The sequence below is a fragment of the Macaca nemestrina genome, chromosome 13 (assembly GCF_043159975.1).
Source record: "Macaca nemestrina isolate mMacNem1 chromosome 13, mMacNem.hap1, whole genome shotgun sequence".
Classification (NCBI taxonomy): domain Eukaryota; kingdom Metazoa; phylum Chordata; class Mammalia; order Primates; family Cercopithecidae; genus Macaca; species Macaca nemestrina.
In genome coordinates, this window is record NC_092137.1 from 12,646,560 (window position 1) to 12,718,648 (window position 72,089).

General features: G+C 38.9%; 2 long non-coding RNA genes and 1 pseudogene across 2 annotated transcripts; all 3 read right to left on the reverse strand.

Annotated features, from left to right (window-relative positions):
• Positions 1-9,431: 9,431 nt before the first annotated feature.
• On the reverse strand, positions 9,432-14,558 carry LOC105486469 (uncharacterized). Its single transcript, XR_011612216.1, has 3 exons — positions 14,321-14,558; positions 11,538-11,863; positions 9,432-9,660 (listed from the first exon to the last, which is right to left on the reverse strand). It is a non-coding gene; the product is annotated as an uncharacterized lncRNA (long non-coding RNA).
• Positions 14,559-25,974: 11,416 nt separating this feature from the next.
• Positions 25,975-30,734, reverse strand: LOC139357731 (histone-lysine N-methyltransferase SETMAR-like; annotated as a pseudogene).
• A 19,636-nt stretch (positions 30,735-50,370) lies between these two features.
• Positions 50,371-57,925, reverse strand: LOC105486468 (uncharacterized). The gene is made up of 4 exons (XR_011611461.1): positions 57,743-57,925; positions 57,335-57,436; positions 56,559-56,832; positions 50,371-55,929 (listed from the first exon to the last, which is right to left on the reverse strand). It is a non-coding gene; the product is annotated as an uncharacterized lncRNA (long non-coding RNA).
• Between the last annotated feature and the right edge of the window lie 14,164 nt (positions 57,926-72,089).

Genomic DNA, 72,089 nt, shown 5'->3' on the forward strand with positions numbered 1-72,089 from the left:
TTAATTCAAACCTCTTCACCCGACCAAAAAACAAATGCTAAAGAGAATACATATTTAAATATGAATATCAAATAAAAAACCACGTTAAGAATTTAAAACTATGTATCTATCTATACAAATTACCACCCATCAAAACCTATGAGATACAGATAAGGCAGTGTGTCCAGGGGAATGGATCAGCCTCAAACAAATATGTTAGTGAGAGAGGGAGAGAGGAAAAGAGAGAGTGAGAGAGAAGAGGCACATAGCTGCAGAAATAAAATAAATTATACTGAATAAAATCGATGGTAAAATACTAAGAATAGTTTTTGCAAATAATTTTGCCACTAGTTTTTCAGAAAACAAGACTAAGCAAAACTTACTGATAAAAAGGAAAGGAAAATTTTAGCAACCTGTTTAATATCAATTGACTAAAGAAAACCAAAATAAAGATGTTTTTAAATATCCATGTCCTCAGAATATGTAGTAAGTAATCACAGATTATTTCAAATAGTTTTATTCAAATTTTGACTTAGCAAAATACAAATGAAAAACAAAATGTAATTGTTGGAACCTACTTTTACAGTGTCCAGAATGATTTAAAAATAAGTTCCACAAAAGATCATTTCCATTATTATTAAAATTGATCCACTGAACTGAAAAATAATTATACCCAACACATTTTATGACACATTATAATCTTGACAGAAAAGAATTGCATGATAAAGGAAAACTAAAGGCAAATCTCACTCTAAAATAAAATAAAAGTTTATAAATAATATAAAACAAAGTGCAGTTATATAAAAGAAAATACCTAAATAAGTTAGGTTTAGCCTAAGAAAGCAAGGATATTTTAATATGAGAATTTTATTAATGTGATCAATCATTAATAAATTAGTTCTAAAACATATGCTAATCTCAAGAATTGACTAAAATATTCAATGTAATGTAGAGCTTATCCATGATTTTAAAAATCTGAAACCGAGAATAGGAATAACTTCTTTTAACTTGATTAAAATTTGGAATCAGGCCAGGTGCGGTGGTTCACGTCTGTAATCCCAGCAATTTGGGAGGACGAAGAGAGCGGATCACGAAGTTAGGGGATCGAGACCATCCTGGGTAACATGGTGAAACCCCGTCTCTACTAAAAATACAAAAAATTAGCCGGGCGTGGTGGCGGGCGCCTGTAGTCCCAGCTACTGGGGAGGCTGAGGCAGGAGAATGGCATGAACCCCCGGGGGTGGAACTTGCAGTGAGCCGAGACTGCGCCACTGCACTCCAGCCTGGGCGACAGAGCGAGACTCCGTCTCAAAAAAAAAAAAAAAAAAAATTGGAACCAAAGGTACACTGCAGATATTGCCTTTAAAATTCAGATTTTCAAGTGAGAACATGTGGTGTTTGGTTTTCTGTTCTTGTGTTAGTTTGCTGAGAATGATGGTTTCCAGCTTCATCCATGTCCCTGCAAAGGACATGAACTCATCCTTTCTTTTATAGCTGCATAGTATTCCATGGTGTATATGTGCCACATTTTCTTTATCCAGTCTATCATTGGTGGGCATTTGGGTTGGTTCCATGTCTTTGCTGTTGTGAAGAGTGCTGCAATAAACATATGTGTGCATGTGTCTTTATAGTAGAACACTGAGAACACATGGACACAGGGAAGGGAACATCACACACTGGGGCCCATCAGGGGCTGGGGGGCTGGAGAGGGATAGTATTAGGAGAAATACCTAAGGTAGATGACTGGTTGAGGGGTGCAGCAAACCACCATGGCACATGTATACCTATGTAATAAACCTCCACATTCTGCACATGCACTCCAGAAAATAAAGTATAATAATATAAATAAATAAATAAATAACAAAAAGAAGAAAACCCTCAGATTTTCTTCAGGCAATCTCCTTGCAATCAGAAAATGGAAGAGGATGTCCAATATCACCACTGTAGCTAATATGGCTGAAGTTTGTGTCACACTGTATAACACAGTAGCCCCAGCCACATGTGACTATAGACAATTGAAATGAGGATAGTCTCAATGGAGATGTACTTTGAGTGTAAAATGCCCTCTGGATTTCAAATATTTAGTAAAAAATAAAAATAAAAATACCTTATTTGTAATTTTATATTGATTATATGTTGACATTATAATATTTAAGATATCTTGCCTAATAAAACGTATTATTAAATTCAATTTAATTTGTTTATCTTTTACTTATTTATATGCCTACTAGAAAATTTAAATTTAAATATAACATGTTTCTTTTGGACAAGACACTCTTAGTGAAATAAAGCAAGTAAGTAGGACACAACTGAACTGGGAATTAAAAAGCAAAGTCACAATTTTTTGCAGTTGATGTGATTATCTGCCTAAAGAAACCCAAAGTGTTCATATAAATTATTAAAATTTTTTAAAAGTTCAGCAATTTTGGTGGATTAGAAATCACAATAATGTTCCTCTATATATCAACAAAACATAATGAGAAACTTTTATGATAGTCCCATTTACAATAATATATTTTTTAAAACGTCACCTAGGAATGAATCTAAATAAACAGTGTGTGTGAGCCTTTGGAAAAAATTATAACTTTATTTCAATTTCAATTTAAACTTTATTTATTTTTATTAAAGAAAATTTAATAAATGGAGAAATTTAAAAATTTATGTAAGAACCCTCAAGACAAAATCAGCAATTATTTCTAAAGTAACCAGTAAATTCAAAACAAGTGAAAAAATCCCAAGAATATTTCAAATATCCAGAGAAGCTGGTTTTAAACGTACGTAGAAGAAAAAAGTCAAAAATAAACAAAACGATTCTTGAGCTACATAACAATGTCAATGAACTTGATCTACCAAATACAAAAATTATTACTTATTCATACAGTGAAATATTGCCGTAGCTTATTTGAACACAATTGCTAAAACATTTCATGTTTTCATTAAAGCATGTTAAATTTTATATAAATTAAACGAACAGGGAAATATAAGTTATTAATATTGAAAAGAAACCAGAGACATCTGCACCCTACACCATATTTATTTATTTATTTCATAAATGAAAAAAACAAAAAATGTGTAATTTTAAGATTAAATACCGGAGATCATCTTTATAGTCTCAGATTTTGAAATGTGTTCTTTAAACAAGATTCAAAATGAGAGCTACAAAGAATTGAGCGGTAATTTTAATCTAGCTGAACATTAAAACTTCTGGTGTTAAAAAGAAACTACTAAAAGCAGAACAAAAACTAAAATAATTGGAGAATATGTGATCAATATATATATGACAAAAGCTTATTATTCAAAATATTTTAAAATCAAACTTCTACAAATTATTATGAAAGAGAAAAACTATTCAAAATAAAAATACGTGAAGGAAATTGAGAGGCAGTTGAAAGAAGAGAATAAACAGATGGTCAAGGAACATGCGGAAAGATGTTCAACCCCACTGGTAATTATGTAAATAAAAATTACAATCACAATGAGATACAATTTTATACCCAACAGATTGTCAAGAACAAAAACAAACAAAAAACTTGGCAACACTACACATTGATGGGGATATCGAAGGACATAAAACAGGATGCAAAAATATTGGTGGTTGGATAGTTTTTTCCAATATTCTCAAGTCATTGATCTGTGATAAAGTCTAGGAACTGGGAATTTTGTCTTTTAAAAATGTATATATTTCTAGATGATTTCAATATTTATTCAATTTTGAAAACAATGCCTTATATTTTCACCCAAAGGGGGATAGGCACATCAACTTTTAGATACTTAAACACTAATGTACAATAGCAAAATTAAAGGACTTAATGGAACCTCAAAAATATAGTGTTCTACAAAAATGTAAGGTACAGAAAAGTAGACACGGTATCACATGGATTTTGAGAACTCCTAAATGGCACTATCTCCTGGAAACTTGGGTTTTGAAGCTATTACAGGATAACTTACTATAAGAAACCATAGATAGTTTAATATCAGAAATACTACAATTCAACAAATTAAAGAATGAAATCATATTGTCATTTATTAATAGATCCTAAAAAGATGCTAGATAAAATCGAAAAGTTATAAAAAGATCTCTTAGTAAAATGTGCATACAAGAAAATGATTTAACATAATGAGGTTTACTTATCACACACTAACAGAAAACATATTTCTAGCAACAGAGTTGCTAAAACTGCTAGTATTAAATTCCAGAACTAGGATGTCTATTGTCTATATTACCATTATTCAACATTCCTGGCAAAGTACATTTGTAATAATACAGTATTAAATAATTAGTATAAATACCTTTTATTAATATTTTTTCTAAAGATGTGATTATGTGTCTTGGAAATCCAATGATTGGCCAAAAAAATGAAAAATTTTTTATTAGATTGAATAAATTACTTTGGTGTAGGGGCTGAATTAAAGGCACACAAATATCAATAGATTTCCCCAATCCCAGAAATAACTAGCTATAAACAGAGATGAAAAACTTCTTTTTTTTTTTTTTTTTGAGACAGAATATCGCTCTGTCGGCCAGGCTGGAGTACAATGGCACAATCTTGGCTCACTGCAATCTCCGCCTCCTGGGTTCAAGTGATTCTCCTGCCTCAGCCTCCCAAGTAGCTGGGATTACAGGCACCAACGCCCACGCCTGGCTAATTTTTGTATTTTTTTAGTAGAGATGGGGTTTCACCATATTAGCCAGGCTGGTCTTGAACTCCTAACCTCAGGTAATCCGCCTGCCTCAGCCTCCCAAAGTGTGGGGATTACAGGGGTCAGCCACCGTGCCCAGTCGAAAAACTTTTTTTATACAAAAATATGCCAAAGCTATAAAATATTTAAGAATGTATTTCACATTAGAGATATAAGATCTGTATAGAAAAATACAAAATTTTATGAAATGAAAACATATACTTTTTGAATGAGAAATTGTGATATCTTAATGCTCATTTTAACAAAACATACATAAAATTTTGGATATGATTCCAATAAGAATTTCATTTTTTCAGTGGTGAAGGAAAAAGACAAAGATTTCTATAAAAGGTTCTTAAAATTCCAGTGGGATAATAACAAAGAGTAAATAAAACTGTGATATAAGAAATTACTGTGGAAATATTTGTGCTTTTGATGTATTAAAATAACACAAAGTTTTAAAATGTTATTTGTAATATAATAATGTCATTTATGCACTTGAATATAAGTGCATAAATGGATCGCTGAAAATAAAATAAAATCCAGAATATGGTAATCTAATTTATTTCAGATAAAATTTTAATTAAACTGAAAACTGATTGTCTGTTTAATACATTATACACTTAACACATTGAAAAGGTGTTTCAAAAAATACCTTTTAAAAATTAAATTCCAGAAAAATTAAAAACCGTTATGAAAATCAATAAAATAAAGCTCTGTAAGTATAATCTAAGTAACAACATTGTAAAAACGACCTGAAACCTGAATGCTTAAAAAACAAACAAAATAAGTAATATGTCAAAAAAATATGAAATATGTAAACTGATACACCAAAATTGGAAAAAAATTAAATGGCTATGTAAGCCAAAATGATGAATTTCCATAAATGATAAAAAAGAGACAAAAAATAGAGTCAAAGAATAAATTAGGCAATCATAGAAGAGAAAGCTCTAATTGTCAATGATAGTATTTAAAAACCACTCAACTTTCGAAGGTTTGCACATCTCTCATCAGATTTATTCCCAAGTACTTCATATTTTTGACGGTATTTTAAATTTCTTGGGCATTGAAAATAATTCAAAAATGAGACTTTTTGTCAAAAAAGTCTTTAAATTTGTAAATCCATATAGATATTAATTTTAAGACATCAAGATTATTGTGACAGGAAATTTTACACAGTTGGTTTATTACAGATGATTTACTGAGGAATAAAATCCTTAATGTGTAGGTAACACAGGCAAAATTATTCAGCAAAAACATACATCTTTTTTGTCATACCCACAAAGAGTTATTGGCTTAGTCTTTTCCAGTAGATTAAGGAATTCTCCACCAGACCTACTGAGATACGTAGCATCTCAGTATCCTAGATCTATCTATCCAGATACGTAGGCTCTTACTGGAGACCTAGTAGGTATCCAGTGGACATGCTGAAGTAACATCCTGGAAACACAAGAAAGTTCACTTTTCTCTGCATTCCAAAATATCTTCCATAAAAGCCTATTGGCAGAAACCCCCCAACTTCACTGAGACTCAGTTTTTCATTTGCAAAAAGGGAGTGGTAACAACCTGACACATCTTTTGTAAGGCGTAAGTGGGTGATATAATGTCTGAGTCGTATGGCACTCTAGATGGTAAAATACGGAAAAAGTACTTTTCTGCTAGATGTTAGTGAATCTTCTTTTAATAAGACATCCATGAGAAGGAGAAAACCTCCAAAGTTCATGATGGTTTGGCTACCTACTCAGAGAAACTTGGACACAATCAGTATGAGGAATTAATGAGAACAGGAAAGTCTTAGTGTGCTTATATCACGTAACATCTACATGTCAGCAAATCTATTGACAGGCCTTTTTCAGCATAAACTTTGTCAGTCTCTTAATCTTGGCTCTTCTACATCAATTTAATAGGGTTGTCTTAAAAACAAACAAATGAGAACAACGAAAAAGCCGCAACAGATGGTTTATGAAATTGCAGAAGTTTGAAGCAGAAAGAGAGCCATAGAAATAATCTGATCACATTCATCCATTATAAATGTCATCTATAGCTTCCTTGTCAGGATTATCAAGGATCTCCGTTGATTACTTCCAGTGATAAGAAGTCACTTATGAGAGAGGTCATTTCATTTTAATTATCAGTTAAATAATCATTCCACTGAAATCTCCCTCTCTTAATTTTCCACCCAATGGAGCTACCTAGAAAGCATCAAATTTTACTTTCTCTTGACAGTTCCCTTATACGTGAAAACAGAATTAGGGTCCCCATTCAGTTTTCTTTCTTCAGTTAAATGTCTCCTTTTCTTTCAGTGTTATCTCCTCATTTCAAGTAGTTTTCTGGTTTTATAATACTTAGCATACTAGTTGCTCTCCTCTGGATAAATTCCACATTGTCAATTTTACTTTTAAACTTTTATGCTCAGAACTGTGTAGGATATAGCTGCTGTGCTTGATGGAGCAAAGTCATGCAGAAAGTAGCAGTTCTTCTCCAGTGGTTATGCCCAACTGTTTTCATATTCGGCTTTGTCACACAGTCATGCCTGGGGCAGGTCAAGATCCTTCAGATCAAGACCTGGGCTCTTCTAGGAAGTAAAATACAAAGGTTTTACTGCAGAGGACACCTCTGACAGAAGTCTCTCTTTCTCTCTCTCTTTCTCTCCCTCCTTTGCATTTTAAGTTGCACTTTGTAAACAACTAAGTCAAAGCACTATTCAGCCCCTGAAAAATAGAAGCAAGCCCTCTAAATAATAGAATGCGTTAAATAAGAATTCCAAACATTGTATACATATGACACTTGAAAGAGTTTTCCTGAAAGTAGCCTGACCTGTTAAAAACCTTGGTTCTAGCCATAATGTTGATGATATGTTTGAACTCCTGAGGCATACGATCTCTCATGTAGGTTAGGCTGTTAATACAATACCTTACGGCATCTAACAATGACAAAAATCATGTTGCAGTTGAGTCAAGCTTAACCATACCATGGGCAGGTAAGTTTTTATTAAAAAAAAAAAAATCCCTACTTGAGTGCCCATCAATTCCGGTATGCCTGGGTTATATTTGTCTCTCTCTGTTTTTCAATATAGGTCCCAAGAGAAAATTGATCTTATTTCCAGTTCCTAATGAAAATACGAGATTTTTAAAAACTACAATGAAAGGTTTCAATTTATAGAGGGTGTATTCTCTTCCTCAAGTTGGAGCATCTGCAATACCTTCCCTCAAGTGAAATGTTCATCTTATTTAGAGGATATTAGGATGGTTTGCTATTTCCTGTGCCTCACGACTGCATACGTATTTGCCAACTGATATTTAATAAAACCATTCAAGGACCATGACATTTCGTTGGATGGCACAGTAAGGAGAGAAGTCTGATGAGAGCAAACCCGTACGGCAGGAATTGGAGGAAGGTACAAGGAAAGTATCTTTGCTTTTGCATTTGGGAGATTCAAAGAAGCAGGTTTTTTGTTTGTTTGTTTCTTAGAAAACAACAAAGTTGTCTCTCCGCCCCTACTACACAGAACCACTTTCAGAGAAGACTTTTGAAAGCTTCGACAACAACAAAAAACTAAACTAAAACTAAACAAAATCTTTCCGGCTACTAAAACAGGGTTTGCTTCATCTTCAAGATGTTCTTTCACAGCCATGTCCTAGTTATGACAGTGTGGAAAGTCGGAATGACAACCACCAAACCAAACTGGTCTCTATCTTCACCCTCTCACAGAAAAAAAAAAAAAAAAAGCCCCATCTTGGAATGTGCTCTGAAGATTTTCTCATCTCACTGAAGCTAGGAAAGAATTCACCCCAGAGGCTAGAGCAACATGCTTGGCTAAGCTTCCCACAAAACCAAGGGCCGCTTGCCTGAAAGGTTTTCCTTTCACTGGAATCGCTTACGGATATGTCATCACTGACTCATATCTCATAAACACGATTTACAAAAAAAGCTTGTCAGCTGGGTTTTATTAAATTGTAAATTAAAAAAAAAAAAAAACCTGCATCCAGAATATCCAACAAGCTCAACACCCACAGATTCACTGGCTCATCTTCCAGCATCATGTGGTGGTTGATAAGTCTGAAGAACACACACACCTCATCAGCTCCCATCAAACTCTCTCTGCACCCACGGGAAAGCTCCACATTCACAGAATTCCTCCCACACAGGCCTGCACCCCATCAGCACAAGCAAAGATGAGGATTAACTCTGTGAGTCCAAAGAAAATAAATTGCTCCATTTATACATGACACATGAAAGAAAAAGTCATGCTTATGTCAAGCTAGAAATACACTTTTTAAAAGACAAAATTGTTACTTAAAAAAGGAAAAGTGCTTTGGCTCAGGAATGCCTGGTGAGTGCAATAATTCAATTAAAATGCATTGTTCTGACTCTGGCAAGTATTCATTTGTTCACCAATATTTTAGAGAAGTCTATTCTCATTGGTTCTTTGAGTTCGTGGAAAGCTTCATGTCATGTTATTGGATTGTCTCGTATTTTAAATGATTACTATATAGGCATCCTGGGAAGATGGAAAGACATTAAAAACCCTAAATCCTAGGCACCTCTTCTATCTACTTTACAAAATAGTGTCTACGAAATAATTCAACAGAAGCAAAGGGTATGGAATCCTTAGTAAAACCTGAAATAAGTGAAGAAAATTATGCCTTTCAGAATCTGGAAGGCATTTATATGCCTTTCCACATCAGTAGGCTGGATTTAAACTGCGATGATAGGAGAGCTAGGATTTATAATGAGACCAGTTTAAGTTACTGTGTTGATGATGTATTTTATTAGAGTAGCACTACTGGGGACAAACATCTTCTAAAAATGGATGAAGGCAGCAACATGACAAGTTTGTTTTCAGCTCACATAAGCCTTAAGAATTGTTTTCTTCATTAGTGCATGACTTTCTTTGCAGTTCTGATTCTGGGACCCAGTCTTCTGTCATACTGTGGCTCTGGTAACTTCAATATATGTTTTCCAAAACAAATTATCCAAGGCATCTGGGTGAATCTGAAACTAAAGGCAAGAGCATAGGAAATGACACGTAATCAACTATCATGGACCACCATGGAAATAGCACTTACCACTTCTACACACATCTCATTGGCCGGGACTCGGTCATGTAACCTCACCTGACTTTAGGGAACACTGGAAATGTCTCCTAGTTGTATGCTCAGGAGAAAAAGAGGATGGGTTTGGTAAACAGCAGGCCAGTTTTTGCTACTTAAGGAAAAGAAGAAATTCCCATTCTACCCTCTTTCCTCTTCCAGTGAGAAGGCATGACAAGGACCACAGCTCATCCTCATTCAGTGTGCAGCAGACATTTAGGAGAGACTTTCATCAGTGATTCCAGAGACTGTTTTATTTCAGTTCCTCTCCCGAGAGTTCTCTTAACAGAGAGTAAGTATCAAAACTGGAGCTTCTGATCATTGTACCATGGGCCTGGGCCTTGGTATTCTGAATAATAATTACTAAGGCATTCTGCTGAACTGGGTTTTTAAGATCAATTGTATCTGAGTTGCCACACCATGGAATGTCTTTCTGTGATTTTTTTCACTGTCAAATCTATGTGTGTTTGATCATGTAGACAACCTTTCTTTTGTTTTTCCATTCCTTTCAAAAAGTAAATTGAGACAGCTTACAAAATAAAATTCAACAAGTAAATAATAGACCCCTGGACCTTGAAAATGGAATATTATTGGTAGTAAAATTAAATGAAGATGGGGGTGAGAGTATTACATTTAATGTATACATGCATGTCTTTAAAAGAGAGGGATGAAGTTGAGGGTTGTAAATAAGCTCATTTAATAGTGGCCAAAGCAAAGAATGCGACCTCAAACATAGGGCCTGTAATTCTCTTTCATGCTGCCCTGATGTGCTCTTTCCTGCCAGGGACTCCTACATTTCCCTAAATCTGTTAACAGCAAGAACAGAGTAGAGGGGAAAATTCTTGAAAAGAATACTTAATATGAGTGATGAAATCAAGTGCTAAATTTAAAAAGAAAGGAACGGGATGGGCAATTATTATAGCAAAAAGAGAAAAGGAAAAGTGAAAAACAGAGAAAGAAAACTGGCAATCTAACTCATTTTTGACTAGAAACAGGACACAAGAAGCAAACTGGTGGTGGTGTGTTGGAGCGGGGAGGTGGCGGTGTTTAAGCAAGGATGTCAGACTCCCCAGATTAAACTAGTGAAGAACAGGAAGGGAGAAGGAGAGAGAGAAGAGGCAAAATGCACAAAACTCCATAAAAGGGAGCTGAGTGTCCATGTGTTTGAATAGATGGATATAAATAGAACATCACAGTATTCGGAATGTTTGTGGAACTCCTTATGATAACAATGAGCATCCTATTAAAAATAGGATGCTTACCTTCCAAATTCTATCAAAACGTAACAGGAAATAAATATTAACCAAAGTACCAAAAAGCATAGTAAAAATGGAATGAGTTATTGTATATATCTGCAATGAAAGTCTTAGCACAAAATGGGAGTTCAACTAAAAAAAACAGAAATGGTTCAAAAATTTATGGTGTGTTTTCTGAATAAAATACTACATAGCTATTAAAGAGAACATCGTGGAAACACCATAACAACAAGTCTAATTGTTTATTATTTAGTAGCAATAAAAAAGGAAGGGTCAAGAGGATATGTATGCTGTCATTACAACCGTGTAAAACAACTGTGGACAACAAATAAAAAAAATTGTGAAAAATATTATGTATTGAAGATCATGGAGATAGAATTTTTATTTAAATAGTCTAACTGGTATATTATTATTTCAACAAGAATAAATAGAGACAGAGAAACAAAAATAAATACTGTCCAATATCTCTTAGTGTTTGACTTAACAAGAGTGTCTGGACGTGTTCGGGGGACCAAGTTTGGAGCATTACCGTGGATTGAAATTGTGCTCTGCTAAGACTGGGATGAACATGCACAGAGACACCCTGGGCAGCTCTGCTCATGCCTTTGTCACCCAGCCTGACCCTCCCTTGCTCAAGTTGCAGAGAGGTCCATGTGTGTTCAGTGGTCGCAGCAGGACCAGAAGCATCAAGGGCCTCCTTGGCCATCCTTGGCGCCTGTGGCCATTCCTTCAGCTTCTGCCTCAGCTTCTTCACATGCCAGTATCAAGGAGGGAGATAAATTATGTCCTCTGGGCTTCAGTTTCCTCCTGTGTCAACCCAACAGCTTGGGTGAGGATTGAGGGGAGTGCAGTACTCTGTAAAGGAGAAAGTACCATTAGGTACAGATGGGAGCTGCGTGCTTCCACCTTGCCACTGTCCTCTTTTTACTTCTCCTTCTCTCTATCTCTTGCTCTCTCTCTCTGTCTCTATCGGTCACTCACACACACACACACACACACACACACACACACACACACACACAAGCATTTATACATATTCATGCACTCCTTCTGCTCTATGTATCCTCAGCTCTGTCGTTAGTGAACACAGGTTGCTCCCTCTTGGCTCCAAGAAGGACGTGCTATTATTTTTGCTTGCCAAACTCATCCTTCAAGTTCCACTGACGCCTCCTTCATTTTATCTGTCTACTAACCACTTGAAATGAATGCTTTTTGTTGTTGCCATTTATAGGACAGAATAATTTTGCACTGTGATAAGATTATTCATCTGGAATTTCAGAAATCCCCATATACCTGGAGAGACTGATTAAGGAGATCTCTGCAATAAAGTGCTGCCACAGGTTGGTCACCACGGGAAGCCCTCTCAATGTTTCAAAGCACTTTGAGCAATATTCATTTTATTATTTAAAATAAAATATTTTTAAAAATATTATTAAAATGTATTATTTATTATTAATGCCATCAAAACTCAAGGAGTCAAGTAGAATGGAATGCATTACTATAATCATTTTATAAACGAGGAATAGGAGGCCTAGATATATTGCAAAACACATGTAAGATTAATATCCAGTCAATGGCAGAACTGGGAATAGAATTCAGGACTGTCTGGGCCTCGGTCCTAAGCTCCCTGAAGTACACTTGTGTTTCCCTAATGCTGATTATTACGGCTCTACGAGGTAGGAGGTTGTGTCTATACTACTAGTTCTCAAACTGTAAGGTGTATCAGAGTCGCCAGCTGGTAGGCCCCATCTCAGACTCTCTGATGAGTTTATGATTCTGCAGATTTGGGGTAGGCTTTGGTCATTTGCATTTCGAACAATTTTCCCAGGAAATGCTGATACCACTGATGACTTTGAGAACTACTCATCTCTATAAATCCTTGGAGTTGCTTAAAATAAACTATTGACCAGCCAATTCTATCAATTGCTTCTCCATAAATGACATTTTTAAAAAAAGGTCACTATTCCCAATTGCAATGGTGCTATACTTTTCCTGGTCAAGTTTCCCAACTTACAAAATGCCTTCGGATATTGTGTTTAATGGAGTGTGTGGTGGGGAAGGAGTTGCCAAATGCATGGGTCTTTGGCCCTTATTAACATTTAGAGTTTCCTGAACCTTAAGAAAAGCGGGGCTCAACAGCATGGTAGAGAGACGTGCTGAAACAAACAGAACCATTCAGGGCAACAGGAACGACCTAACGTGTACGTTAAATGTTAACTCCCTTTAAAAATAAAATAACACAGAAAGTAATCTTCGCTGGGGAAATAGATCACACTAGATTAGGCAAATGTTGTTGTTTCAGGTGGCCAACCTTATTGCTCTAAACTCGAGCCTGGAGTTAAAAAACAAAACCACGAGCTGGAGGGTCAGTCTACAGTGCAGTAGTTTGAATCCAGTCCTATTAACAGTAACTTAATACTATGAATTCGGGAAGTTTGGACTTTGGCCCTCTTGCTCAGGAGACCTTAAAAATAAAGATAGCTGCACAGTGAACATGAGCCACCCGCTTATTTTCCATTAGGTACCTGGTGAGAGATATTTATTTCGCCTGTTGTCTGCTGGATGATTTTTTCCAGGGTCAAAAGTACGATTGTGTACTGGGTACACAAGTGTGGAGTTAAGTATGGGGGGCCCTAGAACGGGAGCTTGAACAGATGCTCTTGGAACAGTTGTACATAATTCACTCCTCTTGGAATTTGGCTTCCCCAGTACAACCTCAGTCATGTGAAACATTAAGCCAGGGTGGATGGTTGTCAACTGCAGAGCTTATCCACTGCGCTGCTGAAAGGCCAGCAACGGGACGCTGTCACGGTGGACAGGTTGCTATGCTGAGAAAATTATGGCCACCACACACATTAAGCAAGAGATCTCAGCTCCGAAAAACCCGATAAAACCCTCAAGAGCGTGAACAGGGAATAGTTGTCTGGAGAGAGCGGAGAAAGGCACCACAATGATTCAGTTTGATGATCTAAACAAGGAACAGACACACCACCACAAAACCTGGTCATAATTGTCTCTCTCACAGACATCAACATCTAGCCATGCTGCACACTGTTCATTTCCCAAGGGTCTTACCCTTGGACACCTTCATTAAAACACTGAATTATGCTGCGCTCCTCCTGTCCTTTGCATTCCATGAATAAGCCATGCCTCTGCTAGTTCCAGCCTGAAATTTATGGGGTACCTTCTATACACCAAGCATTAGATTAGTGAAATCCCACAATGTAAGGTCAATGTCAATACCCTTTTGAAAGACGTTATTCGAATCAATTTACAAATAAGAAAGACTAAATGATAGGTTTAGTAACTTACCCAAGGCGAAAGAGGTAGGAAGCACGAAAATCAGAATCAGAGTCGTAACTGGTTGCAAAATACCTTGGTTGATATTTTAGACATTGTTCTCTCTGCTTATGATGTTTTTCCAGTTGTCTGCCAAGGCAACATCATCTTTTTAGTCCTGGTCACAGTCCAATGCTATCTCTTCCGTGTGGCTTTCCTGGAACCCTTCCTCTGACCAAGCACAGCTGCTTACACTTCGTTCTTGCGTCCTCACAGCCTTTGTGTGCACATAGAGTATATATCACAATTATCTGCAATTATCTACATGTTTATCTTCCAGATTTCATATACCATGCATGCTTAAGGACACTTCACCTCATTTATCTTTACGTATTAAATACCTGGTGCTCAATAAATATATGTTGAATTAAACTAAACTATACCTCTAATTATAACACCATTCAGAGTTGGCTTCTAGGTTGGGCATGGTGGCTCACACTTGTAATCCCAGCACTTTGGGAGACCGAGGAGGGCAGGTCACTTGAGGTCAGGAGTTCGAGACCAGCCTGGCCAACGTAGTGAAACCCTGTCTCTATTAAAAGTATAAAAATTAGCTGAGTGTTGTGGTGGGCACCTATAATCCCAGCCACATCAGGAGGCTGAGGCAGGAGAATTGCTTGAAGCAGGGAAGCAGAGGTTGCAGTGAGCCGAGATTGTGCCACTACACTCCAACCTAGGCGACAGAGTGAGACTTTGTCTCAAAAACAAAAAACAAATGAAAAACAGAGATGGCTTCTAATTATATTGCATAAGCAAAATTGCTCCTTAGGCTTAAGTCTAATTGCTTACTATCCACATAAGGCAGACCCAGAAGCAAATATCACATGGAACCCCTGTTGAGGACCTGTATCCCATTGTTTATGGCCCAAATGCAAAGCAAGAGGCCACAAATTAGGAAAGCTGAACAAGGATCAGTTTAAGTCCTGCTGGGCAGGAGTTGCCATTACAGAGACAACAGTTGGCATTGGTGATGCATGTGGAGATTCCAAGTGTTCTCACTGTGCACCCTGCAAGCCTTACCTTAGGATGCAGATTGTCATAGTTCTCTTTTAAAGATGAGAAAAGTGAAGTTCAATGATGAATAAATTATCCAATGTCATGTAGCGAATACTGTACAAGAATATGATTTTGAGCCAGGTTTTTACACACCCTAACACTTTTGTATAAGCCAATTCTATCTTGAAGAATTGAGATCAAAGACAATAGGTATGTTTCTAAAAAAATGGAAACTAAAAGCAACGAGAACAAAAACAAAAACAAAAACAAGACAGTGTGAATGCCTAGTGTACCTAGTGTTAGAAAGTGAGATTCAGCCAAGAATTGTGGAAACCCAAACATCCAGCTTCTTGTCTTGTCTCTCTGCCTGCTAGTAGTGTAACATTGGCCAAAACAATGACTTTCTAGAAGCCTCCATTTTCTTTTCGAACCTCTATTAAACAAAAATAATCATCTGAGGCCTTCTTTCCTTAAAGAAATACACGATATATGGAGCTGATCCATCTTAAACCTCCTTGTAAACTGCAAAACACTCTAAAAGCCAGAGTGGCAGTTACAGGTGTTTTTACCTCTTGAAGAATGATGAAATGGGTTGGGACAGTCATGGTTCAATCATTTAATTATAAATAAAAAAATTCCTGCACACGAGACTTGCTAAGGGAAATACTTTTATTTCTTTGCAGAGTCTCTTTTGTACCTTTAAATTTTATCAAATATGCAAAGGGCATGATTAGTATTTACAAGCTCCGTCTAAATTTGAGATGAGAAGGAAGTTATGAACATATTGGATGAAATTCAGACTACAAGTTCTGGAGGAAAGAGAAGCAGTCTGTTGGCAAAAGTGTGTGCCTTGTTGGAATGTGATGTGGGTGGCCCAGTGATCCTAGGCGCTGTTTGCCCTCACATCTGTAGTCCTGAGCTGCCATTGCTCCTTCTTCCCATGTAGGAGAGATGTTCTGCTGATTTCTGGGATAGCCAGACCCATGTACACAACCTGTGGATTTCAGAAAACTGCGTACTCTGAGGTCAGGAAACATCCCTTTGCACACTTGGCCTCTGGACTTCCCTCCCGCTGGCTCCTGAGTTACCATCACAGAACTTTAGTCTCTTCAGATTACAGGCCACAGACATCCATCAAAGATCGTTGTCTGTTTGTTGCTTAAACAGGGGAGATTGGCCAGAAATTTTGTTTTGAAATCATCCTGGAAACTGTAAGCAAGTTATCTCAGAATGTAAGAGGGCATGAAAAGAAAAGCCATTTATGAAGGTTTAATGACACATTGCACTTTTGAAAAGAGAGGAAGAAATTTATGATGACCCTAAATGTAGAGTGTGGAATAGACAAATGGCTGAACTAGAAAATAGAGAAGGAGGATTAACTTAGGAGAGGTACTGGGAGAATTTAAAGAATGCAGCAATTTTAGTTATGTTGGGTTTGGGGACCTGTGGCACACACAGATATAAATGTCCATCAGGTGATTACATATAGACAGGTGTGGGGTTTTTATGCAGAAAGGTAGATTGGTAATTCTCTCTCTCACACACACAGGCACACGCACACACAGAGCAGATAATAACTTCTCAATGACAATTATTCATTCATCCACTAATTTGTCAATTAATAATTTCTTGGAGAATTCTCTTTTCCAGGCACAGTGCTGACTCCTAGGAATGTAGAAATTAATCAGACAGAGCCATCCCTGAGCTGGCAGTGTAGTAGACATTAACAGTTACAACTCCAACTAACACAGATACACATGGGGCATCAGAGAGCACAGAAGAGATGTGATGTGGAACTACTGTGTTTGCCTGAGATGACATTTGAGCTGAATATCAGAATGGGAAGAAATTCACTTGTGGATGTGGGTGGGAACAGTGTTGCAGGAAGAGGAACTGTCTGTGCAAAAGGATAAATTTTTTAAAAGCCTCTATGTTCGGACTGGCTTGTTGCCTTAAATAAAAATATCAGCAGAAGGAAAAGCAGCTCTCTCTAGCGTGAGTGAAAACTTCCTTGGAGCAGAAGTAGACAAGGATCATTCTCTGCCTGAGTGTGGACAGTCCCCAAGGACTGCAATCCCCCCCGAGCTCTGTCTTGCTCTGGTCGTCTCTCTCTCCTCAGGCTCCCCCAACAACTGATGTGATTCCCATTAAATGCAACGTTGGAGAATCTCACATGTACTAAATGGTTATGCAGGTGACCAAAATACGCATTTGGGGAGCTTACACAGAGAGGAAGACAGAAAAGCAGAAGGCCTTCCCGTCCCAGGTGCCTTCCTGAAGCAGTGATGAAGTGCAGCTCTTTCTGGTTTGCAAATTCAGAATGTCTGTTAATCCTTAGCCTCGGGTTCTCTACCATGCCACAGTGGAAGGTTTGCTGAATCTGTGTTTAGTGTGTGGCAACACATGGCTCGGAATTTTAAAATATTTCAGTGCTGCAGTGATTGAGTAACCTAAAGTTGTTCCACATGGTTGATAAAAGTCTCATCAAGCAGAGAGGTCTGAGCTTTTTCTCGTACTCTAGATTCTTGTACTCTGCAGATTGCTTTTTCTGCTATAGCGCGCAATCAGCAACTTCAGAGTGTATCATCCATCCAAGGGAGGGAACACAGTATCTGATTTCACTCAGATCAAGTCCAGCGACTTGCCTTTTAAAACAAGAGATGGGCAGCTATTTCGAAACTTAAGTCTTCTTTTTAAACATCTTCATAAAAAGGAAACCAAGAAACTTTTTTTTCTCATGTTCATCGAAGCATTATTTACAATAATCAAGCTATGGAAACAACCTACGTGTCTGTTGACATCACGAATCTTACTTACTCAGGGTTCTGAGAGGATCTGGCAATTATACTCAGATTTCATTTTAATTTAAAGAAAATGAATAGAAACAGTTGCAAACGCCACTTGCTGTTATTGTTTTAAGTGTACGTTTACAAAACACTGTCTATTAAATAGACATAATTTGCCTTTATAAGAAAGATAATAAATAAATTAATGGACAGGAAACATACAAACTTGATCACAATATTGGAGTAAAGAGATCACTCTGCTTTTTGAAAGGGTTTCTTTTTTGTCACAATCCGCTTATTCTCATATGCGAAAGTGTCACTGTTGTATAAATAGGTCCTTGGTTATGAAGAAAAGAGGCCATCTCAGATTACCCACAGAATGAATCTTAGATTGCCCACAGAATGAAGAGTTGGAGGGAAACTCAGTGACCTGTCCCTTTTTTACAGATCCTATGCAGTGGTGCAATGAAAAGAAAATGAAATTGAAAAGCAGAATCTATCACTGAACAATTGGGGTGATTTTATTTCAACACATCTGGAATAGGTATTTAAAAGGGTCAAGAAAAAATATAGTTGAAGAGGTGAAAGTGGGGCAAAGGCAATGATTACTAAAGGTTGTAGATGGTGGTATAAATGACATAAATTTTGAAATTAAGCCATGTTGGATTTGACTTTCAGCTCTGCCATTGATTAGCTGTTTAACACTGGCAAGTTTTATTTTTTGTTTTCTTGATTCCTTGCAGCACAATTTCCCCAGTTGGAACTTGTGGGATTTTTATAAGCATTAAATGAGTGACTATATGCAATCAGTATGATGATTAGCTGATAGTTGGCACTTTGGAGTTGGAGAAACCAATAGCTAACCATCTCTTTGTCAAGGTTCAGAACTGACAGAGAGATAGTCATATGACCCAGAGAGATGAAATTCAAAATATAGTGAGAAAGGCCAAGTTAAAAGATATGACTTAGTTTTGTGGCCACAGTTTGCTTCCCATACTGATTCCTGGAATTAGACAGACACACTCACCTGGTCACTGTCAGTACTGGCCTCCTTGAGCAAGAACACAGCATATCTCTAAAAGTCTATCCTCTCTGCAGGCAGGCAGACCCAAAAAGAAAGGAAAGAAGAGGTGGGGCTCTTCACTCTGCCTAGAATCACCTGTAAGATGCCTCCTGTGAGATGCCTGCTGGTGCTGGGCGCTATGGGGGAGAGAGTAGGGCCAGTAGAGGAGGAAATAGTGGGACTTCATCCCTACCTTAGGAGATTTGACACCTGGAAAGGGGAGCATCTGCTGTGAGAATCCAGTGAATAATTAATATGGAAGATGCTATTACATTTTAACAAGGTACTATCAAATGCTCCATAATATATAGACTAGAATTGTTAAATAAAAGTTAATCTTGTATGCAAGAAGACCTTCTGACTTAACTTTCCCAAACCCCAAAAGCAGGGAAGATGGGAAGGTGTTGACACGACTGTGTGTCCCCTCCCTTCTTCAGAGCAGCCTTTCTTTTCTCTCCAATTTGCACTTATACATTGCCTATTGTCTGCACATAATATGTTTTAGGTTTTTCTTATTGCAAAGGGTATAAGTTGAAGATTTTTTAAAAATATATAACAGGTAAAAAGGAAAGATTTTGAAAATTTGCCTTGGACTCGAATTGTGCTTTAATTTCCTTTGACAATAACCCTTTCTTCTTATACTGTCTCCATGTAAAACTATTCAGCAACTTCCCTCTGAGAGTTTAACCAGTTGATAGCTAATTTTTTATATCACCAAGGGTTCTAACATTTTAATATATTGAAAAAATATCACATAGAGAAAACTATTTTAAGACGCAATGGTACATGGTTTCAATAAGGTGGTGGTTGGTGATAGGTAGCAATAGATAGATAGAACTATTTTAAGATGCAATGGTACATAGTTTCAACAAGGTGGTGGTGGTGATAGGTAGCAATAGATAGCAAGATTAGTATTTTTGGTTGGAAAATCCTAATGCACTTAACCAAAAGATGGTCTTACTTTCCCTTTCCCTGAGTCTTGGTCAGTCCAGTAAGCAAAATAATGGAAAAAAAAATGCTTGCTACTATTTTAACTATTGCTCTTAAAATGTACAGTTGTGTAAACAAAGCAAAAAATTACAGAGAGGAGATATGGTGAAAATAAGCATAGGGTTATTTTTAGCTAATGTGCGGATATTAAAGACAATAGAATGCAACTTTGTGTGTGTGTGTTTTTCAGAATATCAGGTCAAACTGCCCAATTGGGAGACCAATCTTATGGATGAACATGCTGCCATAGCTCAATACCATGTCTTTAACACATGCTCGCTAAGCACATAGAGCCAGTTTGAGACTACTGCTCTCCCTGTACTGTAACAAGGATGAGAAGTTTTGAGTGAGTGTTCATAGATTCATCCTTCCATTTCTGGAGACTTATCGTTGTGCTATAATTGTGCATGTGAAAGTATTTTGGTTAGGATTATAGTAATAAAAAATAACTTCAAGCAAAAGTAAAACAAGTTAATATTTTATAGATTCTGAGTATAAGATAATCTTAGAGTTGATCAGCTTCACCATGATCATGAGCATGAGGCACGCACCGTGTGTGCTGACATGATGTGACAACCAGTGGCAAAGCCTCTGTCTTAGCAACAACACACCTAAGTTTGATTTCTGTCTCCATCAATGACTGCGATGACTTTGGCAAGTTACTTTACTTTTCTGCTATTCAGTTTTTTTCGTCTATCAAATGGCAGCAATAAAACCTAAGGAAAAAACATGAAATACTGACTGGGGGCTATAGCAATGGATGAGAATTGCTGAGAACAGCACCTATTTACAGCAGAACAAACAACAAATGTCCATTTCTTCCATTTATACAGACACAATATAGATGTGAAGAAATGCACACTTGTGAGTGTGTGTGTATAGATTTCTCTAAAAGAAAAATAAACAAAAACTTTTCTAACTGAAAGACCAAATCACAGCTGAATGGCAGTGTCCAAAAATCTCTGATTCATCAGTTAGCTTTGAGTATTATTTTCTCAAGGAACAAAGCCCATTGTGGAATATGATTCATACTCAAGCGAAAAGCACTGAAAAAGAGAAAATGAGAAGATGGAGAAGCTCATGGTTTTATCTAAGGCACCAGGTTTACATTATGTTCAAAACAAAAAAAAAAGTGAAAAGCCCATAAAATATGCAACCAATATCTCTTGAAAGCACGTGAGGTTTTGAAAGAAGACATGTTAATTCATTCTCTAGCTTCATAGAATCCTCTATCTAAGGTAATAAAACTCAGCACATTTTTAGAAGAGAAGGGGGGAAAAAAACCCTCTCAGTATTGTAGGTGTATGTATAATTCCTTAAAACCTGCCAGTACCTTGTCACTGCGGAAATGGAAAAAAAAAAAAAAATGCCACCACTAGCAATAAGAAGTGTGCTAATGTAAAAGTGTGTTGCTTGGCAACAGATTAACTTATTTAAACTTTCATCACTGCTTTGAAGAAGATGCTCTAAAGAGAAAGACAAAGACCACAGTAAAATGCTTGGGATCCGTGATTTCAGGAGGCCTCCAAAGGACAAGACACTCCTGCCTGGAGCTAAAACCAGGCGTTTGCAAACTATGTTTCCAGAGAGCCTCGATCAGCAGGATTCCCACTAGATTCAGCCAATAGGAGGCACTGGCTGAAGATTACAAGGCTGGGGAAAGAAGTTGGAGGTTTGTGCCTCTGATTGTGTAGAAGTTACTGGGTACAGCTGACAGTGAACATAGGGAATGGCAGGCTCCAGTAACCCCAGGGGAAGTAGCACCTGCTTAGCAGTTCCAGCTCTGGCCCAAGCAATGCCCCTTTAGTAGAGTCAGGATCCAGGATTGGGTGTGGTAGCATCTCCAACAGCCCAGGGCAGGAGTAGACTGTAGCTGCCAGCGCCAGGGTGTTCGCCTAAGCTGGTGGGTGGATCCGACCTTTCTTCCTTTCTCTTCCTCCACTTCTTTATTTTCTCTTCTATATATTTTTTTTCTGGCTTTATACCACCTTGTCTGTATTAAATTCCCTCCATGAAACACCTAAAGTGGTTTCTGACTGGACACAGACTGATAGAAGTTTAGAGTTTTCCTCAATAGACTCAGATTATGGAGCAATGTGATATGGGCGGCAACGGAAATCAGTATTATGTACCGAGCTAGGAAAGTAATTGTGATGAGCTTTTAAAACCTCTCTATAGATACAGAAAGATATAGTTATTGAGATGATATAGATATATAGATGATCTAGATACATAAATGTAGATATAGATAGGTTATGTAAATGATATAAATACAGGTACAGATGCAGACATACACATCCTTTTGATCCTGTTTCTCTGGAAAACACTGCCTAACACAGGCATGGAGGGGGTGATGACCAGAAAGTGAGGCCGTGAGTTGGTGGCCAAGGTCAGATAATGAAGATCTCCTGGTATCAGCTGAAGGCCTTGGGACTTTATCCTGAGGTTCATCAGAACCATTGATAGTCTTCAGGAAGAGGAGCAAAATGGTCATATTTATTTTCTGGAAAGCCACCTGCTTGTAGGCATGTAAGGGATGAATCTCCAGAGAAACTAGATTTAGGAGAGCATGACTTTCAAGAAAACAATTCCTCAGAGCATTCAACTGAACCTCTGCCCGTCAGTGAGGCATGTCTCCAACTTTCCAGCCATTCAGCCCTTCTAATACTTACAGTCCAATTCATTCTTCCCTGCTGACAACTTATTTTACAATGTGCTTGGGCCGCCCATAAGGCAGAGTTTCTTTCTCCCTTTGCTTTTTATCGAATTACAATGATGAAGAACTATAGGAGAGGGTTTAGCTATATTCTAGTGGACTGATTCAGGCTCAAAGTTGTTATTATTGACACAGATCATTTCAATGACCACAGCTCACAAGTCAACAGTTTGGGTGCCAAAAAATACATGGAAACAGAGGTGACTTCTATATCCAGGCCCTGACAGACTTCATGGTCACAAGAGAGCTATTTTCATTAAAAACAAACAAACAAACAAACAAAAAAACTGTGCCCCAGGTTGTGGACTGGGGATTAGCATGTGCTCTTTGTTATCCCACTCGGTGCTTTTCAGAGCGATGTAAACTAGTCGTCCACCCTGCAAAGGCTCCAGATATGGAGCCAGGGGTGTGTTTTCCCTGAGTTTAAGGAAACTTCAGCTCCAGAACCTGCCATGTGCATGGGCTCCTTCCAAGGCTCTCAGAAAGTCCCTGACCATGTGTCTTGATGATCATATGGTTTTGTCAAATTTGCAAAAGTAAGATATTTTAATTGTAGTCAATTAAGACTGTTGTCTTTTTCCATTTCACTTCATCTCTGTCCAACTTCTCCTCGTGTTGAGTTGTGGTGCAGAGGTGGGCGGCATTTTGAGGATCTAACTGAGAAGAACCTCAGTTAGGGTTAGTTTGGGTTTATTGAAATGAATTCCTATGTCTCCTAGTCACTTCCAGAACAATTAAGCTATTGCTAACCATCCTGGTGTAGAAATGTCTTCTAGAATATTCCTACCACCCACTGTGTTGACTCACCCAGTGCCATGACAAAAAAGAGCAGGGCTGGAGGTTGATACACAATATAAGCTTGCCCCAAGGCTGCAGAAATGTCTGGGGAGCAGAGGAGAAACAGGTTTTGAAATGTGAAGGCTCAGAAGCTAATCTGTGGAAAATGCTTTCAATAATCAAACACATAAAACTGCAAGCAGATAATTTGAAACAAAAGTTCTATCTGTCTCAGAATATGCTTAATCATACATCATATACAATTAAAACACCCCACATTGTTTTCTTTTAAGAAGGGAATTAGATAAAATAGAATTATGAAAGTGACTATTTAAATTTCCTACTGATTTGACTGGAAATACTGACATCGTCAAAATAGCAAACTCATAATGTGCCATTGCAACAAAGGCTTCTTAAAAAGCTGGTTAATGAAGTTTGTCTAATCAAAGATTTTAAGAATGGTTGCTGCACAAGAAAATGTGAAGTGACTTGAAATCTTATATCTTTGAAATAAATGTGATGTGTTTTTTTCCAAATTTCACAACAGTAAACGTTTTCATGGCCTTACTGATAGGGAGTTTGAAAGTAACAGAAGTTTTTCTGAATTGTTAATAAGTTAAAGAAATCAACCGACTATGCAAAAGGAAAGACCCTGAGTTCTCTTTCCCTTTTCTTAATAAAAAATATTATAAAATTATTGTCATTTGAAGAAATTATCAAAGATTATAACACTTGCCATGGCATTTTTCTAATAAGGTCTAAGTGATTCCTAGCCCCTCTTCATCTATGAGTTCCACAAAAATGTAATCTCCAATCTAAAGGCCTAGAAGATATTGGTGCTCAGGGAATATTGCCTGAATAAAGAAAGAAATGCTTTACGAGCATTGCATTTAAAAAAAATTCCATATATCTATATATACTTTGGGAATATATATACAATTAAGAAAATATTATTTATTCATATTAGTAATAGTCAACATTTATTGAACAAATACTGTAACAGGTATCGGCTTAAGCACCTATGTATACTGTTTTTCAAAATATATACACCCATTAAGGTAGTTATAGAAATCCACTTAACTCACTCAGAGAGGAGAGTGAAGGAGATTCCAGTGGAAATGTTTTTGTCATAGGTAATTCAGGCAACTGTTGGACATTTTCCTAAGGTTAGCAAAATAAATGACCACAATGTATTGAATTGTGTTTATTTTTCTACAATCCACGTTTGAGGAAGGGAAAATGGTGGAAGGAGCACAGCTTTGGAGCCATAAAGATGTGAGTCTCACTTCGTGCTCCATTATTTACCAGGTGAGGGATCTGAAAAAGTTGCATAGCCTGCCTCAGTGTGCCTTGATTAGACAGTAAAAATATCAGTGAGAGACTCTCAAGGAGAAAGGAAGTTCACTTTTCAAAAAATGTTGGTGCCATTTCATCAACATACAAACATATATAGAAAGAATGGGAAGAAGTTGTTTTACCCAGAACTTCCTTCGCAATGCCAGGTGTTGATGGCCAAAACCACTATGCCATTCACTGGTCATCTATCCAAGTCTTTTTCAGAAGAAAGGCAAGCTCAGAGAGCTCAGGAACTGCTCCTTACACACCTGCAGGGAAGGTCCTAAAGGTGCTGGTAAATCCGACATAATCACATCCCACGTGGTGCCACCTCCCCAGCTCTTCCCTCACACCTAGAACCCTGGGCTGCAACCACAGGAGTTCACTCACTCTTGCTCCAATGTGCCTTTTCTATGTCTTCCTGCAGCTTCACGTGTTACTTCCCTTGCTGGGACCCTTTTCCTCTCTTCTTCACCCATAATCACCTATCCTTCAAGGCCCAGCTTAACTACCCCTCCCACTGTGAAATCTGCTCAAATGCCACCAGTCAAAAGAAGTCACTTGCCCTGTATAGCCCTCCTTGGCTTATTCTTTGGACATTTTTCTACAGGTGTCTCCATCATTGAACTATGAACTCTAGGAAGCTTTTTCTTTTGGAGGGGGAGGTTAAGGGTCATGATATCTTTGAAGAAAAATGCAAAACTATGTCAAGTCTGCTCATAAAAATTGAAAACAAATGTCTTTTGGAAAAACAGGTGGAAGAAATAGTGACTTCTGAAGTCAGAAAGAGGAGTACTAAGACCTTTGGTGACTGAATAAAAGCGGAACTAACAAAAAGGAAGAGACAAGAAAGATTGATTTGTCTTTGGTTCTAAAAACCACAGTTACTAGGTTGGTGCAAAAATAATTGCTGTTTCAGATCATGATTTTTAAATCATTATAACTAGGCTCAAACACATCTTTATTAATCAAAATGGGAACCATTACAATCAACAACTTTTTACCAATAAGAAATTTGTTTATTCCTGTAGTGTAAAAATCCATGCTTTGGGATTCAGCGAACTCTTGGAAAGCATTTTCTGCATCCTGCTGGTTGTGGAAACATTTTCCTGGCAAAAAGTCGTCAAGATGCTTGAAGAAGTGATAGTTGATTGATGAGAGGTCAGTTGAATATAGTGGATGAAGTAGAGCCTCATAGCCCAATTCGTTCAACTTTTGAAGCGTTGGTTGTGCGATGTGTGGTCCGGCGTTTTCATGGAGAAGAATTGAGCCCTTTCTGTCGACCAATGCTGGCTGCAGGCATTGCGGTTTTCGGTGCATCTCATTGATTTGCTGAGCATACTTCTCAGATGCAATGGTTTCACCGGGATTCAGAAAGCTGTAGTGGGTCACACCGGCAGCAGACCACCAAATAGTGACCATGACTTTTTTTGGTACAAGTTTGGCTTTGGGAAGTGCTTTGGAGCTTCTCTGTCTAACCACTGAGCTGGTCATTGCTAGTTGTCGTATAAAATCCACTTTTTGTCACATGTCACAATCTGATTGAGAAACGGTTTGTTGTTGTACAGAATAAGAAAAGACAACAGTTCAAAATGACGATTTTTAAAATTTTCACTCAGCTCGTGAGGCACCCACATGTCAAGCTTTTTCACCTTTCCAATTTGCTTCTAATGCTGAACAATCGCAGAATGGTTGAGGTTGAGTTCTTCAGCAACTTCTCATGTAGTTGTAAGAGGATCAGCTTTGATGATTGCTCTCAATTGGCTGTTGTCAGTTTGTGATGACCGGCCACTACACTCCTCATCTTCAAGGCTCTCATTTCCTTTGCAAGACTTCTTGAACCACCACTGCACTGTATGTTCATTAGCAGATCCTGGGTCAAATGTCTTTACAACCCATTTTGAACCCAAATAAGAAAATCTCTTGAATTTGCTTTTTGTCTAACATAATTTCATAATCTAAAATGAATATAAAATAAACAGCAAGTTGCACATTCCTGGTGTCTCTTCCTCTTTTAATAAGGATACAGTTTTCATCAGATTAGCATCCCACTCTTTTGACAGCATTTAAACTTAATTAAATTGGTAGAGGATGAGAAATTATGCTATTCAGGCGATGGGTACCCTAAAAGTCCTGACTTGACCACTACGTAATCTATATAGGCAAAGAAATTACACTTATATCCGGTAAACTTACATGAATAAAAAATTAAATAAGCTTAATTATCTCCTTAAAGACCTTACCTTTAAATACAGTCACATTGGGTTAGGACTACTTCCACACGTGAATTTTAGGGGGACAGAACTCAGTCCACAACAACAGAGGACCACTGAAATTGGAAGAGGCGTGCCACTCATTCCGGCTGCTGCACTGTGGCAGCTCCCAAGCAGTGGCACTGACAAGCTATGTCACCAGGCAGAGGCTGACACAAAAGAGCAACCCAGGGGACTAAAGGCCACATCTATAGCAGCTTAGAAGCTGCCTCAGCCTCATGCTGTGGCTCCTGCGCAGGTTAAACAGTCTTGGGCAAGGCTAAGAAGCCAGGGACACAGTGGGGGTTGCTGAGTAAGAGTCAGGAGTTTGTTTTCCTAAGACCAGGGCAACTCAGAGACACCATGATCACATTCGTGTCTCTGGTTCCTAGGAGACATGGGGGCACAGGGTAAGTGTTCAGTTATTCGCCAATGAATTTCAAATGGTTAAATATTTGAGAATACAGGGAGCTCCCCATCACTGACCGCATCTGTCCAAGGGGCTATGCAAAGTGGTTGTGCATTGAATGAGACCTTGAAAATTTTGTCCTGGTCTAAGAGTCCGACTCTTTGTTTACATAATCAAGTGGCTCATAAAAATTCCCCATCTCTTTCTACATCTGATAGGTTTTCTTAGTTTACACTGTAATCTTGTGAGCAATGTTTGTATTTGGCATATGTGTTTGCCCCATTTTGGGGTGGCATTTTAAGAGGAGGATGACTTATAATGTTCCTTCATTAGAAACATTGTAAAGCAAGATAGGCTTTTATGGCTCTATGTCCTTTTGATGCACGTATGTAGGCAGCGCTAGTAGTATCTCATCAGAAGCCCTCTCTTCTTTCAACTGGGTTCACAGGTTGAACTCTTACCTAGGAGTGAAGCCCCAGGACTGCTCATTGCCCTGTCTGGAAGTGGTGTCAGGGGAACTATGGCCCACCGGCCCCAGGTCTTTCTAAGGGGCACACTGAATTACATTGTTCACCTCAAGAGTTAAACTAGACAAAGTGGGCCCGAACATAATAAGACAGCCCATTAGGAACATTTTCTGTGCTTACATCTTACTGACTTTTATCATAAATTAGAGATTTTGAAGAGAATGAGTCATAGAAAAAGAAAAAATAATAACCTGGTTCGGCAATCAGCATATTATATCTCCCCAATGACTCATAACATCAGACTCAAGTCAGGACAAACAGAGTTCCTGTCAGAAAGAAGTGCAGTTAAAAATAAAAGCAAAAATAGGAAGGGGTGGGCGGGCGGTGGGGGGGGAACAAAACCTTTTAAACTGTGCCTAGAACTCTCCCCAGCTTGGATTCCCTAATGAGGGATTTGAGGTGCAAAGAGTCTGAAAAGCCTGAGTCAGACAGCAGGAGGAAGCAGCTCCCAGGGCGCGAAGACAAATGGATTTCTTCATAAAATCCTCCAGGAAAAGAAAAGCAGCAGAAATCATGAAGTATGGATTATTCGTTAAATACGAAAGGGGCCTGCAAGAGGGCTTCTCCTAATGAAATCGTGGCACAATTTAATGAAGAAATACAGGTTTCAGAGTTAAACCAACTTGCATCTTAATTGTGGTTCCACCAAAACTGGCTGTGCAAGCTTGGAAGGATCCTTGGTTTTCACATCTGTTGGATGAGGATAACAAGCCACAGCACAGAGCTGTTGTGAAGATTAACTGATGCTAAGTATGTAAAGCACTTAGCATGGTGTATACATTTACAGGAAAAAAGATTGACACTAAATAATAATTTGTCTTAAAACTATAGATGAAAATACATCCGGACAGTGGTTGCTGAAGCTTTAATTGATAGACTCAGATAAGTGTCTATCAAGCATGTCACAGAATCACAGCTTCATAAGAGTGGATTTAGGCCCAGCTGACTAAGGCCATGGTACCCTTGAACGTTTTATTACAGCAGAAGAGGTTAAGCACCCTTGGCTGGTCCAACAGTTCCCCTGTTCTACACGAGTTCCTCTTCTTCAGTTTCTCCCCAACCAGCCTAGCCAGTGCTTTTATTGTACATTTGAAAGCCCAAAATTAAGTTTGCAGTTAGACAACTTTGGATTAAACCTTGATTCTTCCAGTTACTACCTATGTGACATCGGCGATGTGCTTCACCTTTCTGAGCATTAGTATCTCACCTGTGAAATGAAGTAGGTACCTACTACCTTAAACAGATGCTATGGAATTTTGAATGAAGAACTTGAAATGTCTAGCATAGTTTGTGAGCACAAAAGTAATTGACAGACTATTTTCATTCCTCTCTCCTAACTAATATATGCATTTTGTTAGTTACAAACAAGACCATCAATAGCAGAAACGATCTACCCACCATTTACAGGAGAATATTTGGAAAAAAGTTAGTTCAACTTATAAGTGCTTATAGAAAAGAAAGAGCTAAGTGAACATCCCACTCCTCAGGCCAATGTCTCTTAGTCTTTGTAATCTTTGTTCTCTCATTTCCAGAGAGGAAAAAACACGTCCCTGATAAGTGGGGTTGCATGTGGTCCTGTCAGTCACCTGTCCCAGTACACTGTTGTGAAAGGTTGTAGGGTTTGGAGACAGACTTACGTGGTTTTGTATCCTAGTTTCCTGCCTTAAAGCTGTATGAAGTTAATTAAATCATGGAAGCCTCCATTTCCTCACCTACAATGCAGAGAGCTACCTCACAGGCTTGCTATGAAGATTAAACTGCACGATGGAAGAGCCTGAACTATGAGTCAACAAGGGGTAGCTGCTGTGTGGCTGTCCCAGGTCATCCACCATTCTGCATGTGTTTCTTGCTTCAGGACCCAGGACTTTGCTGTTTGCACTTTCTTTGAGAGCAGACACCTCTCATGATCTCCTTCGAGTTTTTAATCTTTGTAAATAGCTGCAGTGTGGAATCAGTCTGCAGCTAACGCTCCTCCAGGTTGCTCATGAAGTCACATGCAAGGATCATTGGCAATGATGAAGAACTGCAGAACTAACACACCAGAGGGAGTGGCAAAGCTTTCTAAACTACAAGGTCTTTACAGCTGTGATCCTTGTTCTGGAGTTTCTAACTCCCCCCTGAGAGAGTCTCAAGCTCATCCTTATTTTTCAGGATGTAGCTCACTGTGTCCTCTTTATCCTCACTCTGCATCTGCTTACATTGTTACTGGAAAGAGGTCTGGATCCAGTCCCCAAGAGAGGGTTCTTTGATCTCATGCAAGAAAGAATTCAGGGCAAGTCCACAGAGTGAAGTGAAAGCAAGTTTAAGAAAGTAAAGGAATAAAAGAATGGGCTACTCTGTAGACACAGCAGCCCTGAGAGCTGTTGGTTGCCTATTTTTATGGTTATTTCTTGATGATATGCTAAACAAAGGGTGGATTATTCATGCCTCCTCTTTTTGGACAAGATAGGGTACCTTCATGACATTGCCATGGCATTTGTAAACTGTCATGGCGCTGGTGAGAGTGTAGCAGTGAGGACGACACTCTCATGGCCATTTTGGTTTTGTTGGGTTTTAGCCAGTTCCTTTACTGCAACCTGTTTTATCAGCAAGGCCTTTGTGACCTGTGTCTTGTGCCAGTCTCCTATCTCACCCTGTGACTTATAATGCCTAACAGGGAATGCAGCCAGTAGGTTTTAGCCTTATTTTACCCACCCCCTACTCAAGATGGAGTCACTCTTGTTCTAACCCCTGACAACATCACAGAGTTTCACACCTAGAAACGTTGAATGCTTGAAAGAATAGCACTCAGTGTGGTAGATTGTAGTCTCCATAATAATAATTCTGGTACCACATAGTCTTCCAGAATTTTGTGATCAAGAAGCAGAGCAGATTTACCCACACCATGAGTCTTGACAGGTCTTAATGGCTGGTCCAAGAAAGAGACGTGGCAGAAGGGACACAGGTGGCTTCTAAAGCTGGATTAGAAAAGGTACTACAGTTTTAGCCTCCTCTTTCTCCCTCTCTTTTTCTCTCTCTTTCTCTGTGTTTGTCTCTCTTGTAGGAGCCTTCATATACCACATAAGAATTCCAGCAACCCTGCAGCTATCCTGAAGCTGCCACGCTGGAAAGGCCAACTGGGAGACCACATAGAGACTGAGAGAGACTTCCAAGGACTCCAGCTAATCCAGGACCCCAGCAGTTTGAATCTCCCAGCAATGCCACCATACAGGAGAGGGAGCAAATACTCAGAAGATTCAAGCACCAGCTGCATGGGTTGATACCTACATGAAAGGCATTGCATAAGAGTCCAGCCAACTCCCAGAAATGTGAGAAATAGTAATGAAATGAATACTGTTGTTTAAGACCCCTACGGAATAGGGCAACTTGTTATTCAGCAATAGGTCACTGGAAAACCTTCTGATACCTGTAAGTGAAGTGTTGCTCTAACAGAATCTAAGACATGAGGCAGTGGCTTTGGGACTAAGTAACTAAGGGACTTTGGGATTAAGCGATGATGCAAACATTGAAAAAACTTTAGAAAAACAGTGGGAGCTTAATGAACCCCAAAGAGATCATCAGGAAAGACTTAAAAGGAAGTGAGAGTAAGGCAATTAGGAGTTGAAAGAAAGGAGACTTTCTTACAGAGTGATAGACAGTTTAACATCACTACATCCAGCTGTAAGGTGGAAAATAGGCAGTCTGCCTCATGCCTTGGATGATCCAGTCAAGATTTCTAGGTGGAATGTTGGTAGTGCTGTGTAGCTTCGTCTTATTAAACATAGTAAAATGCGAAAGGAGATAGAAAATCTAAATAAAGAACTGTTAAATATAAGAGAGCTAGGACCTGCCAGGTTTTGAAATAAAAGTTTTTCTCATGCCCAGCCACACCAGTGGCCAAACAATGCTGAAATTCAGAAATGACTTCTGGAAAGAAGACAAATTTATAATTTTAGAAAAATATGATGTAAGGGAGAAGCTAAGGGTATCAAAATAAAACACTTTGTTAAGTCCACAGATCAATTTAAGGTGTTGCCTAATAGACCTTTTCAACAGACAGAATTCCTTCTAAAGATCTTGAGGGCATGACTTGAAGATTCTATTCTTTAAACAACAGTTTTTCTGAGAACATTAAGATCATTGTCCCACAGTGTTCCCCAAGGGAGTTCATAGCACAGAAAGAATTATCTTGAAGAAATTGTGGAGTGGCTTAGATCTAATGGAGTGAATTATAAATTGATTCATTGAAAACCCAGAATGTTTTTAAAGGAATTATATTAGCTTACACTGAAAGGGCTATCAAAACTAAGAAAATACAAAGAGATATCAGAATCCTTAGATTCTACAGGCGGGAAGCAGGCTGAAAAACTACAAAGTGGAGTACATGTGCTACATTTTTTCAGAGCTATATACTATGGGAATGATTTCCAGACATTAGAACTGAGCTCTGATCAACAACTGACAACTTCCTTTCAGATACCTATTGGCCATGAGTATGCCTCTTTGGAGAACTGTCTGTTTGGGTCCTCTGTTCATTTTTAAAAATTTTCATTGAATTATTTGGGGTTGTTTGGTTGGTTTTGCTACTGAGTTATAGGAATTTCATATATATTTTGAAAATTAAGCTCCTTCTCAGATATATGATTTGAAAACATTTTCTCCCTTTCTGTATGTTGCCTTTTTATTCTGGTAACTCTTTTCTTTGCTATACAGAACATTTTGAATTTGATGTTGCACTTGTCTAGTTTTGTTTGTGTTGCCTATGCTTTTTGTGTCACATCCAAGAAATCATTGCCAAGATTAATGTTAAGATGCTTTTCTCCTTTTTTTTTTTTTTTTTTTTTTTTTTTTGAGACTGAATCTCACTCTGTCACCCAGGCTGGAATGTAGTGGTGCAACCTCAGCTCCCTGCAAACTCTGCCTCCCGGGTTCAGGTGATTCTTGTGCCTCAGCCTCCCATGTAACTGGGATTACAGGCTCCCACCAATACACCCGGCTGTTTTTTCTATTTTTAATAGAGACAGGGTTTCACCATGTTGACAGGCTGGTCTCGAACTGCTGATCTCAAGTGATCCACCCATCTCGGCCTCCCAAAGTGTTGGGATTACAGGCTTGAGCCACAGCCCCTGGCCTCCTGTGGGTTTTTCTTGTTTGTTTGTTTGTTTGTTTTAGGTTTTACAGTTTCAGGTCTTGCATTTAAGTCTTTAAAACATTTTGAGTTGGTTTTTGTGTATAGTATAATGTGATGGTTCAATTTTATTTTTTTACATGAGGATATACAGTGTTCCCAGCACTATTTGTTAGAGACTATCCATTCTCCATTGTATATTCTTGGTACCTTCATCAAAAAGGTACCAAGGCCAAATCATATATGCATGGATTTATTTCTGGACTCCCTGTTCTGTTCCATGCATCTACATGTCTGTCTTTACGCTAGTATCAGACTAATTTCTGGAGCTTTTAATATATTTTGAAATCAGAAATTTCAGGGAGATGAAAGTCAAAACCACAATGACATATTACCTCACACCTGTTAGTATGGCTAATTTCAAAATAAGAAACAGAAGTTAACAAGTGTTTGTGCAGATGTGGAAATTTTGGAACCCTCGTATGCTGTTGATGGGAGTGCAAAATGGTATAGCCACTAAGGAAAACAGTGATAAAGTTTCTCAAAAATTAAAAATAGAACTACCATATGATCTAATAATCTTCCATCTGGTTACATATTCCAAAGAATTGAAATCAGGATCTTGAAGAGATATCTGAACTCCCATATTCATTGCAGCATTATTCACAAGAACCAAGATATGAAAATAACCCATGTCCACTGACAGACGAATAGATGAGGGAAATGTGGCATACATACACAATGGAATATTATTCAGCCTTAAAAAAAAAGTAGGAAATCCTAAATCCTGCTATTTCTGACAACATGAAACTGCAAGACATTATGGTAAGTGAAATAAAACAGTCACAGAAGGACAAATACTATAAGATTCCACTTTTATAAGATGTGTATAATAGTAAAACTTACAGAAATAAGAATACAGTAGTGGTTGCCAGGGATTAAGGGGATGGAGAAAACAGAAATTAGGTTTTCAATGGGTTTTAAATCTTAGCTAGATGAAGAAGTTCTAGAGATATGCTGTACAACACAGTTCCTATAGTTAACAACAAGGTATTATGCACTTTAAAATTTGTTGAGAGGCTAGAACTCGTGTTGAGTGTTTTTGTCACAGGCACACACAAAAGACCTCAAAACATAGGGACACAAGGAAACATTGGGAGATGTTGGATGTGTGTATTAACTTGATTGTAGAGATGGTATCCTAAGTGTTTACATACTTACAAACCCATCAAATTCTATATATTAAATATCTACAGTTCTTTGTATATCAATTATACATCAATAAAGCTGTTAAAAAAAAAAAAAAAACAAAACTGACAACATGTGCCAGGCTTGATTTCAGGAATGCTACGGACCAGCAATGGACCAGCAACTTCTCTGTGCAACACAGCATTCCCCCTTTGAAAGGGAACATCTATAGTAGTTTTCCTATGCTTGTTGTGCTTCCCTATGTTAAGTGCAGAGAGGGAAGGGGGAGGGTAACTTTTCTTTTGTGATCTGAAAATAGTAAGTCTTTACATCAAGAGGAGACACTCTCAAGGAACTGTAGTTGAGGAAGTGCACCCTAGGAGCTTCATCATACCTGGAACTAGTTGAGATGATAAAATTCTGGCTCTAAGGCCTCAGCCTGATCCCATCATGAAATAAAGCTTTAGGAAGTCTTGAAGGTAAGGGTTAGTGTATTTTTAATGTGTATGGAAAGTAGATTATTGTAGGCAGAGGGAGGACTCTGACCAATTGTTTTTTTTGTTTGTTTGTTTGTTTGTTTTTTCAGGAAATGGCCACACCATGCTCTTCTAGAACTTTCTCATCCCTCACTCAAGAGGTGGAGCTTATTTACCCTCGACCTTGAACTTGATCAGGACTTTTGTCACTGCCTTGCTCTTAACATCACCATGTTGGAGAAACAGCATGGCAAGGCCAGCTGGTGATAGAGAAAGATGCCTAAGGAGTTCCCGCTGTTGCTTTTCCTGAATATTTGAGTCTTCCCAGTCCAGCCAGACACATGACTGGGCAAAACCCTCAGGTAACTACAGCCTTATCCACTGTCTGACTATCACAAAATGAGAGACATGGGGTGAGGGCCACCTACCTATGCCCAGTCATCCTGCAGAGGTGCGAGAAAAATAAGAACGTGATTATTGTTATTTTAAAATCACTGAGTTCCGGGTTAATTTGTATGCAGCAATAGATGATTAGGAAACAAAGATAGACTATAAAAAAATAAAGAGGGAATGGTTAGGCTAAAAACATCATGATCAAATCAATGTTTAGTAAGAAAGCAAGAAAGATGGCTATCCAGGGAAGAGAGGTTGCACAACAAAATGAAAATGAAACAAGCAAAGAAAAAAAACATGGATTATAACTTGTAAGAGAGAAAACCGTATTAAGGGGAGTTATTTGAATATTTTGAATGAAAATACAGAAATCAGAAATGAGTGAGCTGATTTTAGAGGCAGGAGGAAAACTGATGGGGAATTCTGGGAAAACAGAGTGATACAAAGCAGAGTCCTCAATGTCTCTACCCAAAACCTAATGAAATAAACAGAAATGAGAAAATTTGTTTTAAAAATTAATTCTCCAAGAGCAATACAAAAATAAATGGAGCAAAAATTATTATTATTCATTTTGAAAAAGATAATCTAGAAACAGAGAGACAGATGAATCTAGAAAATGGTACACAAATTCTTATGTGAGAAGTGTGTGAGAACACATCTATAGGCAAAACTGCATAAAATTCTCTCCAGTTTGGAAGGCCATCCTGGGTAATTTTATAAAATGTCTCTTTGATAATAGAAGCCTCTTCCCAACATCATAGATGAAAAATTTTTCAACAAAGGGAAAATCTGTTAGTGCTCATCAATCTTCCCCTACACCTCGAGGATGAGGGAATAGAGGCATAGATTGAGCACAACTAATTACTTCCAGGAATAAACAACATCAAGATAAGACAAAGTCTTGAGGCAATTTGGTTGTCCCTTGACAAAGGGAATAATGTGAAAGGAGGTTAAAAAAAAATGAGCTCGATATGGTCTTTCTTCCTATAGCATCTTGTTCAAATAATAAATTTCACTCATGTTCCCCATCTCTGGCTTGGTCAGAAGAGGGATAACAGTATAGAATAGCTCAGGAGGATGGCAATGTGAAACTGTAGTAGCTATCAACCGATGTCTACATAGCAGAACAATCCAATATAAACATAATTTCTCTACTCACCTAAGAAGGATACACCTTGGAGTACTCATAATAAACTCTGTAATAATAATACAATTACATGAAATTGAGCAGAAAACAACAAATCAAAACAGTCACAACTGCATCTGAAGCCCCTTAAGAAAACAGAAACCTGCAAACAGACATCAGCAGTAACCAGGTCACAAGCTGAACCTCTAGTGGAATAAACAAATAAGGCTCCACTAAGATAGGCAGGTAAGCAGAATAATTTGTTTATGCTATATACGCACAAAGAAAGTGTCCACATAGAGCTGCTAATATCAAAGATGAGTAAAATGAGAAAAAAGAGTCATGGCACTGTTAACAACTATGAAGGAAAAGGAAAAATAAGGAGAAGGAGGAGGAAAAGAAAGAAAGCTAGCATATAAAATAGAAAAGAGGAATTTATTTTAGAAGAAGGTATACACCAAGTAATAGAATAAATATTCTCATAAAACACTTTCTGAGAAGAACTTATAAAAACACTGAAACTATTAAAATAATGAACAGTTTGATATACATAAAAATACAAATATAAAATATAATACCACCGAATTAATTTGCAAAAGTAGTGAAAATATTTGAAGATCAAGCAATAGCACTGCAGATTAATAAACATGCTTTAGATGGTGAAGAAAAGAGAAGATGCCAGTTGAAAATCAATGCTGCGTTATGGAAGAGAGAATTGAAATAATCATAAAGACTGTCATTAGAAAGCATGGCAGGATGACAACAATTTCAATGAAAATGGCACATACAGAAGTTATGCATCAAAGGAGCAGCACGTGAATATCTGTGTCCTTGAGATGGAGAAGAGAAAATAATGGAACAGATAAAGAACACTCAGAGATACAGAAAAATATTTCCTGAAATGAAACATTTGCCAAACCTTCAAACATGAGAAGCTTTTACGTCCACGCATGTAAAGGGAGTAAAAGAGATCCCTGGATCTGACATGAATCTTAGCTCCATTCTTTAGTAGCTGTGACTCTGGGCGGGTTTCTCAGGCTGATTTTTTAATCTGCAAAGTGTGACTATTAAAAATCCCAGCTTCATGGTCTGTCGTGAATGGGAATGAAATGAGGTAATATATGTCATGTACTTAGGTGAGTTACTGGTATAGAGGATATTCTTTTCAAGTATCAGCTATTGTTTGTATCTTGGCAAAATTCCTGAACATTATTGGGGGGAAGAAAGAATCCTGTAAGAGGGGGGGGAAAAAAGTTGCATTGCATTCAAAGTTCTACACAGCATCACTTATTACCAAAAGACAATACAGGAATTTCAGCGGAGGCTTGTGGGGTGGAAATGTGTATGATCTGTGAATGTTATAGACAGCCTGATAGTCATTCAGGTAGAAAGGAAATCAACAGGCATCCTAGAAATTGCTAGGATACAGAAACTGAAACCTTTTTGAAAAAGCTTACGGATGAAAACAAGAAATTTCCATAGTAAAAAAACTGAACTAATGGAATGGAAAGACCTTCTATGAAAAGACTGGCAGTAAGTACTAAATCCATTTAAATATAAAACCAAAGTGAAATAATTGAGACGATTACGGTTACCTAAAATATATATTTTAAAACAGAAACAAAAGATTTTTTTCATTATGAATAAAAACAACTATATCACTCTGATGGACCCTGGAAAAATGTTTTAAAACAAATATCAGGAAGTAGGGAGGGAAAAGAGAATATGTAAGTTTCCTATTTCCCTATGTTCACAGTGGAAGATCAAAAAATGGCAGGTTTATTGGAAAAGTTCATTTTTGTATAAAGGTAAATCCTAAAAAACCAATGATGCAAAATCTTTCTAAATTTTGAAAAAGGAAATGCAAATTAAAAACAAAACAGAAACAAATGTTTCCTACAAACCTTGATCTTTTTGAATGAGATGAAATGCATATTTCTCTTTGCATAGGCTAAGACCTGGAGGAGCGGCGTGAACAGTGACTGCTCCCTGGGCAGTAGGAATGAGTGTAGGTGGTAGAATAGGAATGGGCTTTTTATGTGCTGCTTTCTGGTTATTTATTTAGTTAGTTTTTGTTGAGAAAAAAATACAAATACAGATTAGCATGAAGAATAAGGTGAGAAACTGCTAGATATCTATTACCCTGAATTGACAGTTTCACATTGTGTTATATTTATTTCAAGACATTTTTAAAGAAAGAAAGAAAACATAACAGATTAATCACACTCTCCATCTGCCTTCCCCCTTTCACTCTACTCTGAGACAGACACTGTGAAGAACTGGTGTATATCTGTTGAACTAAATTATAAATTAACATACATATGTCCATGAACAACATATCTATTCATATTTGAGAAATATATTTGAAACCATTAGATCTTTTAACACTTACAGAAATAGTATCATGCTATGTTATATTGCTAAATGCATTTTTATCAAACATGCTTTTTCATTACCTTTTTTTGAGAACATGTGGAGGGATTATTTTAAGGTAAATGAAATAATTTGGTTAAAGGGAAAACACATACAATATTGCCAATTGCTGCCAAGTAGCATCACTAACTTCTGTGTAAAATAAGTTTGTGAATACACAAAATGGATGAATTTCCAGGAAAATATCAAGGACAGAAATGTATTTCAAAAACGATCTCATCAACTCAAACGAACAAATGCCCACAGTTTTTTAAATAAAGGAGTATGGGACAATTCCCCTGCCTCTACACACCCATACTCACACATCACAGCACATGCTAAGAAGATGTTGCAGAGGAAAATTTCTTTTACATTTTTGAATGCTATGTAACTTCAGTGTGTTTAAATTCTTCCAGCCAAGAGAAGAAAAATTTTCAGATTCATTTTACCAAGCCAGCATGAGGTTAAACCCCAAATCTGAAAATGACCACAATGAGAAAACAACTGATGAATGCCACATATGAACATCTATATAAAAATCCAAATAAAATTCAAAACTATAATTCTATAGTGTATTATATTTTTAAATGATATATGCAAATATATGACACATTTGTACACATATACATAGGAGTGTATACATACTTAGGTATAGCTACAGATATGCATATGTACATGCAAGCAAATTACATATGTTATTTACACATACACTACCTAAAATACATATTAAATACACATGAATATACATCTATACATATATGTAGGTGTGTGCAATATATGTGTGCAGCAAAGTGAAGTTTAGCTTCGAAATATCAGAACAATTCAAAACACAAAAAATTACTAATTTTAGAAATACTAGTTATAGTAAAGAGTTAATGCCTTTTCTTTCTAAGAAGTAAATCAAAGGTCAACATTATGATTGAAAACTGACTACTTTCTAAATTCTGCTATATTTCAGGATGCAAACAATCAGTATTTACTGGCTTTAATTTAATAAAAAACTAAGCTAAAAGCATAGTCATATGCATCTGTCCACCATTCAGCATTAACAAGTATTAAAATAGGTTACATGTTTTTCAGGTCTTTTTTTGTTTTTCAGGAAACAGAAAGACCAAAAATAAAACTGAAACTGATTTTTGCATATAAACACTTCCTAAGTGTCTTGCTGATTCTTGAAGCATGAATAAATGGGACACAATCCAGCTGAACTGCAAGAGGCAGAATTTGCTATTTGAGTTCAATCAAGGGAAACCTGCTTGATTCCAACCAAGCTAAAATCTGCTTAAAAGATAATCCACACTCTTCAGAGAAATATAAGAGAATCCAGTCTCCAACCCAATCCAACATTGCTCCCCAGCACACCATTTAAATATGCAGATATGCAGAATGTGCTCTGCGTATGGGTAGCAAGTGCCTTGGGTTGTAATCCAGAAGTACTTGGCATAAAAAGAATGAGGAAAATGTGATCAATTCTTAAGAGAAAAGACAACTGATAGAGACAATCCAACAGGTGAACTAGTTTGGTGCACACAGAAAGTTAGACATATAGCCACCATATGACAAACGATTCCACTCCTAGGCGTATGCCCAAGGTACTTGAAAAGGTACATTCATAGCAACTCATAACAAATGTTCGTAGCAGCATCATTCGTAATAGCCCCAAAGTGGAAACAATCAAGTGACCATCACATGACTAAATGGATAAATAAAATGTGGTACATATACCTAGTGGAATATTATCTGGTAATAGAAAGGAACAGAGTATGAACATACACTACAGCATGGAAGAATTTGAAAAATATGATGTTAAGTGAAAGAAGCCAGGCACAAAAAGTTATGTATCTTGTGATTCCATTATATGAAATGTGAAGAATAGGCAAATGCATAAAGGCATAAAGTAAATAAGAAGTTGTCAGGGTCAGGGGGTGGGTAGAATCGAGTGTGACTGCTAATGGGTACGGGTTTCTTTTAGGGGTAGGAAAATATTTTTAAATTAAATAGAAGTAATGATTGCACAAGTCTGTGAATATGCTAAAAGAATACTGAGAGTTATAAATCAAAAGGGTGAATTTTATAACATATAAATTATACTCCAATAACACTATTATTTTTTGAATTTCCAATAGTATTTTGTATAACCTAATAAACTGATCCCAAAAGGCATACATAGAATAGCCAAGAACAGTCATTTTATTTGAATGAAAATAAAGTGGAAGCACTTGCCCTAGCCAAAAGAAATCAAGATTTATTCTAATAATTTTAAAAGTGTGGTGTAGTATTAGTTCAGAAATAGAAAAATGGAGTTATACAAGGTATAGAATCTGCACTTTGAGAGGCTGAGGTGGGCGGATCATGAGGTCAGGAGATGGAGACCATTCCGGGTAATACAGTGAAATCCCGTCTCTACTAAAAATACAAAAAATTAGCCAGGTGCTCAAGCCTGTAGTCCCAGCTAACTCGGGAGGCTGAGGCAGGAGAATCGCTTGAACCCGGGAGGTGGAGGCTGCAGTGAGCTGAGATCGCACCACCGCTCCACTGCACTCCAGCCTCGGCGACAGAGCGAGACTCCGTCTCAAAAAAAAAAAAAAAAAAAAAGGAATCTAAAGTTAGATTGGCACATGTATGGAAACTTGTAATATGGGAAGTAACATTTAAACCAGATGGGGAAAGGATTATACAATACTTGGTGCTGCAAAATCTGCTCTCTACACAGGGAAAAAAGATGCCTGTACCCCAAACTGCGTAAATATTCTTCTCAGATGATGAAAATCTAAAAAGCAATGAACTTTTAAATCACCTGGAAAGACAGATTGTAAGTTAACATTATGACCTTGGGCTTGGCAATGAAGAATTTCTTAAATAAAACACAATGAACATAAAATCAACTATCTTAAAATGGAAAATGTTGTACAACAAAAGACAATGCAGCTTTTTCTACAGGATGGCAGAAGGTATTTGCCATTTATGTCACCAACATATAATTGTTGGTTATTGGATATGCAAAAAAATACTAGAAACAGTCTACTTGTTCATTATCACAAAAACGATGAAGGATAAATAAAATATACAATAATCCAATTGCAAAGTATACTACACCTCAGCTAAAATGAAAAGGGAGCTATGTATTAATGTAGATAAGTTTATTAGTATGAAAGTTATTTTACTTATTGACCTATAATCCTTTTACTGATTTTAGGATCTATGAAACCTATATTTTCTTACCATCCTGTTAAAGACTATCAGATATCTTTTATTCTGATATTGAAAATTTGTGTTTTCTTTTTTCTATCTTTAAGATTTTTTTTTTTTTTTTTTTTTTTTTTTTTTTTTTTTTTGAGACGGAGTCTGGCTCTGTCGCCCGGGCTGGAGTGCAGTGGCCGGATCTCAGCTCAGTGCAAGCTCTGCCTCCCGGGTTTACGCCATTCTCCTGCCTCAGCCTCCCGAAGAATTTTTTAGGAATGTATTAATTGTATTAATCTCCACAAAAAAATCCATTTTGATTTTTTCTCTTTTCTAATTTGTTCTGCTTTCTATTTCATTACATTCTTTTTTCTTCCCCACCCTTTTTTTTTTTGAAATGGAGTCTCGCTCTGTCGCGCAGGCTGGAGTGCAGTGGCAGGATCTCGGCTCACTGCAAGCTCCGCCTGCCGGGTTCACGCCATTCTCCTGCCTCAGCCTCCTGAGTAGCTGAGATTATAGGCGCCGCCACCACGCCCAGCTAATGTTTTGTATTTTTAGTAGAGACGGGGTTTCACTGTGTTAGCCAGGATGGTCTTGATCTCCTGACCTCATGATCTGCCCACCTTGGTCTCCCAAAGTGCTGGGATTACAGGCGTGAGCCACCGTGCCTAGCCTATTTCATTAAATTCTTACCTTACTTTTGTTACTTTTCCTTCTACTTGTTTTGATTTTAGCTGTATTTAATGAGAAAAATACAAAACAAATATGTTTATTCCTTTTTCCTCAAGTCAGTACAGAAAATATAATTGGAAAAAAAATGAGCAAAAGCCATGAACAGGTGTTTTACAGAAAACAAAAAAAAAAGTCTGCTCAATATCACAAATTTTCAAAAACCACTAATTGAAATAGATACCACTATCTGAAATGTCAAATTAAAAAAAGAAAAAAGACAAAAACAAACAACAAACTTATCAAGACCAGTGGTGGTGGGAATGTGTTGCTAGTAGGAATGTGAATTTGCACAGGTTATTTGGAAAACCAGCCGAGCATGGTGGTTCACACCTGTAATCCCAGTACTTTGGGAGGCTGAGGCGGGCTGCTCATGAGGTCAAGAGAGCGAGACCTCCCCAGCCAACATGGTGAAACCCCGTCTCTACTAAAAATACAAAACTTAGCTGGGCGTGGTGGCGTGTCCCTGTAGTGCCAGCTACTTGGGATACTGAGGCAGGAGAATCACTTGAACCCGGGAGCCAGAAGTTGCAGTGGTGACAGAGGTAGACTCCGTCTAAAAAAAAAAAAAAAAACTTGTGGTACTATCTACTGAAAGTAAACATAGGCATACCTGATGATTGAGCAATTTCCCTTTTAGAAATTCGCCCCAAGGAAATGCACACACATATACACCAAAAAAAAAAGTGGCACAAGGACACTCTTAGAAGCATTTTTCATAATAGCTTTTAAATGGAAACAACAGACATAACCTCCCAGGATACAATAGATTCATTGTTGCAAAATCACATACAGTAATACTATGGTGCATCAACAAGGTTTTAACTATTGCTATGTGAGACATCAAGGATAAAACTAACAGACAGAATGTTGAGTAAAAGAATACTAGTAACCCAAGTGAGTATATAGAGTACAACTTCATTTACATGAAGAAATGGCCAAATCTAACTATAATAATTTAAGTAAGAATCCAGGTTATTTTAGGAAAGCTGGCATAATAACTGGAATGGGAAAAGAGGATACCCCTGGGTCCAGGTAATGTTTCAGCTTCTAATTTCTGTTGTAATTTTCATGGGTTTGCTCCTTTCATGAAATTTACAGAGCAACATACTCATAATTTTTGCACCTTACCATATTGTTATATTTTTATTAATTTGATAAATCCCCTTTAGGTATGTGCTCTTGGGTGATTCCCCTCATCAGTGGAAAGATGGGAGTTGAGACTCTAAGACTGTAAGTAACTTGGCCAAGACCTATGACTTGATACAGATCTTCTAACTCAAAATCGTGTGTTCTTCTTGCTACCCAATTATTGCTTCACACTTCATCATTTTGCAGATGACTGTGTGTTGATGAGAGGCTGCCATAATTTGAAGCCATGAAAACAGTGAAATAGTATCTGCACATATGCACGATCCTCAGATGCCATGGGCATTCTCTCAAGCTGCAGGCCAGCAGGAAATTATCAGTGCTAGAAGAGTTAAACTGTAAGCTGACTTGAGATGTAGTGGTTCAAAACCCTTGCCAATAACTTTATTACATGCAGCATTTTCAAAGCAAAATTACAACATGTTAGAAAGTGAATGAGGCAAATTACTGGTGATGTCATCAAAGTAATAACTGCTAATGCCCTTTTACTCCTGGGCATTGCCTGAGGCCACACTGACAGGAAGAACAGATCTGCTTTCTGTGAATCTATTTGGATTATCTAGAAGGCATCCTGAAAGTTGTGAAAACATAATGTGAGAAAATGGTAGATCGAAGTTTGAATACAATGCAGGGACCACAGAAAGAAAAATGTACTCTCTGTTGTGTAATGGGTATTTTGGCCAGAGTTTGAAGAGTTTGTTAAGGGGTGACAACAAACATATATTTAAATGATGACATTTCCTTCAAAATAGAATAAACAAATAATTATGTAGAATTTAAAACTTTTTTTTATTTCCATGAAAGAGTTTGGAATACCCTTCCAAACTCTCGTCATTCATTGAGACGATGGATCTCTTGTTATTAACCGAGACACTGCATTTTGAGGTGACATGTCCTGTTCTGGAGGCAGAAACATTGCCAGCACTGCTCCTTCAGCAGTTGATTTATTATGTGACAGTTGGTGATGAGCTTATCCTCATGAAGATGCTCCCTCACGTGGACAGCCGTATCATACCTGAGGCCTCACTGCCACCTACCCAGGCCACTGCAATAGCACCTTCGTTGTCATCTTCCCTTAGTTCTTCCTTACCCAGTCCATTCCCCTGACTTCCACAGAGAAACCATTCTATAAACTGCTCATGTGTCAGCTGTTCACTAGCTCAAAAACCATTCAGAATCCCACACCTTCTCCCACTGTCCACAGAATATTGTCAGTACTCCTTCTAAGAGAATTCAAAGCAACATGACATCATCCTATATTTCTAGCCTTACCTAATAAATATTCATACCGACTACCTACTGCTTTCTATACAGGGAAACATTTCAAGGCCTCCGAGGTCTGCTTGGAATTCTCCCATCCACCATTATTTCTGCTGCCTATTAATATTCCACCCATAATTTATTCACCAAATATTCCTTGAATGAGTGCAAGGTGTCAGATACCTCAGTTCCGAGGTCCTTTTTTTTGTGAAGCTTTCCTGGGAAGCTGTCCTTTCTGAGCTCTCACTCTAATGGGGACATTATTTAATTATAGTCTGTATTGAACAATATTCATGTCAAATGCGTTTTTGTCTTGTTTCTCCTACTGGATTTGGAGCATATATCTTGGAATCACTGCCACCTGGCATAGTATCTAGCACATTATAGACAATAATTTTTATTGACTGACTCATTTTGAAATTATTCCTCTATGTTCTAGAGAATTAATACTTTAGTTTCTGTATTCCCTTCTTACACTTAGAGATACTTTTAAGGTGCATTGATAATTATTCTGGGATTTATTAGAATCTTTAGGAAGCATCTCAGAATGAGATTATAATTCTTTCCTAATAGCAGGGAAAGGACTAGTGCTGTAGAAGATAAAAAGGAATCCTAATTTCTTGCTTACATCTTGCTTTGGCAGAGTCAGGGCACAGGACCCATAAAGATGTAGGACCCTTATCCCCTACGAAGGGAAAATCCTGCCCCCCTCTTCTCACCAGCCCTTGGTAGAGCTATTAGGAGGCAGGTTCCAGCTGCTAGCCCTTCCAGTGATTTTTCTCAGCTGCAGCAAACCAGCTTGCCCAAGGTCATGCCCTTCCACATGTGACCCACATCCATGACTGATGGATGCAGGAGCTATGAAGGCCCAGCCACTGCAGCCCAGTGCAGGGGAATTGGGGCCATCTTAGTTCCAGAACTCTCCATGAAACTGGCTGAGGCTGTGTCCGCATAATAGTTCAGCGTTTCCTTTTGTCCAGTCCCACTTTCTATGCTTTCCTTCCATGGAGATTGATTACAAGAACACTCTGAATATTAAACTTCATCTCAGAGTCTGCATCCTGGTGAACATAGATGGTGTCATTAATGCAAGTGGGGCTAAGATGGGATTTTGGAGCTGGATGACTCACCACCCAGCCAGTGATTAAGATGCAGTCACTTATGGTTGGTGGAGCACAGCTAGTCCTGGTGCAAGGTGGGAACTGCTTGGTAAAACTTTCACGAATGTGAGCTAGGAAGCTACACCAGTGGAAGGGTATGCGCTCACTGGGGCAATGGATGCTTTTCAATGTATTTGAAAATTATGGGAGGGATAGGGACTATAAGGACAAAGAGGTTGTATGACTATTGTTAAACTCTATTTAAGCTCTAGAAAAAACAAAAATAAGATTAAGTGTGAAAGCCAAAGCCAAAAGCCAAAACTTTTATATAGTACTCTATAAAAAGTCTCTCCTCTCCTTTAAAAGCAGGGAAGAAAGTTGGAGAAAAGTTCCACAACTTAATTGTCATGATAGCTGAACTAGAAAGAATAATGTACTCATAAGAAAGCCATTCTTATCTAGGTGAAGACCCTGATTGGGATGAATGGGCCCCTGAAACATGGAAAAAAGACTTGGTTGATGACCTGAAAAATTCTGAATTCCTCGATTCTCCCACATCTCTGAGCCTATAGAAGCAGACTTTCACTCCATTTTAACCCACTCAGAGGTTACTCCCCCAAAAGAGAGCAGGCACCCCACTCAGGATCTTTCCCCGCCTTCTTCCTGGCCATTAGGCTAATAACTAAGGTAAATTGCAGCATAACCCAGCCCTGAGTATGCTGGGCCTGGTAAGAAAGGAAAGGAATTACATCCCAAAGGAGTTAAAAAAAAAAACCCTGCTAACATAGACCAGCAGGGTCCAGGAGAGCAGGTGTGGGACTGATCGAGGAGGCTGGAGCCTAAGAGTGAATAAAGGATGTTATCTGCCAGTGGTTTAGTGAATTTGGGAGCACTCTCCGAAGGTACAGGATTTAAAACTTAGCAAAAAACCCTAGGAGATGATGCAATCTGGGTCTTAGGAGCATGCACACTAGTTCCTAGGAGCATGGAAAAAGTGATGGCCAGAGTAAAGGAGGTCTACATGTTGGGACCTCTGTGTCTGATGGTGGAGAATGGGATAAAAAGCTAGGGAGTGAGCATTCTAGGGAGGATATACAATGTACGAAAAGCCCACCATGTGGTTATATTTCATGGGAAATCCCCAGAGAAAACAAGAGGTGTTCTGGTGAGAGGGGAACCAGCCTCACCAAGAAGTTCATTGGTGGCTGTCCTTTGTAGGTGGAGTTGACCGTAGGAAATGGCATTATTACAGAGCTAGGGTCACTGATAATGATAAGAATACTAAGATCCCTATTGAAACCAGGCAGTGGCACTTCATTGTCAAAATCCAGGTAGACAGGTAACTGAGGTAACTTTATACTTGGAGAATAGGAAAACTCAAACTGGCAGTGATATGGGAAACTCCAAAAGTCACTATGGCCCCAGTTTTGGGGGGGGACTAACTAAATAGAGCTAACTAACTAGAGTTCAAGGCCAATATCTAACCAACTGTAAGTCTGCAATATCTGCTGTTTTCTCAGGCCCTTCTGAAACTGTTCTCCCCATCAATCGAAGACAGTAAATTAAAAATAATACTGCATTCCAGGGTATGTAAAAATGAGTTTCATTCATAACTATCTAAATGATGCCATATGACCCAGCAGATCCTAAGATATTAAAGATATTAGTGGTGGAATAAAGAGACCATGGAGAGTCAATGACAACAACTTTTGAAAAACAACTGCTGGCATGCCACCAACCCCAATAAAAGTGGAACATCTATGCATGGGACTTTTTTGACCCTGCATGATGAACTGCCCACAATGACCTAGATTCTGTCGGAACACACCGTGTTATAAAATTAGACGCACCTGGCAACAATAGTGTGAAAATGAAGTAGAGTATGGGCAGGACCAGGGGCAGAGCAAGCTGCATGCAAAGGGAATGCTGATCTCATGCCACCCACTGCTGATACCCCAGCACTCTCCCTCATCATGCACCAGTGCCACATGGTGTGATCTCTTGTGCCAGCTTTTGAAGAGGGAAAGAGCGGGAGCTTGGTTCACAGATGGGCTGGCTCTGAATGTGGCCCACGTCAGAAATAACAGCTTTCTTGGAGGCAGCCTTGAAAGACAGTGGTGAGGGGAAATCCACTTTGGGAAGAGCACCCAGTTGTGCATTTGTGGAAAGAGGTGTTTTAACGTGAGACTATGCAGATTCATAGGCAGCAGCAAACAGCCTGGCCAGTCTGAAAAAATAAATAAATTTTGCAATGAGAAGGACAAGGAGGGGTGGGATGGAGGCCTTTGGAGTGGGAATGGTTTATGAAGATCTTGGAGTCACATGTTAACACCCACCACAGAGCATCCACCAGAGAAGCAGTACTGAACACCCAGTAGACAGAATGTCAGCCAGATTTTGTCATAGACCAGTGTTAGCACAGGGACATATGGCCAAAGCAGTGACAGTGATGGAGAGCCTCCACATGCACCCCATGGCAGCATCTCTCACTGACCAAGGCTAAGCTAGCTAGTGTTGCCACTGCGTGTCAATGTCAAATGTCGAGGCCCATACTGAGTTTGAAGACCAAACTGGCCACTTGGTAACAGCTGACCAAGTGGGCCCCTTCCACATCACAAATGCCAGCAATTCACTGAGAGAAACTGACAGACATTTCAGGTGTGTATTTTACTTACCTGCCTACAGGGTGTCAGAACGCCCCATTGTCTGAAGCCTTACAGAGTGTTGGCCGCTTGGCACAGGATTCCACAAAAAAACTGCCAAAAACCAATGAGCCCACCTAACAGAAATGCAGGTGAAGGAGTGGGCCAGTAACTACAGGAATGATCTCAACAAATATTATACCAGCTAAAAGCTGCAGGCCTGAAAGAACATTGGAACAGTGAAAACACAGCTGAAGCACCGGCTCAGAGATGGAGAGAGGATGGAGTTCACATCTCCAGGAAGAAGTCTATGCACAAAGTAGGTTCGCTATATGATACTGTGTTCCCAGTAGGAGGAAAATAGGAGTCCCAGGCACAATGAAGTAGAAGCAGAAGTGGCAACTCCTCGAAAGTTCTGAAAGAGAATCCTTTCTAATCAGTGTTCTGTAGCACCTAGATCATCCATTATGCATGCCTATGGAATAGTCATTTTTAGATGTTCACAGGCCCAAAAAATTATCTGCCATATGCACTTTTCTAGATAGCTATTCAAGGAGGCAACTTACAAAAAAAAAAAAAAAAAAAAAAGAAAAGAAAAAAAAAAAGGAAGACACTAAAAAACATGAGATTGATTAAACTAGGAATTCAACACAAAAGATCTGGGGGATCTCCACAGGACAGTGAGGGGAGATGTTAGGCAGCTGTGCTCCAGGCTCAGTGGGCTACCATTCTGGACGGATAGAAGCCTCTGGAAGGGACGTCTTCAAGCAGATGAAACTTTCCTAAGATTGGATACACTCCACTGTATTATGAGGAGATTTTATTTCTGGGGAAGAATTTGGGGATGAATTAGTAATAATTAATAGAAAAAAAGAAATCAGACAACTTTAAGAAACACAAATTTGTGTAAGAAAATTCATTCAAGTGTCCTGTGTCTGTCAATCGTGCCTAGCATTTACATGGCCATAATAAAATAAGCACTAAATTTTGTATCCAACTAAAATTAAAATAAGGATAGGTTGGAAGGATGACTGGCCAGGAAGTATGTATGAATACGGCAGGGAGAGGGGTATGAAAGGGGGGTTAATTCCCCACTTCAAGTGCCTAATTTTTATTTAAGTGCAATTTGGTGGAAGGTTATCAGTCTATGCACTGGAACATTATCAGAGAGAAGTCTGATTGCATTTGCTTTGGAGATATTACTAAATGTTAGTTTCTTTTTATGGTCATATCACTCATATGATCAATTATAAGGTAAATTTTTCTCTGGTTATTTTACCAACTAAGGTTATATTTCCTTTGAGAAAGACTTGTTCGTTGTTGTTAATTCTTCTGTTATAAACACTATGAAACATACACAAATCAGTTTTCATTCTTTTATTTTGAATGTTAATGAATACAGAGGTGGCTTTGCATTACGTTTTTATCACGCATATAGAATGTTCTGACATTCATCTTGCACACTAACTTCACTGCTGATTTATTATATTTTCTGACCTTCATTTTCCTTTCTCCATATTTTCTCCAATTAAATATTCATATAATGGCTATATTTCTTCAAATATAAGAAATTATTTTGTTTTGGAATGAGGCAAGGTTAGAAGCAAACATATAAATAAATGTAACTTTGAACAATTAATAAATTTTGGATGCACTTTTTGTAATTGCTTTGCCTGTTTGTACTGTGCAGTCACCATATCTTCCCACTGGAGCATAAATTTACAAACTTCATGCAAATGCATTATTTGTAATAAAACTGACTAATGAGCATTAAAAGCCAATTATTTCTATACATCTGCTGGCTATGGCTGGCAATAATTGTGCATCATTTAGATTTGTGACTGTGTGTTTGCCTTAGTAAGATTTTAATCACTCACTAATTTATGGATTACAATATGCATCATGGGTGCCTGTATTCTCCAAACTGCCTCAGACTTATAAATCAAGAGGCTATAGAACTTGGAATTGTGACAATAGCAGCCTCTTTTTTAAGCTGTGTCTTCATGCCAATGTCTACTAGAGGATCATAGATGAAATAAGACAATCCCCCCAACCCAACTCAAAACACATTGAGTACAATTGATCTTCCATTCCATTGATGAATTATTTTTTCATTTTTTTAATAATACCACACTATGCATTTTTATGTTACTTTTCTATTTGCCGGTTAATGACTTCTTGGTGGCCTAACCTTTGTGGAGGCAGGGTCCCTATGGAAGCAGCATACTTTCAAATTTAGGTAGAAGGGGACTTAAATCCTTTTTCCAATTCTTGTTGCAAAATCTTAGGCAAATTACTTAGTGTCTCTGAACCCACACCTATGAAAACTTTTTAAAATAGTAAAGGTGTAGTATTAGTAGTAGTGAGGATTTTGATGAATGACAGGCCAGTCTCTGAAGGAATTGTCCTTAACTACGGCAGGAATGAGCTTGGGAAAAGGACTGGTGATTGACTCCCACCTAAACCTCTGAAACAGAGCATTCTAACTAGAAAAAAGAGAGTCTGGAAAATGCTGCTGGCCACCTCCACTCTCCAACCCTCTCTCCATCAAGGACAGGCAGAGAATTAGAAGCAGAATGCTATGAATAGTGCGTTTTTATATGCCCCACCTTGATAAGAACAAGAAAAAGTACAGATTGTTTCAAATATACAGATGCTAGGATAGGAGGACAAAAAATTTCTGATGAGTAAAGAACCATATTGAGGGAATGAGAAAAAATATCCACCTTCCCACAAAGCAGTGCAAGATAAAGGTCTACCACACACTAGACATTTGGCTAGGGACCATGCTTATTACATAGTTTAAGTTGTGAGGAGACATTAAGGTGGTACCCAGATGAATAATAAAAAGATCAAAGTGAATACACACTATCTGTTGGCAAACAGCAGACATGTACATGTCTTATCTCATATAAGAAAAAACTAGAAAAGAACAACAGAAAACAACATGGGCTGTATGAAAACATTCTGACACATGACAAGGTGAGACATAGCAATAAAGATTCAGAGAAAAGCAAAATAATTCACTACAAATGGCAGAAAAAAATAGAATGCATCTGCTTTGTGTTCTCAGTATATAAAAAATTTGTTGCTATGAAGTAAGACAGAATTTGTGTTGGTCAAGTGGAAGATAAGTTTTTAAAGGAGCTGGCAGAGTTAGGGGGAAAATGTAATTAAACTACAATATGATATCAAAAAATAAAATATACATTGGAGACAGTAAAAAGCTGAATTTAGACTTGTTCAATCACTGAGGAATGCAAGGTCAGCAAACAGTGGTTCACAGGCCAAATCTGGCACATCCCTGTTTTTATATTGCCCATGAGCTAAGAATAACTTTTACATTTTTTAAATGGTTGGAAAAAAAAACCCAAAGAAGAATAAAATTTTGTGGCATACGGAACTTATATGAAATTCAAATTTCAATGTCATGCATAAAGTTAGATTGGAACACAGTGCCACTCTCCCATCCATTTACATATTATCTGTAGCTGATTTCCGGATCCAAAGGCGGAATATTTGGAATACAGATCATATAGCTCACAGAGCCAGAAATTTTAAGTATCTGACCCTTTACAAGGAAGATTTGCCAACTTCTAATGCAGAGGACTTACTAACTAGAGAAACATGTTCTCAAACGTGACGTTTCTTTTTTTCTTTTTTCCTTTAGTGTGGTTATGTTATTAACTTGAAATGTAGTTTGGTTAATTTGTTTCTGTTCGCATTCCATTTGGAGTTTTTTTCCTCCATTCTTATTAATTATATTTGGGTATGCAAAATATTAATATAGTTCTAAAAGTCAGATCTAGTAGGTTCTTGAAAACTGGGACTTCAAGCTAAATGATGTATAATGAAACCAATTTTACCACAGGCTAATTGATATAAAGAGGACTTAAGTTCCTGCAGCATATTTCTAGTCACAAAAACATCATCAAACTTCTAAATAAAGAGCAAAACACTTCTAATATTAAACATTGAAATTAATAGAAGCTATACACATATTTAAGAAAGATGAATAAAAACAAGTAATAGTGCTCAATAAATATGTGTGTCTTCATTCTGCTATCTTATAGAAGCATAGATAAGAAACATACAACAACTAGAAGTCAATCTTGCGGTGCATTAGTTGTATATAAAAATGTACACAGATTTAGTAACTTAAAACAATACAGATTTCTTATCTTACAGCTTCTGTGGGTCAGAAGTCTAGGTACAGCGTAACTAGGTTCTCTGCTCAGACAATCAAGGTGTCTATACTAGGACTGTGAACTCATCTGAGGCTTGGCATCTTCTTCGAAGCTCACTGTTTGTTTGCAGAATTCAATTCCTTGTGGTTGTGAGACAGAAGTCCTCAGCTTCTAGAAGACACCTACCTGCCATTCTGTCATGTGGTTCTTTCCACAACAAGGCGCCTGTCTTAAAAGGCTCGCCTGATTACATCAGACTCACTCAGGATAATCTTTCTTAGACTACCTCAAAATCAATTGATTAGGGCCTTTAATTACATTTTCAAAATCTTTTCACCTTTGCCATATAACTGATCTAGTTATAGAAGAGATTCCCTTCCTATTGCTCCTACACTCAAGGGGAAAGGAGTGTACAAGGATGTGGGGCATTGAGGGCCACTTTAGAAGTCTGCCTGCCACATGGACTTTTCCCTCACTGTGTGACTCCTCGGGCTTGCACGCTATCTAGGGGAGCCATCCCACAGAAGAATGATGTCAGCAGGAAAGGCCGGGAGTAGAGTGTGTGTGCATTACATAGCCTGTGAACAGGTCTGGTTGGCTTTGTGACTTCAAGTAAGTCATTTCACATATATTTGCGTTTCCTATTGGGAGTCAGTTCTCCATTGGGTTTTCACATTTCTGAAGGTATTGCAAGCAGAAGCACTAAAAGGTAACTGTATTTTCAAGGATGTTTGTATAGCAAGAAGCCTTGGAAGATATAGATAGCGTCATCCTCTAGAATAGAGGGTAAGTGTGTTAAGTGCCAGGTAAAAGAAAGATAATGTCTTCCTTCTGGAAAAAAATTTCCACAAGTTTGCTTGCAATCTAGTATAAAAGATTTGAGTTCATGAGATTGGAGCACCTCATCTGTGATGCACACCTGTGCATGCAGCATTCACCTGGGCTCACTTTTGTGTTGTCTCCATTAGAACTTGGAACAAGACGAACCAATGCAACCATGAAGTTTATGCTGTTGTCTGTGTTGTAAACAATGGTCCTTTGTCTCTGGTCCAGGAGTCTCATTTCTTCTGCCAGCACTCATGAACCTACAACAGCTAACTTGTTAGGTTGCAAGGAAAAGAAAATCTCAGATATTCCATGGTTCTTAACATATCCCCATAGTACATTTGTATGAGGGGTGCTTCCAACTTCATTTGCTTAGCACCATGACCTATAGTCCTTCTAACTCACCCTCAGGTATCACTTCCTCCTTGGAAAGTTTCTTAACTCATCCCCTTTCTTCTAGAAAAAGTCACTCACACTCTCCTCCACACAGTAGTTCCTCCTTAACCACAGTTTCACTTTCCAGTTTCACTTTCCAGTTACCTATGGTTAACTGCAGTCTGGAAACATTAAATGGAAAATTTCAGAAAGAATTCATGTTGTAAATTGTGTGCCATTGTGAGTAGCATGATGAAACCGTGTGCTGCCTTGCTCTCTCCTGCCCAGCACTTGATTCATCCCTCTGTCCACTGTGTCCAAGTTGCATTTGCTCCTGGCCTGTGAGTCAATGAGTAGCCATCCCAGCTCTCAGAATCATTGTCCTGGTATTGCAGTACTTGTGTCCAAGAAACCTTGTTTTGCTTAATAATAGGATCAGAGTGCAGCAGTAATGGAACTGGCATATTGTGATCAAGGTTCCATTTTATTATTGTTGTTAATCTCTTACTGTGCCTAATTTATGAGTTAAACTTTATCATAGGTGCAGGAAAAAGTGTAGTATGTATAGGGTTCAGTTCCATCTGCAGTTTCAGGCATCCAGTGGGGGTCTTAGAACATATTCCATAGAACATATTCCCCACAGAAATGGAGGGACTACCGCATTACCTTTCCACCTATGCCATAAAGGTCGGATTAAAAGGAAAACTGTCTTCCCCAAAAAAACACATCGTTTTGAGAATAAAGAGTTGAAATATATTTAGTTCTGTATAAAATCTACTATAGAGGACTTTTCCCAATATTTTACTTTTCAAATCAGATTAGTATTTGGAGAAGAGACTTAACATGAAGCAACCTCAATAAACATTGGTATTGGATCTCCATAGAAGTCTCTTAATGGGATTATTAACAAAGGGGGCAAAGAAATGTAATGTAGGTATAATTATTTCTCTGGGGATTGGGAGTTGGTGACGACCTCCCAAGTTCATTTCTTGCACGTTGTCACAAACAAGGATATCAAAACCAGTTTAGGAATTCAATTGGGTAAGAGATGCATGTCGCAAAGATCATGAATAGTAAATAGAAACTGGTGACTTGGGAAAAAACTTCCGTGACAACCTTTTATAAATATTCAAGAAGAGCTGCCTCTCAAACCCAAATAGAAATAAAGATGAGATGCACTAGGTGACTCAAAGAGCGCTTTGATTGACGAGGAAGACATAACACTGAGGCGACAGGATGAGTTCAAATAAACTTGCATCGGGAAATGAGCAGAGAAAAATTAATATACTTTACACATGATTGAATGTTAAATGTGTAGCTATTTTGAAAGGTAGGTATTTTATTATTTGGCTACCTTAGCTATTTGTATAGACAGCGTGTGTGTGTGTGCGTGCGTGCGCGTGCGTGTGTGTAATCCTATTTTGCACTTCCTAACAAGGAACCTGCAGCTGTCGTTATATTCACAGCTCTGCTGTATTTGGTGGTAGTTAGTAAACGTTCCCTGCATCTTGCACGTGATAGACAGTCTCCGCTTCTGAGTGAGATGAAGTTAGAGATCATTGCATCCTCAACATTTTGCATCCTGTTTGACACAAGGTGGTCAGAAAAATTCATACTGAAAATTAAATTCTTCACCTGAGGCATCCATTTTCATCTCTATAAAAGAAGGTGATTTGACCAACTAATCTGCACTGTCCTTTTGGGCTCAGACATTCCAAGAGTCCTTCCTTTAGAAGCTGCTGGAAATCTGGGCTGTAACAGGCTGCAAATTCCTGTGAGAAGACTTCGTGGAAGTCTCTCCTCAGAGGCCTAATCAGGAAAGCCTTTTAGGGCTGAAAGCTGCCTTTGTGACACTGCCCCACCTCCCCCCTTGCAAAGGGGCCAGTGTTTCTGTGGGAAGAAGGGAAGCTCATGCTTTATGGCATGTTTTGCTAATGTGAGAATCAAAGGCCTTCCAGGTGTTAATGGCGGCAACGGTGCAGAAAGCCCAGAGTGACATAACTCAGTTCTGGCTTGTGTTGGTCTGATTGCCTTTTTTGGCATCAGCTAACTCTTAGTTTCCTTTCACCTTTTGGTTGAAATGAACTGAGTGAGCTGAGGCGAAGTTTCCTAGGGATTAGGATGTAAACCTGATCTTCCTGTACCCCAGATCCCAGGGCTGGAAATCAGCTGGCTGAGGAGAGGGAGGTGGAGAGGTGGGCAACTACTCACCCCATGGAAGTCACAGCTCTCATCACGTTTAAGAGAGACTGGAGAAGAAAACAAGGTCCACAGAGTCTCCTAATTACAAACAAGGGCCTGTCTCTTCTTATCCACATTAATTAATGCTGTTGCTTGGCTTTGCTTGCACAGAAGCTGAGTGGCTTATTCTGCCTTGCTCATGAAATTCTCAAGTCAAAGCACTCTGCTCGGCTGGCCATGGTGCCTGGCGGCATGGGGACAGACCTTCCCAATTATCACCTCCAGAATAAACCTATTCAGTTCTCTGCAAAAACAAATGACATCAGCAACAATAACCACGCGATCATGCTGGCGTTTACTTCTACCTGAAACGCATTCCCTGTAATTCCAAACAACCTAGTGTGGTGGGCAGGAAAGGTGTTGCTATTTGCACTGGCGAAATTAGAACATGAAGGCCCAGGGGAGCAAAGCAACCTCCTCGGGATAATAAAATGCATCAGGCAGACTGGATCCTGGTCCTTGTTCTTAAACTCCCAGAAGGAGAAGACTTTCTTATGGAAACCACTTCACTCCAAGTCACCGCAGAACCGAATTTTCTTCACTTTTTCTCAGCTGCAGGGCTGAGGTTTCATGGCATGGGAAGGGCAAGGTGTTGGGAATGAGTTAGCTATATTCAAATACTAATTCCATAGTTTACTAGCTGTTATTTAGCATCTCATAAGCTCAGTTAATTTATCTATAAAATGATCATAATAATGCTTTTCTCATGGGATTTCTGGAATATATAAATGCAAAAATATAAGTACCTTTAGATACTCATCAAATATATGAGTTCCTTTCTCCTTTCTTTAAGAGACACAGTCCTTCGCCATCAGTAATTTTATTTGCAGATCTCTCAAATGGCAGGGCTACAGAGAAACATATGAAAAGTAATAGATTCAGATATAGATTAAACATTTCATGGGGGGGGCCATGGTAGGGAGGATTTCATATTTTGGAGTTTTCAGTCCCATCACCAAAAAAGATAGATAGGCCCCTCTCTTACCACATGCCAGCTTCCCTTCAGCTGTCAATCTGCAGTTCCATATTGCAGCCTCACTTGTCAGAGATTAGGGCCTCAGATGCCAATAAACTCACTGGTTGTTGCTATAAAGGCCTCTGAACAAAATGGGACATGACAAAGGAAACTGATGACAGCTTTCCATTCTACATACCAATGCAGGCTTGAGCTCAGACTCCCAGAAACTTTCTTTGCATTGAAGGAACCTCCAGTTCTCAGGACCCACTCTTCATTCTCCCGCTCTTTGGGCAGAATGCATAAATTGGTTAATGCTCCCTGGACTTTAGCAGTTAAAAAACTACAGTGTGGAAGGTACTGGTTTAGTTTTAAGCAAACATCTCCTGCTGAGGGCAAGGGACACACTCACTTAAAAGATGAAACTAGTTTGGATAATGTACTAGTTCCTTCTCATGACGCTAGTAAACACATACCCAAGACTAGGTAATTTATAAAGGAAAGAGGTTTAATTGACTCACAGTTCAGTATTGCTGGGGAGGCCACAGGAAACTTACAATCATGGTGGAAAGGGAAAGTAACATGTCCTTTCTCACACGATGGCAGGAAGGAGAAATGCCCAGTCAAAGAGGGAAAAGCCCCTCATAAAACATCAGATCTTGTGAAAACTCACTCACTATCATGGAAACAGCATGGGGGTGACCATCCCCATGATTAAATTACCTCCCATGAGGTCCCTCTCAGGACACGTGGGGATTATGGGAACTGCAATTCAAGATGAGATTTGGGTAGGGACATGGCCAGACCATATCAGGTAAGATATTCAGTATCTAAAGCTAAATAATGAAGAGAAATCAAACAACTTCTTCATAAGTAACTTCTAAAATTTCGTCAAATATTTTCTGGTCAGGTTAACTTCAAGCATATTTACACAGTTTCCTCTGTAATCTCCATTTTGTTTAAACTCAGGCAGAGTCAGATTTAACAAGTTTCTGATTCAGTCACGCTTAGTCCATTAACATGCCGTTTTGTGAAAGTAATATTGAAACAATTCTCTAGTATTTTGAGACTTTCTGAGCAGGAAGATACATGGGACCGACTATGTACTTTGTGAGATCCAGTGCACATGTGGGAATCCTGGTTCAAAAACTACTTAGAATTTCAAAGTAGTGATAAGAGAGTATTAAACTAAGCATGGAGCCTTTCTGAGGGCAGGGTCTTGTGCAACATTTCAAAGAGCAATTATTAAAGGTCTTTAGATCTGGGTGCTTTCCACAGATTCTTTAAAATACGCATTTAAATCTTGCAAACAAGAGATCTATAAATGTAATGAATCAACAACCCGGAGAAGGCTTGCAAATGTTCATTCATTCACTCGTCACTCGATTTAAGGAGGGCCTACCATGCATACTATTTGAGACTCAGAACGCAAAGATTTGTAAAGACCAACAGTTGCTTCGCATTTCGATATGCCAGCACAGCAGAGAGTCTTCCATAAGGAAGGCTTTCAGTAAAAGGCTAAGGAAACATATAGTCTGGCTGAGAAACTTCCATGTGTGGAGACAGAGAATAGACAGCATATAATCCAGGGCAATAACTGCCCCCATAGAAGCATATATGGGAGAAAGCTATCCTTGCGACTCGATTACATTATAAGGACCACAAAAATCTGAACAGTTCTTGCTACCTTGATTTTTCTTCAGCTGTTAATTTACAAGTATAGGACTTCCAAGGCTATGATTTGGACATCTATAGGCGAGACAAAGGTGGCCCAAGCAGTGATGCTCCAGGATTATAGTGGAAGGAGGAGGCAGTATACTTAGATCCACTGACTTGCACTTTGCCCAACTCATTGCAGATAGAACCTGTGCCATCTTGAAAAGACAAAGGCCACCATAAGGAATTTCTCCACCAGATATAGCTCAATCCTTTTTCCAACAAGTGGGGTCTGTTATGTTATATCCTAGGGTTGTGGATATGGAGGTGATCATTTATTTTCAATTAATAGTACAGTGTATGGAAAAGTTGGAACAAGCCTAGGTTCCAAATGAGCCCTTGATCTGCATTGGTGACAAAACCCATGCAAGTCAGTTAAGTTTCTGAGCACCTTTAATGTGCAAGGAGGGGCCTCATTTCTCTAGCATAGTCCTTTAATTTCTGGAGGTAAGTACTTCTCTCTCAATTTTACTTATAAAGAAGCTGAAGCTAAGAGAAATCAAATGCCCTTCCCATGTGGGCACTCAGCCTGAGAGGTGCAGGCTCCCGCCAAGCGTTTTCTCCACAGTGCATGGCTGTGGCCTCTGCATCTTTGTCTATAAAATGAAAAAGAGGCCCCTCTCCTAGGTATGTCAAGGGTTGCTGAAAGTAAGATGTGGGGGTGAATATATAACCACCTCAAAAGCTATGAAGCACTGCAATGGAAATGACTATTATTACTTTTCAGCAAATAGAAACACATTTTATCCAAAAGAGCATTATGAGAAGAAAGCTACATATGCATTATTTTTTATTCCTCACCAAGCCTTAGGGCAATTATATTCATTTTTATTATCTGATTATATTATGATCTGATTATAAAAATTGTATAGGCTTATTGTGGAAGATATGGATCACACAGACTAAAAATAAGAGAAATTATACCTGTAATATCAAGTGTTAATGGTAAATATTTCTATCCTATGTTTTCTGTGTGTGGATCTCTAAAATATATTGTTGAGAGGAAACTACATAATCCATACATGCACATACTATTTGAATCATACCTTTAAAATTCAGCGTTCATTTATTCATTCAAAGTAGCTGAGCTTCTGCAGTTTCAGGCATGTGTAACATGTCCTGGGAGAATAAGGGAGAGTGGTGCAGAGAATAAAAAAAGCTAGCGACGCAGGTGGATGCAGAGAGAGCAATTGCAAAAATGATCCTCATCAAACACGATGAGGGTATTGCTGAAGAAGAATATAGGAAATAAACTTAGAGGATAAACAGGAGTTATTAGGATAAAGCAGAGAGAAGGTAAGGGAACAGCCTATATGGTCAGGGGCAGGAAACAGCATGGTGCACAGGGTGTACAAGGAGCCAAAAACAAGACCTCTATGGCCAGGGCTAGAAGGACAAATGACATGAGGGGTAGTATGTGGATTTTCCCACATCATTTAAACTTTCTATGAAGTGACATTTTAAATACCCGAGGCAAGTTTTCACACCAATACCTCAAAACATGAGAATACAGACAGCCATCAGTCTTCCCTCTATGCTTATGGACTGGAAGGTTTCCTCTCCCTGAAGACAGCAGATTTGGCAAAATGCTCTGAGGGACGTTATTATCGTTGTCAACAGCCATCTGTTCCACAGAAATCAGAAAATGTTGCCTAAAACTGTTGTGTTGGAATATATTTATCTTACAGGTTCTGATGTATCTGCCTATGTCTCTAACTCTTCCAGATCTTCTCTAGCCCCTTCAAGTCTCCACTTGAGGCTCTCTGGTATTTCCTCAAACCAGGGAGCTTTGTCCCCAGCCAGCCTCCAGGTCCGGGCCTGGCCTACAAAGAAGGCCATGACTCACCACCTCCTCGTTCCTAGAAGATTCCCTCCTCGGATCTGGAAGAAAGGCAAGATAGTGTTGAGTATATTGGTGCAGAGGCACGAGGGAGTGACGGCCGCCTCCGCTACTTAGTGAGTGGTTTGGGGCATCACTGAACCTCTTGGAGCCTCAGGGTTTTCACTGGTAAAAGACTGGGAGTGGAGATCGTGAGGATTAATATGAAGTGGATGAGGAGGCGAACAGTGCCTGGTGCTGGGGAGGTGTCAATGAAAGGGAGTCGTTATGAGAAGGCACAGACTTGCAGTCTGCAGCGAAAGGCCTCAGGGAGGAAATGGCAGGGCCCGCTCTGTGGATGGGCATTTCCTGACTGGACTGGGTCTAACAATCATCGGATTGATAGGCTCATTTATGGCTGTTCTTCAGGAGCGACTGGGTTTCTGTAGCAGCGTAATTGGTGTTTTCATTCTGTGCACGAACCCTAAGGTGATTTCTCATTTTATAGGAAAGCCCCCAATAAATGATTAATTAAAGCCCCATAAAATATGACTTTTTAAAGTCATTTACTACTCAACTAGGACACCTCAGAAGTTCATGCTATGTTTTCATATCATGACACGCTTGGAATCAATTAATTTATGTATGTATCCATTCTCTAAGCAGCCCACTTTCTCATCTCTAATGTGTTTAAATCATGGTAGGCACTGGGGAGAAGGAAAAAAATCTAATTTCTACGTAGGGCTTGCTAAATGGCAAGTGCTATTTCATTTCAGCTTTCCGTATTGCCTTTTGAGACAGGTGCTATTGCTATTGTCCCCATGCAATAGAAAAGGATATTGAGCCTCAGGTTTTTAGGTGTCACTGACAAAGCTCCATGGCTAGGGAACACTGGAGCTAGGCCTTGCAGCCAGGTGGATTTGGTTCCAGGGTGTCAGTTCTCTCAACTCACTCACATGATGGGTCCAAGGAGGAATGAAAAGTATCTCCTGTCTTCAGTGGCCTCAGTTTTGCTAAACTAAAGAAGATTCAAATTAAGCAGAGGCTGTAAACAGTCCAAGCTCCCTATGTTTTCAGTCTTTATGCTGAAAGATGGAAGTGCATGGCATGGGTTTGGCAGACTAATGGATGGGTCCACTATCTGCAAAGCAAACCAGGATGAACAAGCATACACAGCTAGGGAGGCCAGAGTGCTGTGACTAGGAAGGGTATTGACATTGAGGAGGCAGATTCCAAAGGTTCGGTCAACCCGAGTCCCCTCAACTAGGTTCTCACAATAGGCAAATGACCCAAAGTCCAATTTTAAAGTTTTTGTGGTAATGTTTTAAGGAACCTCAGCTCCTACCAAGACATAGGTGGGTCCTCTCACCATCTGTAAGTTGAGGCTTCACATCTGTAGTTCTCTCCTTGGCCTTAACATTAAGATTACAATGATCTGGAGAAGGTTTAGCAAATACTGATGACTGGGGTTCACCCCAAAAGTGTGTATGTCATGGCCTGGGATGCATCCCAAGCATTCAGTTTTTTAAATCTCCCCAGAAGAATCGAACACGCAGCAAGTTTGAAGACTTGGAGAATTCTCTCATCTCCCACAGAGTTTGTTTGCCTAGGCATAATTTAGAGGAAGAGTCACACGGTGTCACTTTTCTCTTTTACCTGTCAATTTCAATGACCCCTTTCTCCCCATTTCTGGACTTCTTATTCAGAGTCCCCTTCCCTCAGCCTCATACAGCCTGCTAATGGCATGTGCTAATTCCACCCTGGGCACTAACCCTTTGGATTTCCTAATGCAGAGGACATTTTTTATTTAAAAAGAGGATACTGATGTCTTAACAACAACAGCAGCAGCAAAAACCAAATCACAGATCTGTGGGGCCTTTTGAAGTCTTCTAAAGGAGCCTGTATAAGAAACTCGGTGCCATTACTGTCCGCAAGCCAACCCTACCTGGGATGCAAACATTCCTTGGAAAACAACCTTATGAGTCTAAGTAGAAGCTGATGTCTGAATCTTTAAATTATTCTGTCTTTGTAGTTAAAGAAGGATTTGTTTTTCTTTAGAAGCAAGGCAACATCACAAATCCTAGCTGACCACAACACTCCCAAAGGCCCGAAGGCATTCTCTGGCAAGTGAGCCAGTTGATCCTGGGGTCCCAGGCTCAGTCATCCAGTTAACACTCATGACCAAACATCAACCCCCCAGGCTACGCTATGCTGTGTGCTGGGTCTCAGCCCTCAAAAAGCTGCTTCCAGCTGGGTGGAGGGAACACAGGGCCACAGTTACAGGACAGTAAGTTCAGTGCTCTGAAGGCACAGAGAATAGATCCACTGCTCAACCTGGAACAGAAGTGTGGGCAGGGAAGACTTTTTAGGGTACATTACAGCCCCAGGGGAAAGGCATTCTAGGCAGAAGGACTAGTGTGAGCAGAAGTGTGGAGTGGCACAAATACAACAAGGAAGTGGGAAGACACTGAACCAGATTCAAGAACTCTGGGTAACCTTGTCCCAACACAGTTTTAAGTACTCTGTGTGCAATTAAGATTGATCCCCTTCTCTGGGCCCTACTTTTTCAGCTTTATAAAAAGCATCATATATAAAAAGACCCTTCTTCTCCACAGTTTCCCATGATCCTAGTTAATAGAGACTTTCAGCCACTCTTCTGCACAAAGCTCCGGCAGACCAGTTACATCTGCTTGGTGATTTTAGATTCTTCTTTTAATGATATGCCAGGTGACACCTTCTACTTTCACCCATCTGTGCCCAGCCTGCAAAAAGGGCCAAAGTAAATGACAGCAAGTCTTGTACGACAAACCAAAATAGCATAAATGTCTACTGCTCACAGTATGGCACCTCCCCTTGGCCTTGCAATCTCTCCTGGCCAACATGCATGGTTCAATTGCGAAGGAAAAGGACAGCCAAAGGACAGCCAACTGCATCCTGGTAGGGCAGGGGCACCAGAGCTGACTCCGGCCAGTGCCCAAGTTGTCAACTAGCCCTCCACTTGGCTGTGGTTAACAGGGCTTGGCTTACATTTCCTTAAGAGTGGATGGAAGGGCCTTTTGTGTTGTTTTTCTCTGATTTCCTGCCTCTCCTTTCTTCTGGAAGAAATTGAAACAAAATCTGTTCAGAATCCAAAGGCAATAGTCTTTGTTGGCTGGCACAGGCGGGTCTCTCTTTCCTGGCTCTCCTGTCACTTATTGTACAGCTCTGTGTTTTGCTTTGTTTTTTTAACCCTACAAGTACTTATAACTCTGGCTCTGCCTACCTAAGCTTTCAGGGGGTATCAAACACCTCTACTCTTTGGCTACAATTTTGTTAGTGCTTTATGACTAGCCAGCTGGCTTTGAGTCCAGAGGCAGGAAGCTAACTCTAATTAAGTGTGTATTTGTGTTAACCCCTTTAGATGAGGCTGGTGTTGTCAGCCATCATGTGATAGAAGTCTTACTATTACTATTTTATTCCCACTTTACAGAAGGAAAAACATCAGCTCTACCTTTCACAGATGGCTTACATTGACTTACTTTAAGGCTTAAAATGGGTCTGCAGGTGTCTGTGTCATTAGACACTCTTGTAGTCGAGAGGAGGACCTTTTAAACGAGGCCAGTAGCACACTAGGCATAAACAACAACAAAAATAAACAACACGACCAGGCGTGGTGACTCAAGCCTATAATCCCAGCATTTTCGGAGGCCAAGGCGGGTGGATCATGAGGTCAGGAGATTGAGACCAGCCTAGCCAAGATGGTGAAACCCCATCTCTACTAAAAAATATAAAAATTCGCCAGGTGCGATGGCAGGTGCCTGTAATCCCAGATACTCAGGAGGCGGAGGCAGGAGAACTGCTTGAACCCGTGAGGTGGAGGCTGCAGTGAGCTGAGGTTGAGCCACTGCACTCTAGCCTGGATGACAGAGCAAGACTCTATCTCAATAAATAAATAAATAAATAAATAACACAAAATGGCATCAGGCTCTCAAGTGTATTTGCAAATACACTGCTTTACTCTACAGATAAATCTCTATCAGACTACTGAAAAATAAGCATGCAAACAAAAACAACAATCTCAATGGTAGACAGGGGCCAGAATCCTTGGGCAATGATTGCCCTCTGACATCACAGATGATGCCTCCAGGGCTCACTTGTCCCTTAAGGACCAGAGAAAATGTGTCATTGCCTGGAGTCTCCCCTGCACTCTTTTGTTATTGGCTGAAATGTGTACCTCCAAAATTTATTTACTGAAGCCCTAACCTCAGTATTTGAGAACAAAAGTGTATCTGGAGATATGGCCTTTAAAGAGGTAATTAAGATAAAATGAGGGCATTGGTATGGTGTAGTCCCTCAATCAATAGGACTAGTGATCTTTTCAGAAGAGAAAATTTGGACATGCAAAGAGACACCAGAGACGGGTGTGCACAAAGGAAAGCCCATGTGAGGATTTCACCACCAAACAGCTATCTACAAGCCAAGAAAAGAGATCTCAAAAGAAATCAATCCTGTCGACACCTTCATCTTGGACTTCTAACCTCCAGAGCTGTGAGAAAATAAATGTCTGTTGTTTAAGCCACCCAGTCTGTGGTATTTGGTTATGGCCCTAAGCAGACTAATCCAGCCCCTAGACAAACTCTCACCCTACTCCAAGTGGAAGTGATTTTTCTCCACCAAATGCTCATGTTACTGCACTTACGAACATTTATATCTGTTCCTATAAGGACAGAATTTAATAGCTGTTTATAGTATGGACCTAAGGGAGGTAGAGATATTATCTTTGGAAGGTCAGGAATACTTTTTAAAATAATAACTTACTTTCAAATACATACAATTTCCAGAAGTATCCCTCCAACCAGAGATTTCCTTTTCCTTCTTTTGTATTTTATCCCCTTATTTGTAATGGTTTCTCTATCTAAATGACCTTCACTTAGCTTTTCTCATCTGTAATTAGACATAATCATACCAGCATTAAGTTGTAATGGAGTTTACAAAGCACTTAACAGAATGCTTGGCATATATAAAGGGTCTTTAAAACAGTTCATGAAAAATGTGTACTATGAAAAAAAACTATGAATAGATTTCAAAATTATTTTGCATCAAAATAAATGCATAGTAACTCATTATAACATGCCCTGTCAAGATCTAGTTTGAGGAACTAAGAAGGATAGGACGTCAGTTTGAAAAGAGTAACATAAATTCTGCTAAAATTGAAGCAAGAACAAATATTGAGTTTATGGTGAAACTTGGGTAGAAGAAGGGTGAAATCACTGATGCTTTATGAAAAGCTAGTGAAGACAATGCCCCAAAGAAATCAGCAGTTTACAGATGGATAATTCATTTTAAGAAGGAAAGAAATAATGTTGAAGATGAAGCCCACAGCAGCAGACCATACATATCAACTTTCAAGAAAAAAGAATACATCTTATTTGTTGCTTTAATCGAAGAGGACTGACAATTAACAGCAGAAACAATTTTCTACACCATAGACATCTCAAGGGTTCCACTTACACTACTCTGACTCAGAAATTAAAGTTGAGCCAACTTTGCACTCAATGGGTGCCAAAACAATTGTGCCCAGACAAGCTGCAGATAAAAGCAGAGTTTTTGATGGAAATTGCAAACAACAGGGATCAAGACCCTGAAGTATTTCTTTAAAGAACTGTAACGGGAGATGAAACATGGCTTTACCAGTATGATCCTGAAGACAAAGCGCAATCAAAGCAATGGCTACCAAGAGGCAGAAGTGACCCATTCAGTAAAAGCCAAAGAGGACCAGCCAAGAGCAGAGGTCATGGCAACAGTTTTTTGAGATGCTCAGGGAATTTCGTTTGTTGAATTTTTGGAGGTCTAAAGAACAATAACATCTGCTTATTATAAGGATGTTTTGAGAAAGTTAGCCAAAGCCTCAGCCAAGGGAACTTTTGGGTAAACTTCACTAGAAAGTCCTTCTCCACCACAATGATCCTGCTCATTCCTCGCATCAAACAATGACAATTTTTCAGGAGTTTCAATGGGAAATTATTAGACATCCACCTCACAGTTTTAATTTGGCTTTATCAGACTTCTTTTTTGTCCCTCAAGCTGAAAACAATCTTTAAAGTGCATTCATTTTTCTTTAGTTAATAATGTGATAAAGACCACAGTGACATATTTAAATTCCTGTGACTCAGTTCTTTAGGGATGGACTAAATGGCTGGAATAATCACTAACAAAAGTGCTTTGAACTTAATGGAGCTTATGTGGAGAAATAAAGTTTATGTTTTATATTTTTATCAGTCAATTCCACTTTCCACTAACTTTGTTTAAATCCTCTCATAGTAGGTGCTCAGTTGATGCTAATTTGTTTCCCTTTTTTTATCTCGCCTCTTTTGAGAGTCACTGAATGAAAGAAACCTTAATTACCATCAAGTTCATTGTATTAGTTTGCTAGGGCTGCCATAACAAAGTACCACAGACTGGTAACAACAGATATTTATTGTCTCACAATTCTGGAAGCCATAGGAACAAGACCAAGGTGTTGGAAGGGTGGGCTGATTTGGAGAGCTGTGAGGAAGAATCTGTTTGATACCGTTCTCCTAGTGTCCAGGGAATCTTTGACATTCTGATGAGACAGAAGCTAGAAAGAAATTATTTAGGCAGACAATAACGGCAACAGAGTCCTCAGTGGAATTCCCCTTTTAACAAAAAAGCATCTCCCAAATCATTTCCTTCCTAACAAAGAGCAGACTGAAAAATCGAGCTGCAGACATAGATAAGCAAGTTGGAAGCTTGCATGGGTGAATGCCAGCAGCTGTGCCAATAGAAAAGGGCTACTTGGGGGCCAGGTGTGTTCCACATGGAGGCTCCATCTTCCCTTTGCTTTGTCACCATGTGTACAGTAAAGAAACAGGCAACATGGTGCTGGCCAGGTAGAGAACCCATCTGCATAATTAAAGATTAGGCCAGTTTTTTGCACCCTATGCAAATGGCACACCTGATCCAACAACTCTTCTGTACCCTATGTAAATCAGACACTGCCTCCTCAAGCTCATCTATAAAATCCACTGCATTTCACCCCAGAAGTGGCAACCCACTTCTCTGGGGCCCCTCTCTGCCTCAGAGAGCTCTTCTTTTCCTTTCCCCTATTAAACTTCCACACCGAACCTCACTCTTTCTGCTTCTGTGTCCTAGCGTTCCATGGCACTGAGACAACAGATCTCAGGTATCTACCCCAGACAACAATGCCGCTTCGTTTAGGCTTCTAGAAGCACCACCCCAATCTCTGCTTTCATCTTCACATGGTGTTCTCTCTGTGTGCATGTTTCTGTGTCCAAATTTTCCTTTTCATGAAGACATTAAGCCCAGTCTAATGACCTTATCTTAACTAATTACATCTGTCAGGAAATGATATCGAAATACAGTTACATTCTCAAGCACTGAGTGCTAGTCCTTCAACATATGAATTGGGAAAAGAGGGAGATATGATTTAATCCATAGCACTGGGGAGCAAGTGATACAAACTGACTACCATCCCAGGCAACTCTTTCAATTTATGGACATCTTAAAACTTTATTGTTTCTTTCTATATAATTCTAGCATCATAGAACATAGAATATACTAATTTTATTTTCCTTCTGAGTCATCTTAATAATTTGACGAAAACTGCTCTTTGTTTCAGAGTCATCTGGGAAGCTTTAGACAATGCCTGATGCCCAGACCCAATTGCAGACCAATTATCTGAATTTCTGGGGGAAGGAACAAAGCCTTACTTTGCTTGTCAAAACTCTCCAGGTGATTCCTGTGTCTGTCCAAGGTTGAGAATACTGATCTATTGGATAATGGGAGTTTGTCCCAGCTCTACAGGTGAGAAAAATGACTGATGAAGAGTGTATTACGAGAACTTTGGATTCAACCAAATATTTCACATTGGCTTTCTAACCACCAAAAGATTGGGAAAACAACTTGACATGAGCTTGTGTCCAATATTCCTTCCTTTATTTTTCAAACACATATATTTAAAAGGCAATGTGAACCATCTGTTTTTGATTTAGTGACACTGAAGTCATCATTGGAATGCAATTTTGTTAAAAGTTTGTTGATACCCCAGGACTCCGTTTGAAAAGACCTGGGTTTCGATGTGGAGTTCTGGGGTGGGTGGGGAGGCAAAGTTGAAACCTCAAAGGCTCTAGCCTATTTCCAAACATGTATTCAATTATTAAGAAACCCCAAAGTAACTGATTTATTTATTTTTAGGTCTGGGGATAATGCTGATGGCTGCATTTGGGGAAGAGGTGGGGATCTGGGGCTGAAGGGGAACTATGAATCTCCTATATTCCTTTTTACCCACCACACTGGTATCTCCTGGAAGTTCAATGACCATGTCCCCTCTCTCCCTTTTTCTCTCCTCTCTGTCTCTTTGTCTTTCTCAAACTTAGCATGAAGTCTTTAATTCATTCACTCATTAAACATATGCTGTTTTGTGCTAGGCTCAATGTTATAGGAAACACAGAAAAAATGTCCAGTTATAAAATCTGAGCTAAAAGAAGCTCAGTTACAGAGCACAACAAATCCTTCAAGGTGAGAAATAACTTTCAGGAACACAAATAACTCTGAGCAAAATATGTGCCATTAATAGAGATTTTCATGAAATTTTGTACCTAGTATGTAAGAGAACATCTAATCCACTTGCTTCATTTTATAGATGGAAAGACTGAAGCCAAGAGTAACAGAGATGGTGACTTACTTAAGATCACACAAAAAGCTATTTTTATGTCAGGGCAGAGACAAGATTTCTTACCTCTCAGACTAAGGTTTTTCAAAATGTTATCCTGTTGGGAGATGCCCACATAAAAATAAAATTGAAATATAAGCATGATTTGTTTTATTTTGCTGCAGTACAGTTGGCCTGCAACACCCCTAGCATTTGATATCAAGAAGGGTAGTTTTGCTAAGCTGTAAGAAGGTACAGGACAGAGCCCATTCAAAGGCAAGAGAGACAGTCATTAAGCATGATAAGTTAAATATGGCAAAGAAAATGGTAATAGAGGCCAGGACGAGGGGCCCCAGCTAAGAGCCTCTTTCAAGATCAGACAAGAATGGAAGATGCTGTACAGGCAAGGGAGAGAGTGGCAGGGTCAGACCGGCATAGTTGGACAGTGGTTTTCAAGCCTGGCTATGCATCAGAATGACATAAGATTGTTAAAACAATAGTGGTGCCCGGACTCCACCCTTCCTGCCCTCCCCCAGTAATTCTAATTTGTCTGAAATGGGTCCCAGACATTGTTATGACATATAAACTTCCCTGGTGAGTGGACCATATTGTAATGGTCCAGGGAAGAAATGAGGAAAGGAGGGAAAGAACTGATGTAATGATAGAATGTGCTGTAGAGAAGGCTGTGTGGGAGAAACATCCAAGGGTGATTCAAGGGAACTTAGTGATGAATTGGATCAGGGGGGAGAGAAAAAGGAAGGTTCTGGCTTCAGTATCTTGGCAGGTGATACATATATTCACAGGGCTGGAGAGAACATAGGATTTGAGGCTGCTTGGATGGGGGTGATGATGTCTTCATCTTTGGAGCTGTTGAGTTGAAACTGCCTGTGAAACAGCCAGGTGGAGTATACAGCAGTCCATTATATGAAGGTGCTCAGTATATAGTCCTGTGTTGGAGATTGACATATGTTAATATTTATGAACTCTGATCTGTAGTTGAAGTGAGATATAGATCCTCTAGCTAGGGTAAGGACAGCCACCAGGTCATTGCAAGCACTGGAAACGTGAGCACACTCATGACCACTCCTAACTCTCCTTCTGACAGATGATGACTGCAGGACACACCCCGCCACACACCTCAGGTATCCTGCTGCCCCAGGCTCATTCTCAGAGTTCACTGTGATGTGGGACAAGGCAGTTGCTGGAAACATGCTTCTTTTAATCAACTAGGATCTATCCTAATCCTGGAGACCTGGGCAAAGAGGAGGGGGCAGATGGAAGTGTGGGAAGAGGGGGTGCAGGGAATCACTGTGAAAGCCTTCCATTGTGTGTAGGTGGCTCTGAAAAGAGGAAGAAATAGATGTCAGTAACGGCAACATCAGGGACTGGGAAAAAATGCAAGCAGAACCTCAGATATGGATTTCACCAAAAATCAAAATAATCTTACATCATGCCCTAGATATAGCAAAACACAGCTGAGACTAGACCACCAACGAGGGGGCTCCCCAAGTTCTAAGTCATTCTCCCGTGCTTTGTTGGAAAAGCTGTCCGATTTCACTCTGAATATATGGCTCTCGACAGGAACAGAGAAGCCAGTTTGAGCAACATCTTCTGAGTCACTGGCCAAGACGCCTGCCCGCTTATCCTTCAGGTAGGAGAGTGACCACTCGTCGAAAAGGCACAAGTATTTGCAATTCGATTTCCCTGCACATGACTGCAAGAGGCAAATGTCACTGATTGAGTCTAAGCGTCACACATCCCAACTTAAAGCTCATTAAAAGGCTCCCAAATAATGAGGACTTCAAGCTCAGAGTTCCCTCTGAAAGCCATGCCAGATCTAAAGTTCAGATCTTACAACATGCAGGCACCAGACTAGGCATCTGACATGCATTTTTCTATTTAATTTCCGTAAAAACTTTGCTGGGGCTTTGTGATCTACCCTAAGGTGACATAACCAATGCTTAGGGAAGAAGGCCTGGTGCTTGCATTTTTGTTCACCCAACTCTTGTTCATTCCTTCCCTCTTCTATCAATACATACACACAACCGCAGCCTGCGGTTTTCCCAGGACTGGCAGGGCACTTTGCTCTGCAAGCATTACTTGAATTTACTAAGGGGTATTTGGTGGACTGTTGAGGGGTATAAAAATAATATGTGAGGAGGCTGGGACCCCAAGTTTAAGTCTGCTGTTCACCAGCCTTATGACTATAATGTGTGCACTTGGCCCTTTTGAATTGTAGTTTTCTCTTCAGTGTAGTAGGGATAATAATACCTACCTCATTTTTTATTAGATTAAATGTCAAAATTGTTCATAATATGTTAAATTTGCTAGCTTGGTATC